This window comes from Hyperoodon ampullatus, assembly GCF_949752795.1.
Source record: "Hyperoodon ampullatus genome assembly, chromosome: 14".
Taxonomy (NCBI): domain Eukaryota; kingdom Metazoa; phylum Chordata; class Mammalia; order Artiodactyla; family Ziphiidae; genus Hyperoodon; species Hyperoodon ampullatus.
In genome coordinates, this window is record NC_136927.1 from 73,015,030 (window position 1) to 73,086,407 (window position 71,378).

Sequence of the window (71,378 nt, forward strand, 5' to 3'; positions counted from 1 at the left end):
GCAAGAGACTAATTGTCTTAATATTGATATATAAATAACTCCTACAAATCAATAAGAAAAAGGGCTACAATCTGATAGAAAAACGGGCAAAAGGATTTGAATAAACAATGCACAGAAGAGGAAATACACGTGGAAGGATGCTCAGTTGCACACACAGGAGCAGTACAAGCTGAAACAGCAGGGGACTGTTCTCACCTTTCAGACTGGGGGGAAAAGACTGTTGATGAGAATGTGGTGCCGCAAAGTGCTCCTCACATATGTCCAATGGGAATTAACCGCTGTGGAGGAAAATTTGGCTCTATTCAATTTTTTAAATTTACATATCCTTTAATGTGGCAATTCTACTTTTATGGAAACAACCCCAAAGTTTATCACTCAAGAAATCATTAAATTGGTCTACAGCAGTGAGACAGCAGACACCATGCAACCAATTTAAAAAAAAAAAGTTATCTTGTAGTATAAGGACTTTGGGTTTGTTTCTAGAGTTTTTATATAATCAGCGCTGCAGTGGCTTCAGGATGATCTGGAATTGTTTCCAGGAAGTATTTTTGAATGAAAAAAGCGAGATGGAAAACAACTTTTTGTTTTAAATAAAAGAAGAAGGAAGGAAGGGAAGGCAGGAGGGAATATGTTTGTTGCCTGGATTATCTTGGGAGGACACAAGAAAGTGCTTGCCTGGTGGGGGGAAGGTGTCTGAGTCCAAGGAGGCCACTGAGCTCTTACTCTTTTTCCTTTCATCCTTTTTTTTTTTTTTTTTGCCTGCGTTGGGTCTCCGTTGCTGTGAGTGGGCTTTCTCTAGTTGTGGTGAGCGGGGGCTACTCTTCGTTGCGGTGCGCAGGCTTCTCATTGCGGTGGCTTCTCTTGTTGCAGAGCACAGGCTCTAGGTGCGCGGGCTTAGTAGTTGTGGCATGAGGGCTCAGTCATTGTGGCTCGCGGGCTCTAGAGCGCAGGCTCAGTAGTTGTGGCGCACGGGCTTAGTTGCTCCGTGGCCTGTGGGATCTTCCCGGACCAGGGCTTGAACCCATGTCGCCTGCATTGGCAGGCAGATTCTTAACCACTGTGCCACCAGGGAAGTCCCTCCTTTCGTACTTTTTGAGTTTCATACCATATACACACATATTCAAAAATGAAATAATTTAAAAATAAAGTGAATGCTTTCACTGAAAAAACAATACAGAAAATTTAAAAATCATTCATAATTTAATTAAATAATATTGATATGTGATCATATCATTGAGATTCTTCATTTAACAATCTATGTGAACAATCTGTGTGAACAGTGTATTTCCCCATCTCTTAAAAACTTCACAAACATTTTAATACCCGAATGGTATTTCATTTGGATACAAATTAGTTAAATATGTATATATTTCTCTATTGTCCGTTTAGGACATGTGACATGCACACTTAGGAGCTCATTTTGGTGTCTTTAGTTTTTGACTATTACAAGTAATACTGTGATGAACATCTTTGAACATTTATCCTCATGCACAACATGGATTACATTCTTAGAAAAAAGTATCATAAGGTGACTTAGTGGCTCAAGGATATGAAAAAAGGTGAGGTTTCTTGATGTATCATGTTAAGTCACTCCTCAGAAAGGTCCTGGCGTTTATACTCTCCTTAACAGAGTCTGAGAATCACCGTTTTCTGATGCAGTGTCCAACTCTGAGGATTCTTTCTTGTATTTCCCCATTTGCTGTTGACTTTAAGAGCAGAGAGTGAGGAAAGAATACAAATGTTGAAGAAAAACGAAATTGTGTGCTTGTGCTGTGTGTCAGAGAGCTCCCCAGACACACCCCACCCCCAGACCTGTCTTTGGAATTGGTCTTCCCTGCGGGGATGGGGATGGCAGCCGGAGCACACTGGCCATGGTTGGTGTTTTGCAGCATTGGCCTTTGAGCTTGGTACACTTCCCTCTCTGAGCCAGGAAAGTCAGCTTCCTACCCTGGGCAGCCTGTAAGGTCAGCCAGGCAAGGGCAGGAGCCAAAGCCCCAGGGTGTCAGTTCGAGCAGGAAGCTGGCCTTTTAGATGGAGCCTGTAACTCCATCCATCCCCAGTGTCAGATGCTAGAGATCCTGGACCAGAACATCAGCACAGCCATCTACAGTGGACAGAGGCCTTTCCCACTGGCCAAAGGAGTGAGTCACTTTATGGTTTCCACAGATAGGGAAAGAGGGATGGAGGGAAGATAGACAGATAGGTAGACAGAGAGATTCAGATTTAATTTGGCAAGTAATTATTTAGTACCTGCTCTTTGCCAGGCCCTGGTTGAGAATCTGAGGATGGAGCAGCCAGAAAAGCATATGGTTAGCTGCCAGGATTAGGCCTTTCAGTCTGGCCCGGTGAAAATCCAGACAGGAATACCAGTTCTCATGGAACCAACGGTCTAGTTGGAGGAAAAGGACTGAGGAGAAGGGGCCCGGGAGCTGGCGTGGCCTGCCCAGTGTCTCCTTCCCACTGGCAGGTATGGGTCCGCCTGAGACCTTCCCAAGTCGTGGTTATAAACTCACCTCGCAGACCTCAGAGGCTGTTGTGGCAATTTAGTAAGCAAGGTATGGAAAACGTGATGACTTGATAAGCGTTACCTTTACGATTATTGTTAGAACTGTCATCATAATTTTTATTCTGTGTTACTGCTGTTATTGCAACAGGCCACTGCCCTGTTCTCAAGCTTTGAACAGTTTCCCCAGAGGGAGAGTGTAGAAGTGAAACTTCTGTGACCTACAGAAGAACCACTCTGGGACTTCAGAGAGTTCAGAGTTTTTTTTGCTGAGCAAGAGCCGGAAACACGACTAGGGCAACTTCTTTCTCTCAGGGCAGCTTAGAAAAATAGGCTGGGTGCGCCCCCTGCTGGAGCTGGGGGGCTGCCTTAAACAGAATTCTGGCCCCGCCTTTATTCTATTTTACAGATCTGGTAACAGAGGCCCAGAGAGGGGCAGTCTTGCTCAGGGTCTGGTGGCAGAGCCAGGTTCATAGCACAAGGTCACGTCTCTTGTTCTTTTCTGTCTACTACAGGATGCCTCCCTGTCTCCCCTGTCTGATCTTTGAGTGCCCGTAGTTTATTCTTTAGGTGTCTCTTCTGAGCTAGGTGTTGTGGGGAGATGTGGTCCAGCCTTCCATAGTGGCCGGCCCCATTTTTCACACAGCGCATGTGTGCGCACACACGCACGTGCACACACACACACACACACACACACACACTCGTTACTGAGCCCCACCCTGGCTGCTTTCCAGCTGCTTCCTGCCAATGTCAGTTACTTTCTGAAAGCGTTGCACAATAACTTGGGCTTATAAAAACTCCTACCATTATAAAAATTTAGTCTTAGAAGTGAAAGTTCCCCTTAGACACAAAGTACCACACTTGGCAAGGTTTTTTTCTTGTATCTGCTATCTTTCCCCATAGAAACTGGGTTTTCTTTCTTTCTTTCTTTCTTTCTTTTTTTAATTGAAGTATAGACTTACAATGTTGTATTAATTTCTGCTGTACAGCAAAGTGATTCAGTTATACATGTATACATTCTTTTTTCATATTCTTTTCCATTATGGTTTATCGTAGGATAATGAATATAGTTCCCTGTGCTATACAGTAGGACCTTGTTGTTTATCCATTCTGTATATAATAGCTTACATGTGCTAACCCCAGCCTGCCACTCCATCCCTCCCCCAGTCCCCTCCCCCTTGGCAACCACCAGTCTGTTCTCTATGCTTCTGTTTCATAGATAGGTTCATTTGTGTCATATTTTAGATTCTGCATATAAGTGATATCGTATAGTATTTGTCCTTCTGACTTATTTCACTTAGTATGATAATCTCTAGTTGCATCCATGTTTCTGCAAATGGCATTATTTCATTCTTTTTTATGGATGAGGAGTATTCCATTGTATAAATGTATCACATCTTCTTTATCCATTCATCTGTCAATGGACATTTAGGTTGTTTCCATGTCTTGGCTATTGTGAATAGTGTTGCTATGAACATAAGGGTGCATGCATCTTTTTGAATTATAGTTTTGTCTGGATATATGCACAGGAGAGGAATTGCTGTATCATATGGATCATATTAGTTTTCTGAGGAACCTCCATACTGTTTTCCATAGTGGCTGCACCAACTTACATTCCCACCAACAGCATAGGAGGGTTCCCTTTCTCTACACCCTCTCCAGCATTTGTTATTTGTTGACTTTTTAATGATGGCCATTCTGACCGGTGTGAGGTGGTACCTCATTGTAGTTTTGATTTCCATTTCTCTAATAATTAGCAACGTTGAGCATCTTTTCCCGTGCCTATTGACCATCTGTATGTCTTCTTCGTAGAAATGTCTATTTAGGTCTTCTGCCCCTTTTTTGATTGGGTTGTTTTTTGTTGTTGAGTTGTATGAGTTGAAACTGGGTTTTCTTTAAGGTGTTGTTTTTCAGCCTGCATTTTGCAATTAACAGTTTATCTCAGACACTTTGCCATCAGTACAGGTCCATCTGGTGCAGGGTATTTTTTTGTGAATACTTTATAATTCGTTTAATGCCTAGCCTTTTGAGGGACATTTGGGAGCTTCCCTATCACTGACCTAGGATGTGCAGTAAACATCCTCATACTATAAAGAGCATTGGCATTTGCCTTACGTGTGTCTAAAACTGGAATTGGCTGGACCCATCTCACGTAGAGGACTGTGAGCTCCTGGTCAAGCCAGTGGCTTAGACGCCCCCATCCCTCGCTAACTCAGGGTGTGCCAAGTGGCCAGAGTCCACGGCCTGACTTGTGTGATTTGATTGCCTTCAGGAAATCATAGGTGCTCAAAGAGAGATACTTGTATTCCCCTAGCAGATTAGCCTTTTTAAAAAAATGTATAATAGCAATACCCATTGTTGACAAGGGTGCAGATAAACGGGCAATCTTACAGGCTGCTGGGAATATAAATAGGAACAGAACTGAATTTATGTTTTATTTCCTCGTCTTTTTCTGTTATTATAAATACCATTACGTCACTCAGGAAAGCAACTTGGAAATGTATCAAAATAATGTGTCTTAAATATTATTTCACCCTTCCCTTTAGCTTAGCAATTCTACTTCTAGGAATACACTCTGAGGAAATAATTAGACATAGGCACAAATATTTACATAAAGACCTAGTGCTGTCCATAGTGATGGAAAATGGGAAAGTGCCTCCATGTTCATTTCTAGGGGACTCATCAAATATATCATGGTGCATATACAAAAATCATCTAGAGGGAAACTTCATGACATGTTTTACGGAGTTTCAAACAGTAAGCTATAAAATACAGTGTACTATAGTATGATCTCACAAATCCTTTTTTACATGTATATGGCTCTTCTTTATATGTGTGGTTCTCTTCTTTTCTCTCTCAGCTGTAAAATCAACCAGCAGGGCTATTAACCACCACCTCTGTAGCAGTAACTCCTAATTTCCTGTCTTTCCCCCCAACCCCTCCCCCATCTCATGAACCATCTTCCATCCACCTACTTATTCATGTCAGAAAGCTCACTTCCCCATCAGCCAAACACCAAATCCTGGTGATTCACCCTCCAGATTACATCTAGAATGTGTCTGTCCATCACCACCTCCTTCCTTCACCCACCATCTTTGGCTTTTTTTTAAACTTTTTATTTTATATTGGAGTATAGTTGATTAACAATGTCTTGTTAGTTTTAGGTATACAACAAAGTGATTCAGTTAGACATATATATGTATCTGGTTTTATTCAGATTCTTTTCCCAGTTAGGTTGTTAGAGAATATTGAGCAGAGTTCCCTGTGCTGTACAGTAGGTCCTTGTTTGTTATCCATTTTCAGCACAATTCTTTTTTTTTTTTAAGTAAGGTTTTATTTATTTATTTATTTTTTAATTTATTTTTTTGGCTGCGTTGGGTCTTCGTTGCTGCGCACAGGCTTTCTCTAGTTGCAGCAAGCCAGGGCTACTCTTCGTTGCAGTGTGCGGCCTTCTTATTGTGGTGGCTTCTCTTGTTGTGGAGCATGGGCTCTAGATGCGCGTGCTTCAGTAGTTGTGGCATGCGGGCTCAGTAGTTGTGGCTTGCAGGCTCTAGAACACAGGCTCAGTAGTTGTGGCACACGGGCTTAGTTGCTCCGCGGCATGTGGGATCTTCCCGGACCAGGGCTCAAACCCTTGTCCCCTGCATTGGCAGGTGGATTCTTAACCACTGCACCACCAGGGAAGTTCTGTCCATTTTAAATATAGCAGTGTGTACACATCAATCTCAAACACCCTAACTGTTCTTCTTCCCCACCCTTCCCCCCTGGTAACCATAAGCTCATTCTCTAAATCTGTGAGTCTGTTTCTGTTTTGTAAATAAGTTCATTTGTATCATTTTTGATTTGCATATAAGTGATATCATATGGTATTTCTCTTTCTCTTTCTGACTTACTTCACTCATACTATGACAATCTCTAGCTCCATCCATGTTGCTGCAAATGGCATTATTTCATTCTTTTTAAAGGCTTAGTAATATTCCATTCTATATATGTACCATGTCTTCTTTATCCATTCTTCTGTCAATGGGCATTTAGGTTGCTTCCATGTCTTGGCTATTGTCAACAGTGCTGCAGTGAATACTGGGGTGCATGTATCCTTTCGGACCATGTCTTTCTCCGGGTATATGCCCAGGAGTGGGATTGCAGGATCATATGGTAGTTGTTTTTAGTTTCTTAAGGAACCTCCATACTGTTTTCCATAGTGACTGCACTAATTTACATTCCCACCAACAGTGTAGGAGGGTTCCCTTCTCTCCACACCCTCTCCAGCATTTGTTGTTTGTAGATTTTTTGATGATAGCCATTCTGACTGGTGTGAGGTGATATCTCATTATAGTTTTGATTTGCATTCCTCTAATAATTAGCGACATTGAACATCTTTTCATGTGCCTCTTCATCTGTATGTCTTCTTTGGAGAAACGTCTACTTAGGTCTTCTGCCCAGTTTTTGATGGGGTTGTTTGTTTTGATGATATTAAGCTGCATGAGCTGTTTGTAAATTTTGGAAACTAATCCCTTGTCGGTGACATCATTTGCAACTATTTTCTCCCATTCTGTGGGTTGTCTTTTCATTTTGTTTATGGTTTCCTTTGCTGTGCAAAAACTTTTGAGTTTAATTAGGCCCCATTTATTTTTGTTTTTATTTCCATTACTCTGGGAGATGGATCAAAAAGGATATTGCTGCGATTTATGCCAGAGAGTGTTCTGCCTATGTTTTCCTCTAAGAGTTTTACAGCATCTGGTCTCAAATTTAGGTCTTTAATCCATTTTGAGTTTATGTTTGTGTACAGTGTTATAGAGTGTTCTAATTTCATGTGTTTACATGTAGCTGTCTAGTTTTCCCAGAACCATTTATTGAAGAGATTGTCTTTCCTCCATTGTATAGCCTTGCCTCCTTTGTCGTAGATTAATTGACCACAGGTGTGTGGGTTTATTTCTGGGCTTTCTATCCTGTTCCATTGATCTATATTTCTATTTCTGTGCCAGTACCATACTGTTTTGATGCCTATAGCTTTGTAGTATAGTCTGAAGTCAGGGAGCCTGATTTTTCTTTCTCACGATTGCCTTGGCTATTCGGGGTCTTTCGTGTCTCCATACAAATTTTAAGATTTTTTTGTTCTAGTTCTGTGAAAAATGCCCTTGGTGATTTGATAGGGATTTCATTGAATCTGTAGATTGCCTTGGGTAGTATAGTCATTTTGATAGTATTGATTCTTCCAATCCAAGAACACAGTATATCTTTCCATCTGTTTGTGTTGTCTTTGATTTCTTTCATCAGCATCTTATAGTTTTTGGAGTACAGGTCTTTTGTCTCCGTAGGTAGGTTTATTCCTAGGTATTTTATTCTTTTTGATGCAGTGGTAAATGGGATTATTTCTTGAATTTCTCTTCCTGATCTTTCATTGTTAGTGTATAGAAATGCAACAGATTTCTGTGTATTAATTTTGTAACCTGCAGCTTTACCACATTCATTGATGAGCTCTAGTAGTTTTCTGGTAGTGTCTTTAGAATTTTCTATGTATAGTATCATGTCGTCTGCAAACAGTGACAGTTTTACCTCCTCTTTTCCAATTTGGATCCTTTTATTTCTTTTTCTTCTCTGATTGCTGTAGCTTGGACTTCCAAAACTGTGTTGAATAAAAGTGGCAAGAGTGGACATCCTTTCTTGTTCCTGGTCTTAGAGCAAATGCTTTTAGCTTTTCATTGTTGAGTATGATGTTAGCTGTAGGTATGTCGTATATGGTTTTATTATGTTGAGGTATGTTCCCTCTAAGCCCACTTTCTGGAGAGTTTTTATCATAAATGGGTGTTGAATTTCGTTAAAAGCTTTTTCTGCATCTATTGAGATGATCATATGGTTTTTATTCTTCAGTTTGTTGATGTGGTGTACCACATTGATCGGTTTGCTGATATTGAAAAATCCTTGCATCCCTGGGATAAATCCCACTTGATCATGGTGTATGATCCTTTTAATGTATTGTTGGATTCAGATTGCTAGTATTTTGTTAAGGTGGTTTTTTTTTTTCTTTTGCTGCACTGGGTCTTCGTTGCTGCGTGCGAGCTTTCTCTAGTTGCGGCAAGCAGTGGCTTCTCTTTGTTGCGGAGCATGGGCTGTAGGCTCGTGGGCTTCAGTATTTGTGGCTCGTGGGCTCCAGAGTGCAGGCTCAGTAGTTGTGGCACATGGACTTAGTTGCTCCGCAGCATGTGGGATCTCCCCGGACCAGGGCTCAAACCCACGTCTCTTGCGTTGGCAGGCAGACTCTTAGCCACTGTGCCACCAGGGAAGTCTCTGTTGAGGATTTTTATGTCTGTGTTCATCAATGATATTGGCCTGTAATTTTCTTTTTTTGTGTGTGGTATCTTTGTCTGGTTTTGGTATCAGGGTGATAGTGGCCTCACAGAATGAATTTGGGAGTTTTCCTTCCTCTGCAGTTTTGTGGAACAGTTTCAGAAGGACAGGTGTTAGCTCTTCTCTAAATGTTTGATAGAATTTATCTGTGAAGCCATTGGGTCCTGGACTTCTGTTTGTTGGGAGTTCTTTAATCACAGTTTCAATTTCAGTACTTGTGATGGGTCTGTTCGTATTTTCTATTTCTTCCTGGTTCAGTCTTGGGAGATTGTATCTTTCTACGAATTTGTACATTTCTTCCAGGTTGTCTGTTTTATTGGCATACAGTTGCTTGTAGTAGTCCTTTTCTTTCATTTTTAGGCTGCACTGGGTCTTAGTTGCAGCACGCGGGATCTTCGTTGTGGCATGTTTAGTTGTGGCATGCGGGCTTCTCTGTTGCGACATGCATGTGGGATCTAGTTCCCTCACCAGGGATCGAACCCGGGCCCCCTGCATTGGGAACACGGAGTCTTACTGGACCACCAGGGAAGTCCTTGTTAGTAGTCTCTTAAGATCCTTTGTATTTCTGTGGTGTCAGTTGTAACTTCTCCTTTTTCATTTCTAATTTTATTGATTTGAGTCCTCTCCCTTTTCTTCTTGATGAGTCTGCCTTAAGGTTTATCAATTTTGTTTATCATTTCAAAGGACCAGCTTTTAGTTTCATGTTGTTTTCTTTGTCTCAGTTTCATTTATTTCTGCTCTGATCTTTATGATTTCTTTCCTTCTACTAACTGTAGGTTTTATTTGTTCTTTTTCTAGTTGCTTTAGGTGTAAGGTTAGGTTATTTGAGATTTTTCTTGTTTCTTGAGGTAGGATTGTATTGCTATAAACTTCCCTCTTAGAACTGCTTTTGCTGCATCCCATAGGTTTTGGATCATTGTGCTTTTTTGTTTTCATTTTTCTCTAGGTATTTTTTGATTTCCTGTTTGATTTCTTCAGTGATCCATTGGTCGTTTAGTAGCATATTGTGTAGCCTCCATGTGTTTGTGTTTTTTTACAGTTTTTTTTCTTGTAGTTTATGTCTGATCTCATTGCATTGTCGGAAAAGATGCTTGATATGATTTCACTTTTCTTAAATTTACTGAGGCTCACTTTGTGGCTCAGCATGTGGTCAGTCCTGGAGAATGTTCCATGTGCACTTGAGAAGAATGTATATTCTGCTGCTTTTGGATGGAATGCTGTATATCAATTAAGTCCATCTGGTCTAATGTGTCATTTAAGGCCTGTGTTTCTTTATTGATTTTCTGTCTGCATGATCTGTCCATTGATGAAAGTGGGGTGTTAAAGTCCCCCACTGTCGTGTTACTGTTGATTTCTCCCTTTATGATTGTTAGTATTTGCCTTATATATTGAGGTGCTCCTATGTTGGGTGCATATATATTTACAATTGTTATATCTTCTTCTTGGACTGACCCCTTGATCATTATGTAGTGTCCTTCCTTGTTTGTCTCTTATAACAGCCTTTATTTTAAAGTCTATTTCGTCTCATATGAGTACTGCTACTCCTGCTTTCAATTTCTATTTGCGTGCAATACCTTCTTCCATCCCTGCTTCACCCACCATCTTCTCACACCTGAATTTTTGCAGGAGCCCCCTAGCTGGCCCCCATTCAGGTCTGCTCACCTTAGGTGCCAGAGTCATCTTTGAAAATGCTAATCTGAACATTCACGAGCCTCAGCCCCTCAGGGACCAAATTGAATATGTGATCGGGCCCCTGCCCAACTGAGCAGCATCCTCGGTGTCTTGGCTCCTCTCCCACAGTTCCCCAGCCCACGGCACTTACGTTTCTTCCATCCCACTGTGCCTTTGCTCCACAGAGCCTTCATACATGCTCTTCCCCTCACTCCTCGTCTAGACTCCTTGTCTATCTATTCTTCCTAGGTTCTCGGCTAAAATGTCACTTCCTGACCCCCAAGCCTTGGTCAGGCCCTGGTAGTCACTCTGGTACCCTGCCTTCTCCCTGGAAGTCTGGAGCACTGTGGTAATTACTTAGGTATTAGGTAATTATGCTAAATGACCCAGTAGACTGTAAGCTCCCTGAGGGCAAGGACCACGGCTGACTTGTTTGTTGCTGCATCTGTGGCCCCTAGCCAGTGCCTGGTACATGGTGTTGATAAATGTGTAGGTAGTTATCATGAACTTTACTTAGAGAAAACACAAAAGATGTTCTTTAAAATGGTGGTGGTGGCTTTTGGGGTATAAAATTATGCATGACTTATTTTGTTCTTTCTACTTTTCTGTGCTTTCTGTTTTGTTGTCAGCGAGCAAGGCAATAACTGTCAGTTTGTCAAAAGACATCAGTGCCAGGCCCCGAGCTGAGTCCTCTGTGCAGGATGCACCAGGGTTCACCTCTGCCCTCCTGCCCTTGTCCCCACAGGCCTGAAGAGCGATGCGACAGGCATGATGGAGGTCGAGTCCTCCTACTCGGACTTCATCTCCTGTGACCGGACAGGCCGCCGGAACGCAGTCCCTGACATCCAGGGAGACTCTGAGGCCGTAAGCGTACGGAAGCTGGCTGGCGACATGGGCGAGCTAGCCCTCGAGGGCACAGGTCAGAACCCACGGGTACTCTCGGGTTCAAGCACTCCAGGTGGGAGACCCTCTTCTGGGCTCCGGGACTGGCCTCTTAAGTCCTCGTCTGCCTCCTCTTTCTCAGAGAAGAAACTACATTTAAATCAGGCCCCAGGCCCACGGTCAGTGGCAGAGGGCAGCCACTCCCTAGGCTAGAGGGTGCCAGCGTCTCAGGCCGTGAGGACCCTCTGGCCAGGCATCCTGGTGCTTCCCTTTCCCCTCAGCCTCCCCGTCCACCTACAGGCCCTGTCAGTCCTCCTCCACGGTCCCTCCGCTTCTCTCTGTCCCCACAACCACCACCTGGCTCAGGCCACTCCCAGCACCGCAGCGGCCTCTGCCCAGGCCTCCCTGATCCATCCCCGCCCCACCCCTCCTGCTGGACAGCTGCCAGCAGGGTTCATTTAAATCCCCTGTCCCGTTGTGCCTCTGCCCCCGCGTCCGCCCCCCTTCATCTCACGGTTTCCTCTGCTAGAACGGCCCTCACCAGTCCTGGCTCCCCGAGGAACCCCACCCTCCCTCCCCGTGCCGTCCCGTCCGCCCCTCCCTTGTCCTGCGGCCCGAACTCCTCACCAGGCGTGGGAGCCTCCCCGGGTCTCACCCTGCTCCCCTCCAGCCTCTGCTCCCATCTTTCTCCCCTGCGCCTCTGGTCCAGTCTGAAACTTTCTGTTTCCTCAAAGTCCCTGATGGGCCTTGCCGCACTCTACCTCTGTCTGGTCCTGCCTGCCCTCCCCTTGCCGGGCTGGCTTTTCCTCTTTCTTAGAGGCCCAGACCGCTCTGCTGAGAAGCCGTCTCTGACCGCATTCCCCTCTCTGGCAGGGGAGGCGCCTCTTCTCTTGGCTGCCTCCACAGCCCCCTGAGCACAGGGCCTCTCCTCTGGGATCCGCATCCTGGGCCCTCCGTGCCTGGTGGCGTTGGGCACCCGGCAGAGGTGCGTAGTCAATGGCTGTTCACTGACCAGCACGCCCAGCTGCCACACCAGGCCTGCTGCTAGGGCATCTGCGTTTGCTCTGGTGAACGGTTTTCTATCTCCTTCAACTCAGTGTAGCCACTCATCCACCTACCCAGGCCCTCTAACGCCGGCTCCCACCCCCGTCCGATTCGAGATCCCTGAGGTAGCTGGTGTCCTGGCAGCTGTCTGCCAGGGTGACAGACAGTTAAAAGGGGGCCCTGAGGAAGGAGTAGTGCTCACCGCAAGGCAGTGGAGTGCTCCTGGTGCAGTGCAGGCCAGAGTGACTGGCCGAGGAGCCTTCCAGTAGGCCCTGCAATGAGCAGCTTTCACTGGCACGTCTGCAAGCCGTGCTCAGTCCAGCAGACTCACCGAGGGACTGGGAGTACAGGGAATACAGGTTCTGACTCTGCAGGCCCTGGAATGTCTATTTGCCTAAAGCTCCTGGGAAACTGAGGCGGAGCCCGGGCAGGGGAGGAGGAGCCACAGCCTTGGCCTGTCCTGAGGCCTGGCCACCAGGCCTCCCCAAGTCATGTGTGTTAACGCTCCCCAAGCCCTTTGTGTGTGAACCTTGGTCTTCTCTGATGTTTCCTTACGTGGGGAGCACAAACGTTTCCTTACTTGGCCGAATAATGAAACATAAACAACCAGCAGGGCATGAAGGAATACGAACGCACTGCTTGGCAGCATGTGACCGGGAAACTTCCCGAATCATGCTCCGAAACTGCCCTGAGGGAGTCCCAGGGGTGCTGGTTGGAGAGGACAATGCTTGGGGACCTGTGGGCCAGAAGAGAGCTGGGACCCGCACAGAGGAAGCCTGGCCCCTGGCTGAGCTGTCCCATGTGCCAGGTGACCACAGAGGGGCAGGGATGTCATCATCCTCACTTCATAGATCAGGAAGCAGAGGCCTGGAGAGATTAAATAAATTGCCTGAGGTCCTATAGCAAGGAAATGGCAGAGCAGCAGTTACTGCGGAATTTAACGAAAACATTCTTGCTCGCCAGGGCGGGAGGCTAAAGGACCAAATAGGGCATCACAGACTGGGAAACCTGCCTGAAGTGCAGTCTAATTTGTCAGGCTCCCAGTGGGCCAGAAGGGCCCTCTGGGACCCGGCCTTTGCTGCAGGCCCTGCCCCATGACAGGAGGTGACCTGAGGCACAGGTGTCCAGGTGTCCGAGTTCTCCCTGCACCCCTCACCGCCACTGACCCCACCTCTGAAGCCAGCTGCCAGGGCAGAAAGAGGCGGTGTCAGTGATGGGTCTTTACAAACCCTGGAGAGCGCTGCTTTAGGCGGCAGCCGTCTAGTTAGTGGGAGGGACACTGCCCCCTCCACTGTTTGGCCCTCAGGCAACTCGGTTCACCTCCCTGAGCCTTGTTTTCCTCATCCGCGTCGTATCATGACCCTCATCCCACCTCCAGGCTGCTGTATGACTGCATGGAAAGTACTTGCCAGGCTGCAGCCTCAGGATCTGGGTGCAGGGTAGCTTCTCCCTAGCCACGTGAAGGGCTTAGCCTAAGGCTGCAAAGACACAGGCCAGAGAGGGAGGTGGGGGTGGTGTGGTGGGGACACAGCACAGTGAAACAGCGACGGGCTCCACCCCAGCCCCTGCTGCAGGCCACCCCTGGTGCTCCCCTGGGCTGGCCTCTTCTGATGCCCTTCTCTGTCTTACAAGAACTACCGTTCGCTGAGCACATGCTGGGACTCTAGACACCCCACACAAATATCCTGACCCTCACCAGCTACAAGCATCCATCCAGGATCCTGGCCTTTTCTTCACTTTAATTATACTAGTAACAGCACATGCACATTTTCTTTGTAGAAATTAAAATGGTACAGACTAGGCTAAAGTTCCCTTTAGCTACTCCCCCCACCAGTCCAGCTCCCCAGGGCTTATCCACTGTCACTGCTGTGGCTGGGCCCCTCTGGACCTCCTTCTATGCATTACGTTTGTGTATATGCTCCTTTCTCTCTCCTCTGCAGAAGGACAGGCGGAGGTGGGCACCCCAGACAAGGAAGGTAGCAACCAGCCCAAGAGCAGCGATGGGACCACCTCATCTTGAACATGACCTTGCCCGAGGAGGCTGGAAGAGAGACGCGCCGTGGACGGAAAGCCCTGGCACTGGCCCAGCAGCCTTTCCTCTGAGCAAAGTGCTCCAGGCAAGCCAGGCCAGACTGAAAGGCAGCCCCAGAGGCTCCCGTGGCCCCTACCCTGGGAAGGTCCTCTGCCCACACCCCCACCACCTCCTCACTCGCCCGGGTACACTTTCAAGACGCTGTAACCACAGGATGTTATTTATTCAGCAGGTGCTGGGACTCGGGGGCTGGGTCCTGCCACCTGGGTGAACAGCCTGGGCAGGGACCGCGTTCTAGCTCCGCCCCTCTTCCCCAACCCAGCCAGCCGTCTGTGTCAGGACCTTCTTACCCCTTTTTTAAGAAGCACTTTTAAACTTTTTAGAAACTTTACACCTTTTCTCAGCAGAGAGGGAGGGAGCTGACAATTTACCTTTTATTTTGGAGGCCACTGTACGTTAAACCCTTGGACCAACTATGCAGCTCTGAGGTTCCCTCACGGAGCTTCACAGATCCATTTTTAGCGAAGGGATCTTGTGCTCAAAACACTCTGATTAACTCTTTGCCCTTTCTACCAAGATAAGTGACACCTAGGACCCAGGAAATAAACGCTGATGATTTATGTGATAGGTTTAAGATGATTATTTCTCCTTTAAACAGCAAAAGCAGGGGCTGGGCCTTGTTTCCCCAAGGCCATGATGAGCTGGGACCCATCGCTGCCCCCGGCTTCCATGGAATAAGTACCTGAGAAAGATGCCGGGGTACCGCAGAGGCCGCCACCACGCCTCAGGCCAGTATCTGAAGAATCGTCTTCCATCTCACCCTCTCTCACCGCTTTGGGAACCCAAAAGGAAGGTTTCCCCCCTTAGGACCTAGAGTAGGAGGGGTTAAGAGTTAGGGAGCATTTAAGCAGAGAAGCCTGGTTTCTTCTGGACGGAGAGCAGGCTTTGGGCCCCGCTTTGCTCCCCTTCCCATTCACAGACCCCACCGGGCTCTCGGGACCCTGCTGCTGGGCAGGCTGCCTGCGTCTGGGGGCCCCAGGGGCTCCCTCCCTTCTCCACAAACCCAAGTTGGCCCGCTGCGACCGCAGCGCCATACGCCCCATGATGCACAACCCCAGCCGTTGGTTTCTTTATTAAGCACCAGATTTTCAGCACGGGTCACCAGAGGAGGGAGGGATTCAGATTCAACCAGCCACAGGCCCTGATCCTGGCCCGGGCACACAATCAGAGGAGAGACACGGCCAGGTGGAGGTATATGTGTGTACAGAAACAGGCATGTGGGCTTCACGAGCATCAGTAGCTGACTCTGGAAATCATAGTCTCCCTGGAAGGAGTAAAGGGAGTTGTGAAGACTCCATCCACAGGCTGAGGACTCTGAGAGGTGGCCACGATGTCTTCAGGGACGCTGCTCTGCTTGCCAAGTAAGAGAAGCAGAAAGATGAGGCAACTTGTAGTACCCAGGACATTAAGGAAAAAAAAAAAAAAAATCACAGAACATCAGAGCCAGAGAGGAACCCCTTTCTACAGATGGGGAGACTGAGGCTTGGCGCAAGGAAAGGCTCTGTCAAGGCCACACAGGAAGGAAGGAAGCAGAACCTAGCTGCACCCTGGGCTCAACTCCCTGCCCTTGGCTTTGGGCAGCCCTGGAGATGCCCCAAGTTGCCAAGACCTTGGGAGTGGGCTTGAGAAAGGCTCCTCCCTCAGACCAGCCTCAAGACAGCATTATGCAGAAAGTGAGCCTGTCCAGTGAGGGAGGACCACCAGCTAGGGAGTCATCACGCATCCCTGGTGCTGCCCAGGAGAGGAAGGGAGGGCATCTTGCTAGAAGTCCCCAGAAAGACAGGTGGGAGCCAGGGCAGGGCACCAGCCCAGCAGCTCAGTCAGAAACATACCTGCAGAGGCCAAAGGTGGCATCCCATAGGCTTTATAGAGCAGATCAAGAAGCTCCCTCTTCTCATCTTCTGGGAGGAAACTGGACTTTGCCGCATTGATGTTCTGGAAGGGCCAGCACGGCGGACAGTGTGAAACCAGAGAGCACAGAAGGGAGTCCTTAGCAATCTAGTGACAGTCCATCCTCTTCATAAACATGGGCAATTCATTAAGCTCAGAGTGGGGAGGCCTTGTCCAAGGTCACGCGGCAGCAACTGCCAGAGCAGAGACTGTGAGGTTCTGTGTTCTTAAAGTGGCAGGACGTGATACACAGATGTGGGAAGGAGGTTGGAGAAACCTTTGAGAGACAGGGTGGGATGTGTGGCGCCAGAGAGACAGTCCTGCAGGGACAGACTTGGGATATCAGAACCACTGAAATCAAGGGCTCATCCTGGGGTCTCTGAGTGGCCTGAGAAGTGTGTGCAAAATGTATAGCTGAGCACACCTTTCTGGGGAGATGGCTGACAGCTTTCAGAGTCTTTCAAGGCACTTGACCAAAGCAGAGGATAAAAAACCCAGTCCTAGGTCAGGATCTCAGCCGAAGATGTCTTCTCCGTGGAAGACATCGAACTCCAGGTCTGCCTTGGCCTGGCCTGGCCTGTTGCAGCAGACTCACCCCTCATTCTCCAGGGCTTCCGGGCCCTGGACAGGACCTGCAGGCCTCACACACTCCCAGGGCCCAGAGTCAAGGCACACACCCACTCACCAGTCTCTTAAACTCCTCTTCAGTGAAGCCCATGTCCTGTTTGGTCATCTGGTAATCAGTGTCCAGGGTGGACTTGAAGATGAGTGGGTCGTCCGTGTTGAGGGAGTAATTAGCCCGGTCGTTTTTGAACCTGGACAGTGCAGGGGGGCGGGGGGGGGAGGGGGAGAAGCGCCTCCCGTTACTGCTGTGTAAACAGTCTCTGCACGTGGACATCCACCCTCCTTTGAACCACGCGGCACCCTTGGACAGGCCTGGAAGTTCTCCTCCTTGTACAGAGGAAAACACAAATTCAGGGAACTCGGGTGACTTGTCCAAGGCCACATTGCTAGCAACTCAAGACTTAAAGCCATCCAGCCAGGGCCAGAGCCAGGCAAAGGCAGGAGAGGGGCCGGCTTGGCGAGGCCAGAAAAGCAACAGCCCGCTCTAGCTACCCCCCTCTCTGGCCCTCCCGTCCATAGCCGCACTCTGAGAGAGCTGTCTGCCCGCTTCACCAACCGTCTTCAGCCCCCCTGGGATCTGACTCTTCAGATACACCATGGGGACTGTTCTTAGCATAATCCCTGACCACCATCTTATTAAATCCAATGGACTTTTCCTAGCTCTAACCTCACCCGACTTGTGGAGCAGAATTTTATACTGTTGACCTTTTCCCTGGATTTCTTGGACACCGGCCGCACTTTTGGCTTTCCTCCTGCCTGTGCCTTCAATGTCACTGTCCTGCATTCTCTCCTAGGCCCTCTTTTTTTTTTTTATTCAAACAAAAATCACAAAAATTATAATCATCCTCATCAGTTCACTCAGTCCCATGTAATTCATTTTTTTACCTTGATCTTTTGTTAGCACTTATGAATTCAGCAGTTTTCCGTTAGAGTTCTGAAAATGCTTATTCATTCACTTCAGCAGTACAGTCAGTTACCAGAATCCTAGGCCCTCGTGCTCCACCGTCTGCTGAGGCCATCACTTCTCCTTCAACCACCGTATCTCTAGGTGACTCTGAGTCTTTCTCCAGCCCACAGGCTGTATGCCCACATGCCTCCAAGAGCCTCCACTTGGGTGTCCTGTAGGTACTGCACACTCCAATTTCCTAAAGCAGCTCAGGCCCGCCTTGTAATCAGAGTGTGAGCGAGCCCAAGCTCCTCTCCTCGTAAGCTTGGCAGACAGCCCATCAGTGCTGGCCTGAATATGGTCACCCCGAGTTCTCAGTGAACTTCTGGGTCAGCTTTTCCCTCCTGAGGCCTCGCCCAGGGCTCAGGCCCAGGGCTCAGGCCCAGGGCAGCCTGAAGAAGGGCCAAAAGCTGCTTAGTTAAGCCTATGGGGCAGCACTGGGGTGGGACGGGACGGGACAGGCTCTCCTGGGGAAAGCTTCAGGATGTGCTGGGGGAACGCCCAGAGGGGCCAGGAGCAGAGACCACGCGAGCAAGAGAGACTCATCTTCCTAAGTCCTAGGAGGTGGAATCTGGAGTGTGGAAGTTTCCCTTGGGGTAGCAGGGCATTCTGCTATAGCTGGATGAGCTACAGGGCCCCCAGCTGTGCTATCCAATAGCTAGGTGACCTCATAATCAAGTTACACCACATCCAGGCTTTGGATTCCTCACTTGTAAGATGGGGACAATAGCGCCTGCTTCCCAAGCATTTGAAGAGCTTTCACACCCAGGAGACCCCGCAGGGACCAGTGCCCAGTCCCTGCATCCCCTTCCCACCCTTGGCTTTCCTAGTACAAAACTGAACGGAGCCCAGGGGACCTGGCCTCACCGAACGACTGCATGCTCTGTGCCTAGCTTCCAGGCGCCGGTGAGGTAGCTGGACCAGGGGCAGACCTGGAAGAGCAGGCGGGTGGCTGGCATGAAGCCCCCAGGGCCACGCTGACCCCCGTCCCCAGGCCAGCTGGCGCCACCTCCTCCAGCGCCGTTCTCGCCCCCGTCACAGCGGCCCCCTCGCAGCCAAGTCCCAGAAGCTGTCGGTCCTGCCTTTCTCCCCCCACCCAGCAGCCCCAAGGCCCGCGGCCCACGCTCCCTGGGGCTGCTGGACCCTCCACGCTCTCCACTGGCCCCCTGACCTCCCCCTCCCCGGCCCCTCACCTCAAAGTGCATGTTTTCCTGCCGCAGCCTGTTGTAGAGGGCTGGGTCCTCCAGGGTGTGGTAGCCATGCCCCAGCCTCTCCGTCTTGAGCACGTCCACGGCCTGTTGACAAGCAGCATGGAGCCCAGCGCGGGCCGCGGGGCGAGCGGGGAGAAGGGCCCCACCGCCCGCCCGGCCACTCACCTCTCTCACCACCTCGGCCGAGCCCGCTTCGCCGGCGTGGACCGTGCGGTGGACGCCACTCTTCACGGCCTCCTGTAAGGGCAAGGGCTCGGTCAGGGGCGGCCTGGGGCTCGACCCCGCAGGCCTTGCCTTCACTACACTCTGGGGCTGAGTCAGCCTGGCTGGCTCCCAGACAGGGAGGTTGGGTGGGTTTCGTTTTCGTAATCATTTAAGTGGTAGCCCTCCTTTACTAGATAGTTATTACGAGTCAGACACTGTAGGAAATGGTTTGGATACCTTACATCATATTCACAACTGCTCTAACACCTGTCTTACAGGGAGCAGGGAGGGACTGAAACTCAGGAGAATTAGGTATCACGACCAAGGTCAGACCGCTAGGAAGAGATTCCAGAGCCCCTACTCTCGACCCCATGCTTCACCCCTTCCACGGGAAGCACAGCATGAGGCTTTGAGACGTCTGCTCCAACCCAGTCTTCGTAGCAGATGAAACAGGCCCAGAGAAGAGACAGTCTCGCCCAAGGTCACACAGTGAATCATTAGGCCAAAAGGCTCCAACACAGGACCCTCCAGCACCAAGTGGGGTTTTTTCTTTCATACCAGATACCCAATTCTAGAGCCCCTTGGCCCAGTCACACACACTTGGGAGCCCAGGAGGCCTCGTGATCCCCCGTCGGTGTGCCTTCCCACTACTGGTATAGAGACCAGCTCTAGACGCAGTTCCCCCAGAGCCAGCCTCTCCCTCTGCCTCCGTCCCCCAGGACCCACCGCATAGGCCTCCACGTGTTCAGGGAAGAGACTGCTGCCTTGGATGGTCTCATCTCCGGCCAGGTCAATGGCCACCACGGTCTGCTGCCGGTACTTCTTACACAGCTCCACCACCTCGGGGGACCAGCCTGTGGGCGAGATGCCCGCCGGGCCTCTGGCAGCAGCACGGAGGAGAAAGACCCTCCCAGCCCTCCCACCCAAGGCCAGCACAAGGCAGAGGGCCCAGTGTCCCATCTTCAAGGTCTGACCCTGTGGCCTTCGGGGCCTCAGCATCCTCTCCTCGCAGAGGGGGACCGTGTGCTGTGGCCCCGTGTGTGAGACACTAAGGTCAGGGCCTGGGCTCAGTAAAAGACTGATGGCAATTCTCTCGATCCCCACACCCACCCTCAGCAGAGATGGAGGTCCGCACAGTTTAACCTTTAAACCTAAAACAACTCCCACTAGCGTTACTAAACACATTGCTAACGTTGGTCATTGTAAAGTGTTTTAAAAAGAATGACCAACTGGGCTTCCCTGGTGGCGCAGTGGTTGGGAGTCCGCCTGCCGATGCAGGGGACACAGGTTCGTGCCCCGGTCTGGGAAGATCCCACATGCCGCGGAGCGGCTAGGCCCGTGAGCCATGGCCGCTGAGCCTGCGTGTGCGGAGCCTGTGCTCCGCAACGGGAGAGGCCACAACAGTGAGAGGCCCGCGTACCGCAAAAAAAAAAAAAAAAAAAAAAAAGAATGACCAACCACAGGCTTTGGAACCAGATGGCCCTGGGTTCTGCTCCGGGCTTTGTGCCTTCCTGATTGAGCCTCTCTCTACCTCAGTTTCCTCATCTGTCAAACTGGGATAAACGATAGTGGTCCTGTCTCCTAGACCCCTGTGAGGATTAGAGAAAACACCCCAAGCCACTCTGCACAGGGAGGCCCTGCAGGTTGACATTAGCCCTTCGCTGTGGGCTCACTACTCCTTAGAGCAGTGAATGGGGTAACTACGATCACCTCCTGTGACAAGGCACGTCTGAGATCCAGAGAGGTGATGTGACCCAGAGAGAGTCACACAGCGGGGCTCTGCCTTGGAAGCACAAGTCCTGGAGATGTGACCAGTGTCAGTCACAGGGAGACCCCTCAGGCCCTGGTGCTCAGACCTAGTCCCAGGTTCCACGGCCCTGACAGGAGGGGGCCTGGCCCACAGGGTCTCGAGGGAGGACCGCGGCCTGACAGGAACCAGGCTTAGGCTTTTCTCTGTCGTTCAGCCTCCCTTGATTTTAAGCCTCCTGCAGGTCACGTAGCTTCCAGGCTCAGCCTCCCTGGGGAGAAAACTCTGTTGCAGGAAGTTCTGAGCTTGCCCAGGAGGAAGCCCCGAGGTCCAACTGATGGGCTCAAGAGAGACCATGGGGACCGGTATGGCCCCTGTGCCCGGCCAGGAGGTTGTGGTGGCATCAGACGGGGCCAAGGTCACACTCACTGGGCTGGTGGCGCATGCAGCACAGGATGGACCGCACCTTCACCCCGAAGTCTCGCTCTCCCTCTTGCAGGCCCTGGTCCACTAGATACACCACCTCATCCGGGGTGAGGTCCCCTCTGTGTGCAGAGAAGAGTAGGGGTGGGCCTGAGACAAAGGCAGACCTGAAGGACAGCCCTGGGACTGGGACAGAGGAGGGAGGGGAGGCGGGGAGGCGGGGGAGTGAAGAGGGGAAGGAAAGGAGGAGAGAAAGAGCAGGAAGAGGGGTCCTTCCAGGAGAAGCCCTCACCCCCACTAACCCACTGCCTCTGAGGAAAGGACGAGGGCGATAGCCCCAAGCCCTAACGCACCCCCTCCAGCTTCCTAGGAACTGCCTGGACGCTTCCAGACCTGCGAAGACTGTCCCAATTCGGGGGGCTGTCAGACACAGCCCTCCTCCCACCCAAGATGGAGAGCACTGCTAAGCTAAGCTCACCTGTTGTGATTCCCACTTGTCCACAAGTATCAGAGTCGTGGCTAGAAGGGAGCAAGGTGGTCGAGTGGTACCACTTAGACATCCCTGGGGTCCCAGCAGAGGGGCAGGAGTGGGCCAAACTCACTTTGGTTACAGAGTTAGGATAGGACCCCTAAAGGTCACTGGATAAGCTGGGGGCCAGTTCAGGGAGCAAGATCAAAGTCTTGCTTGGGCCAGGGTCTCCCAGTCTGCCCCTCGCGGTCTTGGGTCAGGCCACCCTGCCACAGCACTGGCACAGCCCTCCAGACGGTCACTCACTCAGCCTGGTTCCAGGGAATCGGCTCCACTTTGGAGTTGGCCAGCAGGTGCGGGCTGTAGCGCACCTCCACGTACACCACGCCCTCCTTGGCCTTCGTCTCCACAAACTCGTAGGCAGTCCTTTTGATGGCCTCCCGGCAGCCCCTGGGAAGGGAAGAGAGTGGCTGGGGACAAACTGCCCCAAGTCCCTTGGGAGCTCCAGGAATAACAAAGCTGTCCCCTGCCCATAACAGATCAAACCCATGTGTGGCCCCCCAATCTCTCATCACCGAGCCCAAAGCTCCAGGCATCTGCTGGAGAAAATCCTAGAAGCACAGCACGTCCTATCAGCTCTGCTTCCAAACTCGATGCCAGTTCTCGCCCCCTCCGCCCTGGTTCTAACCACCTCACCTCTCTAACTGGCCTCCTGGTCTCCACGCTTGCCCCTGTAGAGCAGCTAGCTCAGTGTTTTAAAAATGGAACTCAAAGAGGGAATTCCCTGGCAGTCCAGTGGTTAGGACTTCACGCTCTCACTGCTCAGGGCCCGGATTCAATCCCTGGTCAGGGCACTAAAATCCCACAAGCTGTGCAGCGTGGGCAAAAAAAAAAAAAAAAGGAAATCAACATCACTCCTCCACTCTGAACCCTAATGGCCTCCCACCTCCTACGTAGAGTAAGTCTCAACCCCACCTCCCAACCCCCACAAGGCCTGCGTAATCCGGGCCCCTGCCAGCCTCCCGCTCCTTCAATGACTCCTCCAGGATCTTCTTTCTGTCCAGCGAACAACCAAGCTTGTTCCCAGGTCAGGGCCTTCGTGTTTGCAGCGCCCCAGCCGGCAGGCTCTTCACCCAGATCACCCTATGCTCCCTCCTCCCTGCATTCAGAGCCCGGCTCCAGCCTCACCTCCTCGGGGAAGCCTTCCCTGACCACCTTATTTCATTTTATTTTATTTTTTTTTTTGCGGTACGCAGGCCTCTCACTGTTGTGGCCTCTCCCGTTGTGGGGCACAGGCTCCGGACACGCAGGCTCAGCTGCCATGGCTCACGGGCCCAGCCGCTCCACAGCATGTGGGATCTTCCCAGACTGGGGCACGAACCCGTGTCCCCTGCATCGGCAGGCGGACTCTCAACCACTGCGCCACCAGGGAAGCCCTGACCACCTTATTTTAAAACATCTCCTCACCCTTTTTCACCTCTTCCCCTGGGCTTCAGTTTTCGCCATGGCCCTTATCACCACTGGACATCACAGATCACGTGGTTTCTTTATTAGCTGGTTTTCACCTCCCCAACTAGAATGTAGTCTCCATGAGACAAGGACCCCTCCATCTGTCTCGTCGCGGCTACGATCCCTCAGCCAAGGACAGAGCCTAGGACATTGCAGCCACTGAAATATTTGTTGAGTGATAGGTGTAGGCCAGCAGGGAGGAGAAACAGGAGAAAAGGACACACACAGGCAACAAAAAGCAAAAATAGACAAGGGGGACTGCACCAAACGCAAGAGCTTCTACACAGCAAAGGAAACCATCTACAGAGTGACAGGCAACCTACCGAATGGGAGAAAATATTTTCAAACCACACATCTGATAAGGGGCTAATACCCAAAATGTGGAAGGAACTCCTACGATTCAGTAGCAAAACAAACAACAACAAAAACTGACAAAAAATAGGCAAAGGACCTGAATAGACATTTCTCAAAAGACATACAAATGGCCAACAGGCCCATGAAATGGTGCCCGACATCACTAATCACCAAGGAAATGCAAATCAAAAGTGGCTTAAATGCAAATCAAAAGCGGCATGGACATATATACACTACCAAACGTAAGGTAGATAGCTAGTGGAAAGCAGCTGCATAGCACAGGGAGATCAGATTGGTGCTTTGTGACCGCCTGGAGGGGTGGGATAGGGAGGGTGGGAGGGAGGGAGACGCAAGAGGGAAGAGATATGGGGATGTATGTATATGTATAGCTGATTCACTTTGTTATAAAGCAGAAACTAACACACCATTGTGAAGCAATTATACTCCAATAAAGTTATTTAAAAAAAAAAAAAAGCGGCTTAAGCCTTCAGGAAGCTGGTCCTCTTCTGTATTGTGGCCGAGAGACAGGAGCCGCCTGGGCAGTGGCGTGGGAGACGCTCCTCACCCGGGGGAGAGGCAGCATGTATGCCAGAGCATCTGCTGACCCAGGCCAAGGATGGGGGCAGTCGATGCCTTCCAGGCAGAGCCCAGAAGCTTCCAGAAAGCAGCCAGCAGCCTTGGCATACATCTTCCTTCCCCAGGACTCCTCATTCCTGTCCTGCCACTTACCCCGCCAAAGGCCTCCACCGGCCTCGCACACCTTCCTCACGGGTCCTCCAACAACCCATCCTCCAGACCGTTCCTCAGGTCCAGCCCTCTGGACAATATCACAGCCTTTCTCTCCCAAGGCCCAGTCCACACTTCCTCCTCCAGGCAGCCTTCCCTGACTCCCCCAGCCCCCTCTACGTCTTTCCCCTCCTGAGCTCTGGCAGCACTGACTGCCAAGGCCCCATTCTCGCCTCCCTTGGGAAACTGCCTCGTGCCAGGAAGCTCAAGGCGACATCAGGACGAGAATCTGGGCTTCACCCCTTGCCAACTGTGTGGTCCTGGGCCAGTTCCTTCACCTTCCTGAGCCTTCATTTCCTCCTCTGCAAATGAGGAGTGTGTCTAGCTCACAGGACTGTGGACAGCTACAAAGAGAATAGTTCTGTGAACTGTACACACATTATATTCTTCTATATCTAAGATATTCTATCAAAAAATGGAAGGAATGAAAAGTAACATAAAAACAGCAGTGCCTGGTTATCGATAAAGGTAGCAATTGTCCTCCTAGTAAGAGGGGGCTTGCTGAGGACAGTGCTGTGTCCATTCCAAACCCCAGCCCTAGGAGGTAGAGAGGGTCATAAGCCCCATTGTCTAGATAAGGGAACTGAGGCCCAGAGAGGGCAAATTTGCCCAGCGTCGAAGTTATTTCTTGAAAGAATCTGATACTAGGATCTATGTTCTTAACCCCCACATTCTGTCACTTTCCTATAGAAGTTGAAGGAGTTTCAGCCCGTCATACCCATTTTCCAGAAGGGAAAACCGAGGCCCAAAAGCATGGAGAGATTCGCAGGAGTGCATACAATCGTGAGAGGCAGAGCAGGGTTATACAGCGCCTTCTCCCACCCCCCAGACTGAGGTGTGCAGGCAGCCTGACGTGGGCACAGGGACCGACGCTGCCCAGGGTTCGGGGCGGGTGGGAAGACTTACGCGATGGCAGGCATGTAGTAGTCGAACTTGGCCAGGAAGCCCGGGAGGCTGAGCGGCTTGTCCATGCCGATGATGTCCTGCAGCTCCTCTGGTGTGTTGGCTGGGAAGGCGATGCCCCGCTTCCTGGGGACAAAACAATGAGGGTGATGGACAACCCTGGGCAGGACCTTACCAACTCCTTGCGGGGAGTGGTGGGGGGGCATCTGACCCCTCTCATTGGACAGATGGGAAAACTGAGGCCCAGGGCATATAGAACCGGGACCTGAATCCTTCTAGGATCTTCTATCCCCAAGGCCATGACCAGCCAGCAAATCTCAAGGGGGACAACTGTGGTTAAAGTCCATTTAAATTGCACATGAACACACACACACCCCCTGGTGCCTGGGAACAGGGAAGGAGCCAGGGCAAGCCCTTGGTAGAGCCCGCTGGTCGTGTGCCAGGTCAGGGGTTATCAGGGCAAGAACTGCAGCACACAGTGCCCGGGACAGGAGCAGGCGCCAGACTTCCCTCCGACACCCTCCCTCTGGCCGGCACACCAGGGAGGCTGGCCTGGCCCACTGTGCTGGGAGAGGGAAGCCAGCCCAGCCAGCCACCCTGCCAGCACTCTCCCCTCCCTGACCACAGCCTCCCACACACGGCTGGGCCACGGCAACCACTCGGTAAGGGCTGGCGGAGAACAGCCCTTCTGGTCTGGGGCCTCCTCCTCTCCACTGGCATCTCCGCCTCCCCCCAGCCAGGACCAGCAGGGTGCAAGGCTGGGCTGCCTTCCCCGCTTCTCATGCTCCAGCCTCCTCTGCTGCTCCTGGCTCCTCATGGGTCACCCCTGGCCTCAGTTTTCCCACTTTGAAGATAAAAGGGACAGGCCAAGGACACCGGACAGTCAAGAAATGCTTCTACCATGAGGGACAAAAGACCAAAGGCACTCTACAGAACCAGAGAAATGCAGAGAACAGAAAACTTAAAAACCCAAAATGATGGGGCTTCCCTGGTGGCGCAGTGGTTGAGAGTCCGCCTGCCGATGCAGGGGACATGGGTTCGTGCCCCGGTCCGGGAAGATCCCACATGCCGTGGAGTGGCTGGGCCCGTGAGCCATGGCCGCTGCGCCTGTGCGTCCGGAGCCTGTGCTCCGCAACGGGAGAGGCCACAACAGTGAGAGGCCCGCGTACCACAAAAAAACAAACAACAACAAAAAAAACCCAAAATGAATAGCTTCAAAGAGAGGAGACGATGTTACATCCTTGAAACAAGAGCAGCCCTTTTTAAAAAGAGGACATTCAGAAAGTAAGGAAGAGCTCTTGGAGATTTGGAAGAATATGGCAGCATCCATCAGGCTGTAATAAAAAGAATGGACAATAAAGTTGAGAAAATCCTCCAGCAGGTAGAACAGAAGACAAGATAAAAAATAGGAGCAAATGATTAAGAAAATTAGGTGATTAAACCAGGAGGTTCGGCCTCCAGTTATCCACAAAGCAAGAACAGAAGATAGAAGGGAGGACACTGCCAAAGAAATGGAAATTCGACCCAAGTGTTGAAGTCCTTTAATAGCTTCTGTTCTTAAAATATTAAAATGTTTCCCTACATGAATACCTGTGCCCTAAACCTCCTAAATATGCCCCCTTCCCCTTCTGCATGACCCCAGGACCCATGAGTGACCAGTGGGTATCACCAGGGGGTCACCCTGTTGCCCAGTTTGCCAGTCAGACTCCCATCCCTACGAGACATCCCCAGGGAAGATGAAGCCCCGGGTGCAGTCCTAGCACCGAGGTCAGGTGCTCAGCACCCTTGGGCCTTCACCTCCTGGTCAGTCGGCCCCAAGGTCACCCTCATGAGGCCAGCCCCAGTCACCGTAGCCTCTGCAGAACCCATACCAGTTGTTAGATGCTATATTTTGGATATCTTTCTGGGAGCTGGTGGGTGGAAGGCAGAGGAGGTGAGGCTAAGGCTCCAACCCCCATATTCCTAAACACAATGGCCACATTTGCCCCAGGCCCCCTGGACCGATCCAGAGATCCAGAGCTTTCAGTCCTCTCCCTCTGCACAGCAGCATCTGAGGGCCCACAATGTGCTGGGCACCGGATGGATAGCCGTGACCAAGGCAGACCTGTGTGTCTGATCGTCCCCCTTCCCCTCCCCCCCAAAGCCCTCCCCCTCCCAGGCTCCACATTTCCTAATACGGCTCCTCCAACCATCCAGCTGCCTGAACCAGAGACAGGGGGCTCCCCCTGACTCCATCTCCCTTACCCATCAATAGCCGGTCCCCAAGTCCTAATTATTTCTTCTTAAATATTTCTCCAACTAGTCTCTTCTCCAGCCTCTCTCAACAGCCACCCAAGAGAGATCTTTTTACCCCGCAGATAGAGTGGCCTGGGAAGGCCTTTCGGAGGAGGTGACAGTTAAGCAGAAGAGTGAGACTGTCCTTTTCCCCTGAGGGAGCAGGCGGAGAGATCCAGGCAGGCAGGGTCAGAGCCCTGCTGAGAGCCCCAGGCAGAAGCACCGAGGGAATTCCAGGGCAGGGAGGCTACAGTTCAGAGTAGGGTCAGTGGTAGATGAGCCAACTGCCAAATGGGGGCTTCGTAGGAGCCGGGACCTTATCCTGAAAGCACCGGGAAGCCACTGAAGGATTCTAAGCAGGGGAGTGACATGAAAAGACGTACTTTTTAAAGAGCTCCTCCTGGCTGTGGTGTGGGGAACAGACAGAGGGAAACCAAGGCAGAAGCCAGAGCTGCCACAGCGGTCCCCTAGGAGACGATCCAGCACCTCACAGGGGACTGGGCCACCGGAAGCTACTCAGACTGAGCTGTAAAGATCCTGTCTGGGACCCAAGGTTGAGGCAGGAAGGAGTTGTTCCTAGGTCCCCTGCCACCCACAGCCACTAACCGCAGCCACGGCTCCCTCCACCCAGGGCCAAGCTCAGCTCTTAGATGGCCGTGCTTCCCCAGTCAGCCATGGCCACGCCCCGGGTGCTGCTCAGTCCTCTGCCCTCCATGCTGGGTGATACACTGAGAGCCCAGTAAGAAGGATGAACATGGACTTTGGAGTTCAAAGTCCATCCTCCTCCTGTAGGTACCAGATCACCCTGGGCAGGAGCTGTCCCCTTGAGGACCACCATATCCTTGTCAGTAAAACACAGATGGTACTTTGTTTTCAAGGTACAGGGAGGAACAAATGAGACTATTTGTGTGTCCAGGGAAAGATGACAGACTCTGAAGCCCAATGGCCTGGGTTTAAATCCCAGCTCTTATTTAAAGGCTGTGTGGGACACTCCCCTAGTGGCGCAATGGTTGAGAATCCACCTGCCGATGCAGGGGACACGGGTTTGATCCCTGGTCTGGGAAGATCCCACATGCCGTGGAGCAACTAAGCCCGTGCGCCACAACTACTGAGCCTGTGCGCCACAACTACTGAGCCCACGTGCCACAACTACTGAGCCCACATGCCTAGAGCCCATGCTCCACAAGAGAAGCCACCGAAATAAGAAGCCCATGCACCGCAACAAAGAGTTGCCCCAGCTAGACGCAACTAGAGAAAGCCCACGCACAGCAAAGAAGGCCCAAGGCAGCCAAAAATAAATAAAATTTAAAATTTAAAAAAAAAAAAGACTGTGTGACCTTGAGCAAATTACCCAAACTCTCTGTTTACGAGATCTGGCATGTTTGAGAAGAGAGGTTAACACAGGCTTTGTAGGACTTCAAGGAACATGTGTAGGCTTTGGCTCTGACCCTGAGCAAGGCAGGAGGGTTTGAGAAAGGAAGTGATCTGATCACTCTATGTTTTAAGATGACTGTTCTCACTACAGTACTGTGGGGACAGTAGATGGGGGAGGCCAGGGTGGACACCTGGAGACTGGTCAGGAGGCTACTGCAATAGTCCAATGGCTCAGACCAGGATGGTGACAGGGAGGATACAGTGGCCAGATACAGAATGTGCATTGGAGAAGAGCTGGCAGGGTCAGGAAGGAGATTGAGAAATAAGTTAAGCCCCCGGAGAGAAGATGGAATAAGAAGAAACAGGTGAGGGAATTCCCTGGTGGTCCAGTGGTTAGGACTCTGTGCTCTCATTGCTTAGGGCCGGGGTTCAATCCCTGGTCAGGGAACTAGGGCCCCACAAGCTGTGTGGTGCAGCCAAAAAAAAGAAGAAAAAGAAACAGGTGAGGGCTTCCCTGGTGGCGCAGTGGTTAAGAATCTGCCTGCCAATGCAGGGGACACAGGTTCAAGCCCTGGTCCGGGAAGATCCCACATGCTGCGGAGCAACTAAGCCTGTGTGCCACAACTACTGAGCCTGCACTCTAGAGCCCGAGAGACACAACTAATGAGCCCACGTGCCACTACTGAAGCCCGCACACCTAGAGCCCGTGCTCCGCAATAAGAGAAGCCACCGCAATGAGAAGCCCGCGCACCACAATGAAGAGTAGCCCCTGCTCACTGCAACTAGAGAAAGCCCGCGCGCATCAACAAAGACCCAACACAGCCAAAAATAAATGAATAGATAAATAAATAAATTAAAACAAAAAGAAACAGGTGAGAACACAGTCAACTGAGGCCCAAGTCACAGAGGCAAGAAAGAGGCTACTGGATTTGGCCAGGGTGAGGGAGAGGCCACAGGCCAGATGCTGCTCTCCTTTCCCCCCTCAGCCCCAGCTCCCTCACAGCTGGGAGTCCTCCAGCGTGTTCTGTCCATATCCCAGTCTGACCAACTCCCCGGTCCCCCTGCCTGCTGACCTCAAGATCAAACTCCAGCCGGATCAAACCCGCACCCAACTCTCTAGGACCCATGAAGGTGCCTAGACAGTTCCTGAGATGCCAAGTGGATGTGGGAAACAGAAAATCCGACCAGTTGCCCCACGAGGGCGGTTGCTTTTCCTCCTCCCTCTACCTGGCCCTGGACACTCTCACCTTCTTGCTCCGCTAATGAGCGCTATGTGACCCTTTAATGAGCACCCGCGATTAGATCCCATCTTGGTGCCTGGTTAACCCACCCTAATGGCCTCATTAAGGTCCCTGCATCAATAACTGGCACTTGACATGGGCAAAGGACAGGCAGAGATAATCCAAGGGGCTTAACCCCAGTCAGAGCCATAGGTTCCAATTAATATTATTAAGTGACATTTATGGAGCATTTAGCCTGCTCGCCCTCAGCTAAGTGTTTTTTGTGCAATACTTTACCCAAACCTCCAGCTGGCAGGGGCACAGACCTAGGGTCACACCTGTGTTTATGAGACAACTTACTTCCCCAATTCTGGCTCAGTTCCCTCGTCGGTAAGACAGGGTCAATAATATACCTATCTCACAAGTTGTCACCAGATTCCAGTAAGTCAATCCAGGTGCAACATTTAAAGCAGTGCTTGCCATGCAGTAAAGGCTAATATACTTACATGATAAGTTAAATAAAAATTAAATCAACAACAGCTTCCTAGGGCAGAAAAAAGTGCAACAAGATGGAGAAGCATGTTCTTGCCAGAACCCTCTCAGGGAATTGGAAGAGACACTTTTTTTTTTTTTTTTTTTTTTGCAGTACGCGGGCCTCTCACTGTTGTGGCCTCTCCCGTTGCGGAGCACAGGCTCCGGACGCGCAGGCTCAGCGGCCATGGCTCAAGGGCCCAGCCGCTCCGCGGCATGTGGGATCTTCCCGGACCAGGGCATGAACCCGTGTCCCCTGCATCGGCAGGCGGACTCTCAACCACTGCGCCACCAGGGAAGCCCGGAAGAGACACTTCAAGTGTCGGGGCAAACGCCCAAGGATCATCAGTTCTCTCCTAAGGAGTGGGTGTCTGGATAAGTGAGGGGGTTCTGGCTTATGAAACAGAGGGTTCAAATTTGGATCCTGAGCTGAACTGCTCAAAGCAGTGAGGAGAGCCAGAGTCCTCCCAGCTCCAAACAAAATGAACACAGAACAAACCCATGAGGAACAGGGAGAGGCAGGTGGTGGGAGGGACCCCATCTCCCAGGTCAGCTCTGGAGGAAGGTCCTGTTCTTACTTTCAACCTACAGAGGCTGAGGCCACAGCAAGGAAATAGTGTGTCCAGATTTGAATCCAGATCCACTGGCCCTTGAAGTCCTTGCTTTTAAGTGCTAGACCCCAGAGAGGGGATATCATGAGCCCTTGAAATGTGGGGAGGGAGGGCAGACCTCCCTCACTGGGGGTGCTGGGGACCCTTCGGCCCGCCAGCATCCATGAGAGCAGAGGCAAGAGGTACATTCTCCTTTGGAAGATGCAGAGATTTGGGCCCAGAGAGGGGGCACCACTTCCCCACGGCTCCCAACAGGTTACCATCGTGAGTAGGAAAATCTTGGAGGGTCAGATGGCCCAGGGTCAACCCTTGACTCTACTTGTTCTGTGGCCTTGGGCAACTGCCTTCACTTCTCTGAGCCTGCTCTCTTCTCAGTGACATGGGGATGGCAATGCTCTCCTCCAAGTGTGGAGGGATTAAATTCACTGACTCAGGAGAGGGCTCAGCCCAGCCCACCCCTGGGAGATGCTCAGCAAATGGTAGCAGCATCGTATGCGGGTGCATCACCTGCCACAGGCTCTCGGCTGAGTCAAAAAAAAAAAAACAGTGACTGGTTCAGCCCTGGAAGAGTGAAGAGTGAGTGAGTGAGTGAGTGAGTGAGTGAGTGAGTGAGTGAGTGTGTGTGTGAAGCAGCAACCCTGGAATTCTCCAGAGGCATCTAGGTCAAACTTCCTGGGGAAGAAGGCCTCTTATCTGTGGACTTACCTGCCATAATATAAGATGGTTTCAGGCTTGATGGCTCCATCCAGATGGACGTGCAGTTCTACCTGCAAGGGCGCAGAGGAAAAGGAGAGAAAAACAAACACCCATGAATGCCTGAAGGACCTTACAGAGGGTCATTGTTAACACTAATGTGATAACCATCAGTCACCACACACACTTCACTAAACTGTTTACACGCATTATCCTGTTTCATCCTTGTCTGTGGGGTGGGTTTAATTATCATCTCTGCCTCTTCCACAGTGGAGAACACTGAGGTTCAGAGAGGTTAAGTAACTTGTCCAAGACCACACAGCTCTAAGCGATGGAAACAGGAACCCAACCCAGTGCCTTTGTTCTTAACCACAGCTGCTAAGTGGCAGAACCGGAATTCTAACCCAAGCCCAATTCTGAAGCTGGTGCTCTTTAACACGAGGCCAGCCATGGGCCCGGAGGAGCAACAGAACCTCAGCCACCATGCAGGCAAATCCCACTCTCAGCCAACTCACCAAACAAGATCCAACTCTAACAAAAAGGACTGGCCACAGACCTTCCGGACTAGTGAATACCTACAACATATTTCAAAAATCAGTCTCCATTTTCAAAAGCATGTGTTATTGAAAATGAAACATAGCTTATCAGGAATCAATATTTGACAATAAGATCCTTCCAGGACTCTAGAAAGGGCACCAGATACTTGGCCATCTTGGTGATCCTCTCCCACATGCTCAGCCCCATGGACAATACTCCATACACAAGGCCAAGAGTTTAAGGACAAGGACCTTGGGGAGAGCTCATCAGGCTGGACTCCCAGCTCTGCCTCTTCTCTGGCTGTGTGATCTTAGACAAGACACTTGATTTCTCCGAGCCTCAGTTTTCTCAACTGAAAACAGCTGCAAAGATTGCCTCGCTGTCCAAGAAAAGTTTAAGGATTTAAAAAGACAGTGTATAATGATGAAAAATCTGAAAGAGAAATTAAGGAAACACTCTCATTTACCATTACAACAAAAAGAATAAAATAACTAGGAACAGACTTACCTAAGGAGGCAAAAGACCTGTATGCAGAAAACTATAAGACACTGATGAAAGAAATTAAAGATGATACAAACAGATGGAGAGATATACCAGGTTCTTGGATTGGAAGAATCAACATTGTGAAAATGACTATACTACCCAAAGCAATCTACAGATTCAATGCAATCCCTCTTAAACTAACAATGGCATTTTTCACAGAACTAGAACAAAAAATTTCACAATTTGTATGGAAACACAAAAGACCCCGAATAGCCAAAGCAATCTTGAGAAAGAAAAACGGAGCTGGAGGAATCAGGCTCCCTGACTTCAGACTATACTACAATGCTACAGTAATCAAGACAGTATGGTACTGGCACAAAAACAGAAATATAGATCAATGGAACGGGATAGAAAGCCCAGAGATAAACCCACGCTCATATGGTCACCTTATCTTTGATAAAGGAGGCAAGAATATACAATGGAGAAAAGACAGTCTCTTTAATAAGCGGTGCTGGGAAAACTAGACAGCTACATGTAAAAGAATCAAATTAGAACACTCCCTAACACCATATGCAAAAATAAACTCAAAATGGATTAAAGACCTAAATGTAAGGCCAGACCCTATCAAACTCTTAGAGGAAAACATAGGCAGAACACTCTATGACATAAATCACAGCAAGATCCTTTTTGACCCACCTCCTAGAGAAATGGAAATAAAAACAAAAATAAACAAATGGGACCTAATGAGTCTTAAAATCTTTTGCACAGCAAAGGAAACCATAAACAAGACCAAAAGACAACCCTCAGAATGGGAGAAAATATTTGCAAATGAAGCAACTGACAAAGGATTAATCTCCAAAAGATACAAACAGCTCATGCAGCTCAATATCAAGAAACAACCCAATCCAAAAATGGGCAGAAGGCTTAGACAGACATTTCTCCAAAGAAGACATACAGGTGGTCAACAAACACATGAAAGGATGCTCAACATCACTAATCATTAGAGAAATGCAAATCAAAACTGCAATGAGGTATCAACTCACACTGGTCAGAATGGCCATCAAAAAATCTACAAACAATAAATGCTGGAGAGGGTGTGGAGAAAATGGAACCCTCTTGCACTGTTGGTAGGAATGTAAATTGATACAGCCACTATGGAGAACAGTATGGAGTTTCCTTAAAAAACTAAAAATAGAACTATCATACGATCCCACTACTGAGCAATCCCACTACTGGGCATATACCCTGAGAATACCATAATTCAAAAAGAGTCATGGGCTTCCCTGGTGGCGCAGTGGTTGCGAGTCCGCCTGCCGATGCGGGGGACACGGGTTCGTGCCCCGGTCCGGGAAGATCCCACATGCGGTGGAGCGGCTGGGCCCGTGAGCCATGGCCGCTGAGCCTGCGCATCCGGAGCCCGTGCTCCACAACGGGAGAGGCCACAACAGTGAGAGGCCCGCATAATGCAAAAAAAAAAAAAAAAAAGAGTCATGTACCAAAATGTTCATTGCAGCACTATTTACAATAGCCAGGACATGGAAGCAACCTAAGTGTCCATCGACAGATGAATGGATAAAGAAGATGTGGCACATATATACAACGGAATATTACTCAGCCATAAAAAGAAACGAAACTGAGTTATTTGTAGTGAGGTGGATGGATCTAGAGTCTGTCATACAGAGTAAAATAAGTCAGAAAGAGAAAAACAAATACCATATGCTAACACATATATATGGAATCTAAAAAAAAAAAGGTTCCGAAGAACCTAGGTGCAGGATAGGAATAAAGACACAGACGTAGAGAATGCACTTGAGGACATGGGGAGGGGGAAGGGTAAGCTGGGGCGAAGTGAGAGAGTAGCACTGACATATATACACTACCAAATGTAAAATAGCTAGTGGGAAGCAGCTGCATAGCACAGGGAGGTCAGCTCGGTGCTTTGCGACCACCTAGAGGGGTGGGATAGGGAGGGTGGAAGACGCAAGAGGGAGGAGAAATGGGGATGTATGTATGTATAGCTGATTCACTTTGTTATACAGCAGAAACTAACACAACGTTGTAAAGCAATTATACTCCAATAAAGATGTTAAAAAAGAAAAAGAAAAAGACAGCATAGGTGGGCGAGTTCGGCCCACAGGAAGACAGCCCCTGCCTCTCAGCCAGGGCCCTTTCCGCAGGCTGTTAAGAGAAGCACAGCAGGTGCTGAGAAACAGTGGGAAAGCAACTGCCATCTCCCTGTTCCAGGTCATGGAAGAGACTTTTCCCCAGCCAGGCAGAGAGCCAGAAAATTTTTAATAAACATCTCTACCAGGGTGGGGCCTTCTCTGGAACTTGGGAGCCTGGACAAGAAAGTGGCTGCCCTGGCTGGAGAGGGAGTAGCCAGGGAGCCACTGGCCCAAGGGCATCCTGGAAGCACCCACGTGAGCTGCTTCCTGTGGGGGAAATCCGGCCTGGGGCCCATGGGAGGCCAGCAGAGACAGGGCCGCCGGGCCGCCAAGCCTCCGTATCAGCAGGACATCCAAGTAATCACATCTCTCCGGAAGTCACTCAGCAGCAAAGGACCAACTCTGTCACAGACCCTGCATCCAGGGAGTTGCTGGATTCCCTGATGAAATGAATTCAGTGCCCGCTCAGCCAAACGTTTACTGGGTTCTCAGAAGGTGCTCTGCTGTGGAAACACGGAAGCTTCCAGTGCAGGGAACTGCCAACCAGCTGTCTGACCTTGGACAGGTGACCTCACCTCTCTGAGCCTCTGTTTTCTTATCTTTAACCTTCACAGGGCTGTGGCGAGGATCCAGCCAGAGAGATGGGGTAGTGCTGTGGTTAGAGCTGCAATCCCAGCTCCTCCACTCACTTCCTGGGTGACCTGGAGAAAGTTACTTCGCTTTCAGTGTCTCGGTGCTCTCATCTGTCCAGTGGGGAGGATGACATGCCTTCCTCCCAGGGCTTCGTGAGACTTAACCACGTGATGCACCTAGGGTGCTTAGGTCAGGACTCAGCACGTAGCAACAGCATTTAGCATAATAAGCATAACTAAGAATCCCTCATTCACCAAATAGTTGAGGCCCTGCTGAGTGCACTAGGGATGGAGAGAGAAACTAAAGTGACAGAGTCCCGCTCCCGTGAGGCTTACAGTCCAGCAAGGGAGAGAGACACTAAGTAAATGTCACGTTGGTAAATGTACAATCACAAGCCAAGACAACTCCTGGGAGGCACAAACAGAGACCTACCAAAGAGGTAACAAACAAAAGAACTCGCCCAGCTAGAGGGCCAACGATGGCTTCCCAGAGAAAGCAGCACTTAAGCTAATAGCTGAAGGAGGAAGAGGAACCAAGTAGGCAAAGGCAGGGGTGAGCAGGAAGGCTGGAAGAGCATATAGGCAGAGGGAACAGCATGTGCGAAGGCCATGCAGTGGAAGAGGATGTGGTGGACGAGAGGAACTGAAATGGGCTCAGTGAGGCGAGCGGCTGTGGAGCTGGAGAGGCTGCAGGGGCACAAGGAGGACTGGGTTCCAACCTGAGAGCAACAGAGAAGCCATGACAGGGTTTGAAGCTGAAAAGGACAAAGCATAGCAAGACCGGTTAGAAGTGGTCTTATGAAGTTTATGAGCAATGATGGTGCCTTGGACCAGGGTGGCAAGGCAGATACGGCAAAGCAGGTGGACAGGAAGCCATGTCAAGGATGATGCTTCAGGTTGGGCCTGGGTGGGTAGCGATTCCCACGCTCTGAGACAGAGAACCCAGGAAGAGGACCAAGTGCTGAGGGGGAGAGCACAGGGAGAGAAGTACGGTTAGTGTGATCTTACTTATGTGAAGTCGGGACAGCTCTGAGACCTCCAGATGCACATGGACGGACCCAGTGGCTGTGCAGGTCTGGAGCTCCAGGGATCCAGGCTGGAAATATGAGTAGGAATATAGATGACTGAGGCTGTGATTTTGAATGAGGTCGCCCATGAAGGGAACGTCGAGGAAAGAGCATGGGACAAAGCCTGGACAAGCGCCAGCACCCATTGGCTTATATAAGAGGGTGAGCCTGGAGAAGAGCTGCCAGAGAGACGGAAGGGAAACCAGGAGTGTGTGGTGTGCAGAAGGCAAAAGGCGATCAGATCTCAAGAGGGAGGAGTCACCCCCTCACCAGGGTCAGTACAGAGGGCTGAACGGTAGTCCCCCAAAAGATGTCCACATCCTAATCTCCAGAACATATACTTACTTCCACAGAGGGCAAAAGATGGGATTACAAATCTTGAGAGGAGTTCTTTCTGGATTTATCTGGATGGGCCCTACACCCAGTCCTCTTTCTCCTTATAAGGGAGGCAGAGAGTTTTGAGAGACACACACAAGAGGAAGCAGCCCTGGGACCACAGCAGCAGATGAGAGTGACGCGGCCACAACCCACCAGAAGCTGGAAGAGGCAACAAATGGTTACTGAGAAGGTAGGAGGCGGTGGAGGGGCGGGGTCCCTCTGAGAAGAAAATAGAGGAGCAATCAGCCAGGGGAAAGGAACAGGAAGGAGAGCGAACAAGCAGAGGGACATGCAGGCGCTAAGTGTCGGAATCAGGTGGTGAGAGATGAGGCCAGAGAGAAAGTTAGGGGGGTGGAGGGCAGGGAGATCTCACAGGTCACAGTAAAGGGTGATCCCCTGAAGGGTTTTGCACGGGGTAGTCACCTCCTAAAAGCTTTCTCTGGCTGCTGTGTGGAAAGCAGGCTGAAGAGAAGTCCGAACAGAGGACAGAGAGCTGACACAGTGGTCCAGGTGGGAGATGAGCCACCACTGGGAAGACTTGCTGCAGCATCAGACGCAGCACATGCTCAGGGAGCCTGAGCCGAGCAGTGTGAGGGAAGGAGGCCTCAGAGAGCCCATGGGCTGCGGGAGACTGGAGTGCCCCGGGGGGAGGGAAAGCAGAGCCTGCCACTTGCCCACCGTGCCCTACAGGTCCCAGCCCTCCTCAGGGCCTCCTGGGAAGCTGCCCAGACACGTTTCAGGGGAGGAACAGAGGCCAGGAGCTGCCTCCACAGGTGGTCCAAGCTCAGGCAGGCCTCCCACTGAACTTTCTGGAAAACTGAGACTACCCATGGAGAAATCTGCCAGCTCAGAGATGGATGGGGACCCTGCTCTGTTGGACCCATTCAGAGAAAAGAAATAGCAGCAGTGGCCTCCAACTTACTGAATATCTCCTATGTTCTGGACCATCTACATGCATCATCTTATTTCATTCTTACAACCAGTGAGGTGGGGACTTCACTCCCATTTTACACATGAGGAAACTGAGGCTCAGAAAAGTATCCAAGGACACAGAGGCAGTGATGGAGTTAGGATTTGTACCCAGCTTTGAATCTTGAGCTCCTGCTCTACTTTCTCGGCAGGCCTAGCCTCAGATGTAAATAATCCAGCAATAGTAACAGCTGTTTACTGTTATCAGACCCTTTATTTCATTTGGTCTCCACCCCTAGGCAAGGGACACACTAGCTCCATGTTGCAGATGGGGAATTGGACTTGCCAAGCTGAGCTCAGAGGAATTCCGTGACCTGCCCAGGGTTACCCAGACCTGCAGTGGCAGATCTGGGTTAGAAGCCAAGCCCCTGCACCTCTAACCCAAGTCCTGCGCGCTGCCACACGACCTCCCTGGCGCTTGCACCAGACCTACACCCGGCCTCCTGACCACTCAGGAGGAGAATCTCAGCACCCCCCTCCCCTACATTCGCTCTCCATGGGCCTGACTCACAGCGAACATCTGACAGAAGTGCAGGAAATCCTCCAGGTCTAAACAGGAAGCATCCCCAGTCGCCAAAAAATATTTACTAAGCCCCCTTCAGGTGCCAGGCTCTGTGGGGACGTGGAGAAACATGCCGAGTCCTTGCTCTCAGGAGATGCCAGGCAGGCAGGTAAGGCCCAGGGAGGTATATGCACTCGCCAAGGTCACCCAAGGTGTCAGTGGCAGAGCCAGGACGGGGACCCAGGGTCTTGGACTCCAGGACCAGACACTCCCACATCTGACTCCCGCTCACAGCTGGAGGGGCTGTCTACCTTCCAGGCACACCTGAATCACACTACTTCTCCCCAGACCCCCTGCAAACACACCCATTTTGTTTTCATCCCACTGACTTTTTCAGTTTACTTACCATGCCCCTGTCCCCAACTCTTAGTTTCTTTAAAGCGGGGACTTTGTGCTATCATGCTGTGCCCTCGGGGCCTAGGACAGTGCCCCGCCTAGCAGGAAGTGCTCAGCAGGGGTTGAATGACTAAATGATTGTTTTCTCCTCCCCCTGTCCCATGTCAGCAGTGCCGTGTCCTCTCCCTGCAGCAAAGGAGGGCTGACCTACCCCCTTGGGCCTGGCAGAGAACCCAGATGGGGCAGAGTAGCCAGGGTTGCTTGACCAGCACCCAGAACCCGGGCACTGCGGTCAGAACCTCGATGAGCCACAGGTGCCCACTTCCCTGCTTAGCCCTACTCTTGGCATGGAGTTGGGCATAACCAGAGGTCAGTGCCCTCATGCCACCACAGCCTCTCAGCTGACTTTTGGGGTGAAGCCAGGAGACAGAGCAGCTCCAGGTCTGACATTGTTTCAGTCACACGTCCTCCAGGCAAGTCCTCTGGGCTCAGCCGCATCCGGGCTCCTATAGCTCCGAGGCACAGAGCAGAAGGGGCCTAGCAGTCCCTCAGTGCCTCCTGCTGACTCAGGGCCAACCAAGCTCCCCGCTGCCTCTGTGAGCTTCCCCAGGGGCTTCACAGAAGGCAAGGTGTGTCCTCAGCCAGGGGGACAGCCTGCTGAGCAGCAGCCTAGGAACTTAGCACAGTTACCCCCATTTTATAAGTGAGAAGTCTGAGGCTCAGAGAGATTAAGGAACTTGCCCTAGGGAACAGTGTAATGACTGCCACAGCAGGAAGCTGTTTGACTCTAAAGCGGGAGGTCATAACCACCACGGCACACTCTGTTCATCCTGCATATGGGTGCTGAGTCAGCACTGGTAAAATCTAAACATGATTAATAACCATGACAAGGCTAATCAGTAGCAGCTGGCATTGGCCTGCCCCCTGCCCCAGGCCTGCACTTGGCATTGCATGTAGGGTGGATACAAATATGATTCCCATTTTACAGATGGGGAAACTGAGGCACAGAGAAGCAACTCACTCAAGACCCCCAGAGACTGCCTCTTCCCCCACCTTGCCGCTCTGGAGCCTCAGAACCCTAAGGAGTGTGGGTGAGCCTGGTCCCAACACTCTGGGTAAATGTAGGCTTGGACCTCACCTTGGCCGCCCTGGCTTACTCTTCTCCCCTGTCCAAAACCAGGCCACAGTCCTACCCTTCCCTGGCCCAGGGGGCACCCCCTAGGACAACAGGGTAGACGGACAAGCTTCTTCCAGCTCACAGGGCCCCTTCCCACCCAGGCCAAGCCCACCCTGAGGTCAGATGTGGCCTGTCCTGCCTCAGTGTGTGACCACACACACCGCACTTCCCTTCTCTGGTCCTTGCTTCTTCCTCTGTCAAACAAAAGGCTTCAATGAAACCCAATCTCACTCTTCCCCTCCCTCCCAACTGCCCGGGGGCGGGCGTTGTAACAAGCAAGGCCGGCAGGCTCTTCCCAGCCAGGGGCATTTTTCTTTTAACAGGTGGCTCTGGTAACAGAAAAGCAGAAAAAGCCCAAAAGCCGAAGCAGTGCTAACACAGTGGGCTTTGTGGCTGGAAGGCAAGAGAGACAGAGAGAGAGAGAGACAAAGACGCAGGTGGAGAGAGGCCCCCACCGGGGGCCCCAGGGAGGAAATGCACACCCGAGGGCCTGCTGCGCCAGCCAGGTGCTTCACAGGTGCTAACCAGCATCCATTTCCCCCAAGAACACTGTGACCTTGGCTTTGTCAGCCCACTTTACAGAGAAGGAAGCTGGGGCTCAGGGAATTGTCCACCTGAGCCCTTGTAGCTGCTGAGTGGTGAGGCAAGGATCCAAGATCAGTCTATCTGAATCCCACAGCCACCCCGATTTACAAAGTGGGGTGTAAATCAGCAAAGCAGTTAACAGCATCTGCTTCAGTCTTAGGTAGGTCTCGGTTCAAGTCTAACTCTGCTGCTTTCTGGCTGTGTGACTTTGACAAGTTCCTTCCCCTCTCTGAGCCTCAGTTTCCTTATATGTATATGAAGATAATAGTAGGACTTTAAAGGGCTGTTGTGAGCATTAAATGAGTTACTATATGCAAAGCAGTTAGAACAGTGCCTGAAACGGAGTAAACATTCAAATATGAGAAAGAAAAGTATGTTGGACCTTGAGCCTCAAGTCTCTGCATTAGGAAGGGACCGGGCTGTTCCAACCTGGACCAGCTCACTCTCCAGCCTACAGCTTCAAGGCTGTCAGATTTTGTGTAGCCTTGGACAAGCCACTTCACCTTTCAGGCCTTAATTTCATCATCTGTAAATGGGGACGAAAACAGCCGCCTTGTTGAGCTGTCCAGAGGATTCTGTGAAATAAATCACTGAAGGTGCCTGGTACCCACGAACACTCAAATGGCAGCATTGTTACTGTTATTATAATGACAGGCATGTGATCAGCGTTGCTCTCTGAACAACACTGAACTCCTGAGGGCCATGGGATTTTCCAGCCTTGCCTCATGTGGAAAGAGACTGATAAGGGCCACTTCTCCACACCCGGTTGTGTTCAGGAAGCTACTTGTTGAAATAACATAATCAGAGCAGGTAGGCAGCCGCCTAGGATTTTGCTACTCAAAGTGTGGTCACGGCCCAGCAGAATTAGCATCTCCTGGGAGCTTGCTAGGAGCACAGCATCTCAGGCCCCCTCCCAGATCTCCTGATTCAGAGTCTGAACAAGCATTGACAAGCGTCAGGTGATGTGACTATACATTAAAGTTTGGAAAACACTGCCTTGCTCTGCCTTCTCAAAGTTGGCCAGTCCTGAGCCTCACCTGGTGGTAGGTATGAGACGCCAAAGAGCCCAGCAGAGGCAGTTCAGGAAAGCTGGCTAGGGCATGGGATTTTTTGAAGCCAGCCCACCCTGGGCTCAAACCCCAGCTTGGCCACATCCTAGCTGTGTGATCGTAGGCCTAGTTAATCTGTGCCTCTCTGATCATCTATAAAATGCGATGACACCAGCTACCTCCCAGACTCATTGCTAGGATCCAATGAATTAATGAAGGTTAATGTATTCAGAATGGTGCCTGGCACAGAGCAATAATTCAACTCAATAAGCTCTAGCTGTTAATACTACTGGTTCTCATTACTAGCTACTCCACAGGGAAGGCAGGGAACTGGCTCTGGTCACAGGGGCTCTGAGATTCACACTCCTGGCTTTGCTGGCCAGCTCAGGCACGTTTGCTCCTCACAGTAATATAAAATGTATGACATCTCACGTACATAGTGGCTGACACTCTACCTTCCCTCCCAAGCATTGCCTTTTAACCTTTGGACACCCCCATGGCAGGTGGAGCCCATTTCCCAGGTGTAGAAACCTGGAGCCCAGAGAGGGGAAATGACCTGCCAGCTTGAAGCAGAGAGGATAGGGAGAGGCCTAAAAAATGGGCATGATAATAATAGTCCCTCCCTCATAGGCCTGTTGTAAAAGTGTTGCAAAGACTGAGTTGGTGCATATAGCAAGTTCTACAGAAGGGTTGCCTATTATTTCTCTCCATAACCCCTATTTCACTCCCGGTCAAGGAGTGTCTACTGCCTTGGGATTCATATCAGGGTAAGGTGATCCCCCAGCCCAAGGGCAGAGGGAATCCCAAAGCATTAAAAAAATAAAAATAAAAATAAAAAAAAAAAGGAAAAAAGGGGATTCCCTGGCCATCCAGTCCTTTGGTCTCCCGCAAGCTTTCACTAAGATCCCGCAAGCCGCGTGGTGTGGCCAGAGAAAGAAAAAAAAAAAAGCCTTCAAAGGAAAGAAGAACTAATGATGGGGCCTGGGGCATCCAGACGAGCTGTGAAGGAGGCATGGGGGATGTAGGAGCTCAGCCCCAGGGCCTGCGGCGTCTGGCAGGGAGTAGCGAGCATTTGCCCTCTGGTAGGGGCATCAGAAGTGGGGGCCAGGCCTCACCTCCTCAGAGCCCCCCCTCACCTTCCCCACCTCCCCACGGATTCTCACCAATGCTTTTCCGGTGATACCTGCCGTCATCACTCACACCTGTTTCTCAGAGAGGTAAATGGAAGCCGATTGCAGCTCACCCCTTCCCCTAACCCACCCCCAGCAGTCTCAACCCTACTAGCTAATTCACCCTGATGAACAGACTCCTGGGCCCCTGCCTTCCTTGGACTGAATCTCAGGGCTCCAAAGCCCACCAAGTGGGCCCAGGCCCTCCCTGAACCCACTATTCCCTCCCACCCAAGCTGGTGGGAGAAGCGACAAGGGGTTTATCCCTTGGGGCTAGTGGCCGTGGCTTGGCCCCAAGTGAACCCTACCGGGGCCCAAGGCCTAAGGCCCACCCAGCCCCTCTAGCGTGTAGAGAGGGGTGCCCTGTTCCCCTCCCTCCTGTCTCTGGCATGGCCCAGTGCTCTCACGGGCACATCCACAAACCTAGGCTCCTTGGCACTCACCATCATAGTGTTGGAGTATAAAGCTGTTTCCATTCACCCAGCACTCAGTATGTATTGTCTACAACACTAGGTGCCTATGGGTGTAGAAACCGGGCCCCATTTTACAGCTGAGGCTCAGAGAGCTTAAGCCACCTACCTAGGCTGCTCAGCGCCGTTGGTGCTAGGACGCCCATCTGACAGATAGTGAAACTGAGACCCAGATGGGTCAAATCAAAGGCAGAAGCAGAACTTGGAAGACAGCCAGGGGCGCCTCCGAATTCAGGACTCTTCCTGTCTCTTTGCCTCTCATTAAACGGCCTGGAGGCGGGCGAGGGCCTGGGCTGAGGGAAGAAAGCGCCTGCAGGGGCCCCGTTTGCTCCCCGTCCATGGATGCCCCTAAGCCCTCCAGCCAGACAAGGACCCGGACGCCGAACCCCGGACCCCGAGCCCCCGCCCGCGCTCACTTTGGGCTTGTCGAAAGCTGGCGTCTGGGCCATGCTGCCAAGCGTGCACACCGGCGCTGCTCCCTCCGCCGAAAATCAGTGGTCCCGCTGGGTCGGAGGCCGGTCTGCTTTCCCGGGAGCCTGCAGGGACCGCGGCCCGCCACGCTCTTCTTAATGGGTCCCGGCTCCACCCACCCCCCACGCCGCCCCGGGCCCCGCCCCCGCCCCCGCCCCTTTGCCGGCGCCCCCGCTCCGGCCATCAGACCCGCGCAGCGCATTTCCTGGAACTCCTGCAGGGCGGTGGGGACGTACTCGAGCCATCTCGGGGCCGCGGCCCGCCCCCAATCGCTAGCCCGGGACGCCGGGTTGGAGTCACCTGTGGGCTCAGGCTGCAGCCGCCTGGCCGGGCTCTGCCTCCTGCCCGGTCCCTCCGGCACGGTCACGCTACTGCCTGGGCGCCTGCAGTGTGCCAGGCCCGAGCTGGAAGCTGGGAACCGGTGCGCTTCACAAACCTCGTGGGTCTCGCACTCTACGGGGCGAGACTCACGCTCATCGCAGAATCACACAACGTAAATGTATAATCAGGAAGCTTTAATGGGGGCCAGCTGTGGCCTGCAGGTGGGGGAAGGCTTCTCTGAGGACACGGAGTTTACCAGGTGAAGTGGGTCGAGGTGGGTGCAGGTGGAGTGGAGGAGGGCAGCCGAGGTGGAGAGACCTCGTGAGAGACCCCAGGGAGCTGGGGAATGAAAAGAGGGGAGGGGGCACACAGCGAATCCCCTCCTAGGCATTTACCCTTGAAAAACCGGCCCACGGTGCAACCGGAGAAAGCCTACAGGAATGTTCCACCAGCGCTGTTCCTAATAGCAAAAACATTGGAAACACCCAGATGCCCATCCACAGGCGGGTGGGCAAATAAACTGGACTAGTCACACCATGGAATATTATACTGCAGTAAAGCTGAATGAACTTCAGCAGACAACAACACAGATCTATCTCACAAACGATGTTGAAGAAAAGAATAAGTTGCAGAAAACTACATACTCTATGATGCAACTTTTAGAATGTACAATAAAAGCGAAACCAAACATATGCATGTTTAGACAAACATGCATCAGCAGAAAAAAAATTTAAAGCAAAGGAAAGATAAACACAAATTTGAGAAGAATGGTTATCTCGGGAATGGGGGAGGAGGAGGGAGCAGCATACAGGTACATTCAGGTTATTGGTGGTGTTCCAGTACTTGGGTGGGATGGTGCTGCTATTTCATTTCATTATAGAAGAGATACATTAACAATGAATAAGGGGGAAAGAGGGAGTGGGAGGGTGGAGGGCAAGGGGCCAGAGAGTCAGGCAAGAAACCAGGTCACGTGGGGCCTGTGGGATGCGGTGAGGATTTGCTCTTTCCCCTGAGAGCACTGGAAAGTCAATGGAGGGTTTTAAGTGGAGGCGAGATGAGGTTAAACTTTTATTTGGGAAAAACAGCCTCCAGCAGCTACTCCAAGTGTGGTCCTGAAATCATCGGCATCATTATCATCTAGGAGCAGATTAGAACCACAGCCTCTCAGACCCCATCCCAGCCCTTTTGAACTGGAGTCTGTACTTGAACACCATCCCCCATGTGGTTCGTGTGCAGCTGGAGATGAAGCCTGGGCTCGCTGCTCTGAGGGGAAGGCATTGCAGAGGGGCCAGAGGATGCGTGGGAGAGCAGGGAGGAGGCCACTGCAGGGTCTGGGTGGAGATGCCCGTGACAGTGGGGGAGACGGGGAAAATCAGGTTCAGGCTACATTTAGGGTGTAAAATCAGCTGGGCTTGTGTCGGGTTGTGTGAGAGTAAGGGCGAGAACGGGTCAAAAATGATCCTTCGGATACATTGTTGAAGCCAGAGGGGTTTTCTGTAAGATCCTTTCCTGGCTCCCCATGTCACTCAGGGTACATGATAATGGCTCCTGTTTACTGAGACATACTTGGAGCCAGGTTCTCAGGGAAGCACTTCATAAACACCATCCCATTTAATCTCTACAGCATCCTGTGAAGTAGGAATGGGTCCCACTTGACAGATGAGAACTCTGAGGCTCAGAGAAAGGACAGCCTGCTTGGCACATGTGTTATACATGGCAGAGCTGGGACTTGAATTAGAATCTGACTCCAGAACCTTCACTCTCCACCTTATTACTGTCTCCCCAGCCCCTGTCATGACATTCCAGTCCCCCTCCAACATCAGTCCCATCACTTCCCAGCACATTCCCCAAACACGAGTCAACCTGGATGACTTGCTGGTTGGTGAAAAGTGACACGGTTCTTTGCTAGTCCTCCCACTGCCCGATGGAGTCTAATTTTCCTCCTTTTGTACCTGGGCTGGACTGAGTGACTTGTTTGATAGAATGTGGTGGAGGTGGCATTCCTGGACTTTGAGCCTAGGTCATAAGAAGTCTTGCAGCTGCCACTGGGACCTCTTGAACATTCTTTCTGGGAACCCTGAGTCACTGTGTAAAAAATTCAAGTACCTTGAGATCATCACACTAAGAGAACCCATGTATAGTCATTTCAGTCCACCAGCCTTTCCAGCATCTCCACCAAGAAACCAAACACACTAGTGGAGCCACGTTGGACCCTCCAGACCAGAACAGCTGCCAGCTGAATATGTGACTACAGTTGTGCCATGTGGAACAGAAGAATTACCCAGCTGACCCCAGCCCAAAGTCCAGACCTACACAATTGCATATATAATAACTGGCTGTTATTTGGAGCCACTAAGTCTTGGGGTGGATTGTTAGGCAGCCGTAGATAACAAATGCTGGCTCCAACACACCTCAGCCCCTCCAGTCTCTGCCCCTTAGTTTACTCCATCCTGACACCTGGAAAAGCCTTCTCCCGGATTCTGGACTATCGCAATTATGCTTTCCAAGCAAGTCAAATGCAAAGGAAAAAAATCAGGCTGTGTGCTGCACATCTTCCGTTTGACCCTCCAGATGCCCTTTCTGCCCTTCTCGCTACTGCTGTGCCAGGCAGCCTGACCACTATGGAAACGCCAATAGGCTCTCTTGCTCTCTGACTTCTGGTTGGGTTTGGTTGTTAGGGGGCACCAGCAGGAGATCAGAAGGTGGGAGGAGGGAGAAGTCAGGATGTTTATGCCCTCTCTCCCCCTGGCACAGTCACGGGGTCAACTGTGTCTCTCTACCAAGGTCAAGGCTCCCAACAGGTGGCCCTCTCCACACCATTCTCTCTCCAGGTTCCCTCCTGCCCCTCGGGCTACTGCACTAGCCTTTGTTGCTTTCCCTAAACTCTGCTCTCTGGGTGAGGGTCCCCCCAAAAGCAGAGCTTGAGATAAAGATTTGAACACAAGTAGTTTATTTGGGAAGAGATCCCAGGAAGCATGGGAAGGGGAGGGCAGAAGTGAGACAGCACGTGAGAGAAGCTAATACATCCAGACAGCTTACCAGCCAGGACAACTGGAGCTCAGTCCCTCAGGGAAACTCGGAGACGATGAAGAATGTGTCCCAGAGCTAATCCAACTGAGGAGCGAGGAGGCTGCCAGGTTTATCCACCCACTGCCCACTGCCATTGTTGGAGGGCTGCTCCAGGATGTTACGTTCCTGGAGTTTTTAGGTTGCTCAACACAGTGGCTAAGCTTACTTGCACAGTTAGAAAACACCTGCAGGAGAGAGAGAGACAGAGAGACAGAGATGCTGACTCAGGTATTAGTAGGGAGCAGCTGTTGCCACGTAGCGGTCATTGCTGAGGACATATGGGCAGTGCACTGACAGCTACACCTACCTACTTCTTTGTAAATAAATAATTTGTAAATTATACAAATTTAATATTTTTTCAGCTTTACCAAGGTATAATTGACAAATAAAATAGTAAGATTAAAGTGTACGATGGGATGATTTGATATACGTATCCATTTTGAAAGGATTTTTCCCCATTAAGTTAATGAATGCATCCATCACCTCACACATTTACCTCTTTTTGCATGTGAGACCATTTAAGTTCTATTAGCAAGCGTCAGTTATACAATAATGTTATCAACTATAGCCACCATATTATACATTAGATCCTCAGACTTTATTCATTTTATAACTGAATGTAAATAATCCCTTTACTAAACTCTCCTCAATTACTCAGTTTGAATGTGTCGCCTGGCTCCTGCTGGGACCCTCAGTGATACAGGCTGGCCTTGAACTTCTCCATGTCAGTACACAGTGGACCAATGTCTACAGAGTTGGAGGAGGGATGGGGAGAGATACCCTCCCCCAGATTCATTATCCACAAAGTAGTACATCATTCCTGTATGAAGAGAAGCAAGATCTATTTTCAAACACGCAGGAATTGTAACCCTCACATACCCTTCCTGAAAAATCTAGTTTAAGATCTAATTCCAGTCAACAACAACAACCAACAAAAAACAAACAAAAAGGACCCCACAGAACTAATGAATAAGAATATCCCAATCTGGGCTTCCCTGGTGGCGCAGTGGTTGAGAGTCCGCCTGCCGGTGCAGGGGGCGCGGGTTCGTGCCCCGGTCTGGGAGGATCCCGCGTGCCGCGGAGCGGCTGGGCCCGTGGGCCGTGGCCGCTGGGCCTGCGCGTCCGGAGCCTGTGCTCCGCAGTGGGAGAGGCCGCAGCGGTGAGAGGCCCGCGTACCGCAAAAAAAAAAAAAAAAAAGAATATCCCAATCTGAAACAATCCTGGTCAGGAGTATTATCTCCAGTTAAAGAATTAAGTTGTGACAATAACATTGGTAACTTAGTACTACAGCACTAAATATAATTGTTAAAGTTGTGAAGGGGAAAAGTTACATAATGAAAAAAATCTGACTTTCAAGGCAGATGTATTAGGTTAACGGTAGTTACTGTAACAGACTGTTACAAATACCCGGCAAATTCGCTAGAAGTAGAGTTCTTGTTCATGTAACAGTTGTGGGTGGGCAGAAACTCTCCACTCAGTCCTTCTGAATCTACAACACGTGGGTCTCAAGGTTACCCTGGGGGTCATCTTTATTCCAGCCATTCAGAGCGGGGAGTATTAAGGAGTGTTGGGGCTTTTGAGGGGCCAGGCTCAGAAGTAGCACACAACTCTTCAGTCCACATTCAATCACCACAACTGGGTCATGTGGCCACACTGAATTGCAGGGGAGACTGGGAAATGTAGTAGTCCAGGCTGGGAAGGAGCGGAGAGCCCGGATGTGGATGAGCATCTAGCAGTCTCTGCTGGAGTGGGAATGCATCTTCCTGAAGGTAGCCCTTTTGTTCCCCTTCCCATAAGACTTGTCATCATCTTCCATGTATCAGAATCATGGGACCTTGTCTAACCTCACCAGCCAGGTGGATAGTCTTCAAAGGCAGGACATGTTCAACTTCTCCTACATCTCCAGCCCTGACCCAGGGCCTGCTGGAGAGTAGGAGCTCGTTATATGTTGGTGGAATGATGGAAGGTGAGTAGACAATTCAGATCATTGTTCACAAGCTCCTGAGATATATGGGAAGCCCTCGCCTGAGCGTGACCTTGTGTGCAGTCCTATGAAGGGCTCAGGCTGCCTTGGGTTAAGGGAGGGCAAGTCAAAGCATAAGGGAAAGGATTTCAAGACATAGGCAACTTAATCCCTCTTAACCCCACACACTCATACAAAATATGTATCACAATAATAGCTCCTATTTATTGAGTATCTATTAGGTGCTGGTTATCGCAAGAAGGTATGTGCGTGATCTCATCAAATTCTCGCAGCGGCCCTTTGAGGTAAGTGATTAGCTCCGTTCACTGGTGCAGAAACCGAGGCTCAAAGTGGTGAGAGGTGGAGCTGGAGTTTGAGTGTAAATATGCTAGACCTCAACCTGTGCTCTTGACCTCTCTCAGCATCCGAAGAAAACAGGATAGGTTGGGCGGCAACCAGGTCTGGAAGAGCCCTGGGCGGGCAGGCAGGAGCCCTGGGTTTGCATCCCAGCTCTGCATCTGGCTCTGTGGACTGAGAGTGGGTTACCTCATTTGTTCAGCCCATAGCTCCCCAGCTGGCTCTGTACCAGTCACAGGACATGGAGAGAAAAACCCCATTCCCACGTTGGTTTGCTCCCAGCGCAGCAGGGGAACCAGTGCCATTGGTTTGATACAATATGACAAGGGTCATTAAGCCTTTCTTCCTCTTTGGCTCTGCTATCTTCCTCTGAGAAACTCTGAGCAAGGGATTGGGACGTCAAGGGTTGCAAACTCAAAGGCTGACAGAGCCAGCATGGAATGCAGACCGGAGTCTCGGCTCCACTGCATCCTGCTTTGTGACCTGTGACCTAGGCAAGCCTTCTCTGAGCCTCAAATTCCTCATCTGTTGAGTGGAGACACACATTTACATACCGAGCTCATAGGGTAGTGCGTATATATATAACAGACCTAGCTCATAGGGTAACCCATATACATATCTAGCATATAGGATAACGTGTGTGTGTGCGTGTGTGTAAATATATATATATATAAATAAAACTAGCTCATAGGATTATATATATATGATTATATATGATTTATATATAATATAGGATTATGTGTATCTATAAAATATTATATATGTAATATATATACCTTATATATAATATATATATGCCTTATAGATATTTTATTATATATTCCTTATATATAATATATATATGCCTTATAGATATTTTATATTATATATATACCTTATAGATATTATAGAAATTTTATATATATATATATTAGCAATAGAAGTGGGGATTGCTCAATGAGGGAACAGATGCTCCAACTAAATCCTGCCGTGCTGAACGAATTCAGTGTTGCCAGATCCTCCAATTATTCAAGAAAAGCCAAATATTGCCATATTAATGTTCAAAATGTGTTCAAATAGCTCCTGATTTTAAAAACTTTGTATGAGCTAAAGAAAACATCTGTGGGCCAGATTTTGCCCCTGGCCCTGTGGACTCCATAACAGCTAAGGTCTCTGCTGATTCTCATCTTCTAGGATCTCTGAATAGGAAAGAGGACAACAAGGGAGGGGTTGCCCCCGACTTAACTTTACAGGATTAGAATCAGATGCACACAACAGAAAGTCCTAAAATAATAGTAGCCAAAACAAGAAAGTCTATTTCTCTGTCATGTGAAAGAAGTCCAAAGGTGGGTAATGCAGGCTGGTATGGCAACTCCATGAAGATGGTTCCTTCCATCTCTCTTTCTGCCATCCCTAGCAAGTGGCCCCTTTCCTCATTGTGCAGTATGGCTGCTGGAGTACTGGCCATCACATCTGCAGCCCAGAGAGCAGAGTGGAGGAAGACCATTTCTCTTATAAAGATACTTCCTGACTTGCTCACAACACTACTATTTACATAGTCACATGGCCACACCTAATTGCAAAAGAGACTGGAAAATGCCTTGAAGCTAGGGGGCAAGGTAGCTATCTAAAAAGGGAGATTCTGTTACTAAAGAAAAAGAAGGTAATAGATATTAGAAGGCAAATAGCCTAGTGTGTGAGGAGGGCATGTGGCTAGCTGGAGAGGGTGTTACCAGGCAGCTAGCCTCTGCCGCCCACTTCACCTCTTCTGCCTCATGTCTTTGAGTCTCTTTCTGACCAAAAGAAAATTAGAGAACAAGACAAAAAGAGGCCAGCTGAATAGAATAATGACAGCAGCAACTTACCAAGGACCTGCTAGATTCCCGGCCCTGTGCTGAGCCTTGCATGAACATTCTCTCAGAGCATAATGGTCCAGCCTCTCCCGAGAGGGAGCCTCCTGCTCCGGTGGGGAGGGGTCATGCCCTGCCTGTGCCAGCTGGGGTAGAAGAAATCCAGTTGTCCCACAGATGGTTACCCACCAGGCTTTCTGGTTTTAATTCTGCTCTGCACTCGGCCTTTGGAGATTCCTGGTCCCTCCAACCCCTGAGACTTTCTGAAGATCTTAAATTGTCTTGTGCCCTGATGGCTCCCCCTAAATTGTCAGGTTTCAAACTCTCGGGTTTCTTAAGTCAGTCCCCACTCACCATCTGCTTTCCAGCTTCCAGAATGTGGTTGACTCCTCTTATCTGCTGTCATCTTCTCACACGGACTCTTTGTTCCAGCGGACAGGTGTGCATTTTTTTTTTTTAATGCCTTTATGTCCTCATACTGGAACTCCAGAGAACAGTGAAGGTAAATCTATCTGTTCAGTCTGCCATGTTTAACTGGCAGCCTCCAGCCTGCATCCTTCACTCGGGCAGCCCTCAGCAGTAGAAGGATTGTATAGCATTCCCATCCCACACCCCTTCTTCCTCACCAGCTCCAGGAGCCCGCGGGACCCTCAGCACATGGGGCTCTCTTTCTCCCCCTCTGAGTCGGGGTATGCTTATCTCCTGCCTCTACAGCCCCAGACCTGCTTCTCAAGGGCAGGGGTCTTGCTTCTTTCCTCTTTGCACTTAGACAGGACTGGGCAAGCCCGTGGCAGGTGGCTATGAGTCTCTGGTGTGGCTCATTCCTGAGAAGTCAGGGGTGGGCTTCAATGAGTTAAAATTCAAAGCTGGGGATGTGAGCCAGTCATTTCTAAATTGGAACATCAGAGTAAATCTCCTCCCAAGGGTATATCCCCACTGACGCCCCTTGAGTCAGCGCTCAAGGGGAAAACCTGATAGAGTGCCCTCGTTCCTGTAAACCCCTTAGGAAGGTGCTGAGGTGGAGACAGACACACTGCCGCTGGGTGAATCTGACACAGCTGGCACCTCCTCCAGGGTTTCCTCCCCATGTCGTGCTTAAGTGCCCACAGGAGATCCTTGTTTGGGTTCAGAAGCCATGTTTTATGAACAATACGCATCTCCAGACCCCAGCATCCCCCTCAGTGGGTCCTGATGCTCACAATACTCATAAGAGAAGAGGCACATGGTCCCCAAGAACTAGGGTAAGCATCCATCCCAGCTGGATGGGCCTGATGAGTTTTCTAGGATGCAGGAGTTCCAGTGCTGAATCCAGGACAGTACCAGGGCAACCTGGATGGCTGGGTTACCATCAAGAACACCTGTGGCAGCAGGTTTGCTCCTTGTATGCCCTCCTGGGTGTGTACTTGTTGCACATGAGGCTTAAAATGGTTATTTTCTGTTTCCCACCCACCCCACCCCCACCTTGCCTAGCAAGGCAGATCGTGGAGTGGTTCAGAGAGTGGATTCTAGAACTGGGATGCCTGGGTCCAAACGCCAGCTCCAACACCAGCTGTGAAGCAAGTCACTTCACCTCTCTCTGCCTCGGTTTCCTCATCTATAAAATGGGAAGAAGAATCTTAAGTTCTACCCCATAGGGTTATTGCAAGGATTAAGTGGGTTAATGGATGTAAAGCACTTAGAATGTATAAGTGCCCCAATTCCTTATCTAAAACACCGATGTCTCAGGGCCCTCATGCATTTTGGGATTTGGGGAGTTTGGGGTTTTCGAAAGCACATGCCATATGTTATAGTAAGACGCTAGTGGTGGGGGGGATTAAATTAGGAGTTTGGGATTAATATATACACACTACTATATATAAAATTGATAACCAACAAGGACCTACTGTATAGCACAGGGATCTCTACTCCGTATTCTGTAATAACCTATATGGGAAAAGAATCTGAAAAAGAATGGACATGTGTATATGTATAACTGAACAATTTTGCTGTATACCTGAGACTAACACAACATTGTAAATCAACTATACCCCAATATAAAATAAAAAACTTAAAAAAAAGATATTAGTGGGGGGTCTGGGTTAGCATGCCATAATTAAACACATTAATATTTCTGCAGAGAATAATGTATGCATATTCATACAACTGATCAGGTTGGGTTTTTGCCACCAAATGAGTTTGGGTGCTAAACTTAAATTATTTTGCTCAGACTTTCTGGCTCCCTCCAGAAAGTTGAGTCAGGAATTGTAGGCCTCTGTAAGGGTTTGTGTTATTAGTGTTTAATGCACATCCGGTGTAACTGCTGTGTAATCACTTCTTGAGAGCAACTCAGAGCTTTTGTGCCCAAGGCTCTTTTGGGTTCATGGAGTTTTCAAGCAAAGCCTTTCTGCATCAACAGCTCTGAACACACTTCAAAGACAGAGGGGACTCTCTTTTCTTCTTTCTCTACCCAGGCCCTCAACTTAGTGATTTCTCTCTGTTCCTTTTAATATGGCGGCGGCGGAGGGGGAGTGTTGGATGCAAATTCAAGTCTCCAAGAGCCTTTCCCAGGCTGAGCTGGGGAAGACAGCTGGCCCTCAGTGGAGGAGGGGAGGATAAGCCTTGGAGAAGGTATGAGCAAACGATGCTTCTGGCAAAGCTGCCGTGGGATCCAGGCGGGAGTCTGGTCTGGGTAGGCGAGATCATGGAGCCCAAGAAGGATCTGTGGCTTCTCAGCCGCCCCTGGGCATCCACAATCAGCTCCATGGCAGATGCTGCCTCCCTTGCAGGAAAGCGTGGGAAGGGATGCCGGGAAGTTTCCTCAGGTGAGGTGTGTTTTCTCCAAGCCCTCCAGAAACTGTATGTTTGACAGGTGCTCAAGGTATTAGGGAATTAGAGTGACTGACGGGGAGGCGAAGCCCCAGCCCAGCCCAGCCACTAAGAGAGGGCTCACCGGCCATGGCCGCTGAGCCTGCGCTTCTGGAGCCTGTGCTCCGCAACGGGAGAGGCCACAACGGTGAGAGGCCCGCGTACCGCAAAAAAAAAAAAAGAGAGAGAGAGCTCACCGGGATGGCTCTGTGCACACCTCACAGGGTTCCCTCCTAGCCCTCACCACTTGGACATTCCTGGCACAGCTACCTCAACAGGGGATGTTAATTTGCAGATTCATTTCTTTCGGGATTTGACTGTCTGGGAGGGAGAATTCGTTCCTGCTTCTTGTCAGTGGAGCTTAGGCAATCAAGGACATGGGCCCTTTCCCTAGAGGGAGAGGGACGGGGACGATTAGAATCAGGCTTCTGAACCAGACCTGCAGGCCCAGCTCCTCCCTGCCTGTCGGGCATTTCTAAGCCTTGCGCCAACTGGGGTCACGGGGGACACGGGGGAGGCAGGGTCCCCTTCCTCGTTTCACCCCCTCCACCATCTGGGGTGCCTCCTCTCCCTCTTGGCCACCCAACTCCCCCTCCACCCCAAAAGGGCCCTAGACTTGGAAGAGCTCCCTCTTTTGTCACTTCCTAAGAAAGATCCCAAGGAAGAAGACTGGAGTAGGAATTAGGAGACTTCAGTCCAAGCTTCAGCTCTATCCCCAACATACTGTGACCTGAAGCTGGCCCCTTGTCCCCTCTGTGCCTCAATTTCCCCATGTGTTTGAGGGAGAGATTGAATTTGAGCAGGAGCTGCAAAATCAAATAGCTCTAGAAGCCAGGCAGACTGAGAGCAGGGATCAGGTGAGCTAGAAAACGCCAGCTAGGCTGAAGGGCACAACAGCTACAAAAGTCCAGCTCATCATTGTCACGTAGAAGAGTAAGCCCTGTGTTGCCAGATTTCGGATTTTTCAAGAGAAGATGTATTAGTCAGGATAGGCTGCTGTAACAAAAAATCCCAAAGCACATGGCCTTAATATTGTAAAGATGTGTTTCCTGTTCCCACCATAGTCCAATGTGGAGGCTCCACACAGCCACGGATGAGCCCCGTTCCTTTCATCTTTGGCTCTGCCATCTCCTAAGGCCTAGGAGTCTCCCCTGGATCTTCTGCACCTGCCCCACAGACCCAGAAAAGAGTGTGGCGGATTGGGAGAGAGGTTTTAGGAACTGGGCAGGAAGTGCTACATATTACTTCTGCCCACATTCCACTGGCTAGAATGTAATCACATGATCATCGTAACCGCAAGGGAGGCTGGGAAACAGAGTCTTGCTCTGTGCAGGGAAGAACAGGGTATGGGTTTGGAGAAAGGTAGACTTCTGGTGAAAGTCTCTGCCACAAGGTGAAAATCTAGATTTTATGTGAAACCTAATTTTTAAATATTGACAAGTAATTTTAAAAATTTTAAAGATATTATGTGGATTAAACAAAGCCTTCTTATGAACTGTATAGCCCACATGCTACGTCTGTGACCACTAGGTTAGAGGGTCTCATCTTGCCCAAATGAGCTATGATTCTACAGGGATGGGCCACTGATTGGTGAGATGGCTGTTTTCATTTACTCACTCCCACGTTCACACAGTCATTCAACAAACGTCTGTTGAAATCCTACTCCATGCCAGACCTTGTGATAGGCAGTGAGGATACAAGAACAACAACAACAACAAAAAACCCATTCCTTCCCTTGAGGAGTTCACAGTTGTTTTTACCCCTGGGTAGAAAATAGTGTTCAATTTTTAAAATGTAATTTTAGACTCATTTGCCATAGTGCTACATTTGAACAGAGGAGCATTCCTTAACAGGAAAAAATGACTTCCTGGGGAGAATTCTAGGTTAAGGACTAATAGGGAGAGCAGTAAGCAGAGCCAGGAGCCCTGATTGGAATATCCCCTCCAAGCTTTACCATTCAGCATATGGGTGGGCTCAAGTAAGTGGTGTGTCCTGGCTGAGCCTCAGTCTCCACCTCCGTGAAATGGGGATGCTAGTATCTATTTTTCAGGGCATCGGGGAAACAAGAGAAGCAGGTAGCAAAGCTGAGCTTGGTGCATGGCACACAGTAGATACATTACCCCTTGTTCCCCAGTGGCCACTGTGGTGAGCCAGGGGTGACTGCTTTGGGACAGTCAGTGTCCCAGCATCTCCCTTAATTCCCAGCCAGCGATTACTGTGTGTGACCCTGGGCCAGGCCGTGTGCTGGGTGCTGGGGACACTTGGTGAGAAAGGGATGGCCCACCGAGAGGAATTCATAATCCAGAGGCAGCCACCTTCTGACCTCTGTGGGTGTGAGGCTCACCCATGACAGAGGTGTGCCCTTTATCCTCTCAAATCAAGAGGCAGGTGGGAGGGCAGAATATATGCTCAGTCCAGAGTTACTTTACCATAACAAGCAGGCTGGTCATCTTGGTTGACATCAGCCAAGAAGAAGCATCAGCAGAAGCCTTGGAAGGACCCTCAAGGGACTGGGGTGGGGATGGGGGCTTGAGACAGGCTCAGGCTGGAGAGAGAAAGAAAGGGTTCTGCTTAGACCCTGGTTCACAAAGAGAGCCCTGCACAGGCTTTGAAAACAAACCTATGCTTACCAAAGGGGAAACATGGAGGGAGGGATAAATCAGGAGTTTGGGATTAACATACACATACTACTATACATAAAATAGATAATCAACAAGGACCTACTGTATAGCACAGGGAACTCTACTCAATATTCTCTAATAATCTATATGAAAAAGAATCTGAAAAAGAATGGATATATGTATAACTGAATCACTTAGCTGTACCCCTGAAACTAACACAACACTGTAAATCAACTATACTCCAATATAAAATAAAAATTAAATTCAAACAAGCAAAAACCAAAGAGAGCCCTGCAACTTGGTGCTGTCTCCAGAGCCAGAAAACTTCCTCTAATCTCACGCTGTCTAAGGTCCTCCAGCCAGCCCTGTGTCGGGGAGGGGAGGTCATAAGGCTCATTTTAGAAATGAGCATATGGAACGAAGCATAGAGAGATGATTCCAACTTGCCCAAAGCTACACGGCTGCTAAGAAGTGGCTGGGAGATTCAAACCCAGGTTCACACTCTTTTCTATGCTTCACAACCACGGTGCCGGGGAGAGAGATTTCTGCTCTAGGGCTCATATGACCCCCTCTGGGGGTTCCTGATCAGCCACCCAGGATGGAGGAAGGGAAGCCGGCCAGCTCGGGCTCTGAAGGGGTCTGGCAGGAAACACAATTCTATGTCCGAGGCCTGCAAGCTGTCTGGGAAGCTGGAGTTCCTCCCTCCCTCTCTCCCTTCCTTCCTTCCTTCCTGGTTGACTCCCAGCCCTGGCAGTTACTGTCTGGGTGAACTTGGCAGGTCACTTCAGCCTTTGGAGTCTATGGTTGTACTATGTACCTGGCTCTGCTCCAAGTATACGGAGGGGACAGGGTGTGCTAGACAGACAGACGTGGCCTCCAGCCTCATGGGGCAGCTAACCTATTTTGGAGGCCTCCTGGATGAAGTGATGCTTGAACAGAGATTGACAAGATGAAAAGCTGTAACCCACATGCAACAGCGGTAGGCGGAGCACAGGCTCCATTCTGGGAAGAGGCAGAAATGGATTTACCAGGCTTACCATGAAGCTACAAAGCTTAAGCTCCAGAGACCCTCACTCACCAGACACCTTCCAGTGACCTGGGAGGGGCCCAAGCAAGGCACACTCAGGATCACATGGTGTTGTAGAGTTTGCCAAAGTAAGCTAAGTTAACTGCAGCTGAATAAGAATGCTGCCTCTTTGACTTCCCCCTCGGTCATACTTCCCCTCGTTTGGGGTATTGCTGGCACGGCGGTGGCATTTTTAAGGAGCTAGCGGCTAAGGGGAAATTGTCACGGAATACCGCATCGATGAAAATAACAAAACTCAAAATACATCATTGCTAAGAGGACACTGGCAACAAACTGATTAATAGGTGGCACCTTATTCAAAGGATTTTTAAGATTCATGATCAAGGAAACATGAAAAGTCCTGAAATCTTACACCTCCTCTATGAAAGAAACTTGATAGATGTTTTTCTAAATTTGACAACAATCCTAAAATGTTATGACCTCACCCATAATGAGTTGTCAAGTTGAAAGAAACTTTTCTAAACTATCAACAATTAAAACAACCAAACAAACAAAAACAACCAACCAAACAAAAAAACCTTTTGGTCAACTGTGCTAGAGAAAAGGCTAAATTATCTTCTTATTTTCTCTAAAGAAAATGATATTGGGACTTCCCTGGCGGCACAGTGGTTAAGAATCCGCCTGCCAAGGCAGGGGACACGGGTTTGAGCCCTGGTCCGGGAAGATCCCACATGCCGCATAGCAACTAAGCCCGTGCGCCACAACTACTGAGCCTGCGCTCTGGAGCCTGCGAGCCACAAGTACTGAAGCCTGCATGCCTAGAGCCTGTGCTCTGCAACAGGAGAAGCCACTGCAATGAGAAGCCAGCACACTGCAACAAAGAGTAGCCCCCACTCGCCACAACTAGAGAAAGCCCGCATGCAGCAATGAAGACCCAAACACAGCCCAAAATAAATAAGTAAAAATTTTAAAAAAAGAAAAGAAAATGACATTACAAAATCAATGTCATATGAAGAAGTTATTCTAAAAGTATACAGCCAAAAGGTAGGAATAAAAATGTTATAGAGGTGTATCAGGTGATAAATGTAAATATTATGTTATTTTTCTAGATATTGTCTAGTGTTCATCAGCTTTTAAAAATTCATTGTGGTTTTTCATCACAAATTTTCCATATTTAGGTACACTTATGCTATCATCTGCTTATTATTTTTATTTAATTAATTTCATTAAACAAATATTTACCAATTAGCTATTTGTCTAGGCACTGTTGAGGTTTGGGAGATAACAGAGGTGAACAAATAAGACAAAACTCCTTGCCCTCATGGAGCGCATGTCTTAAATTTATTTTAAACAGATACCTGATATCACCTCAATCAACTGAAAAACCAATATCACTTGAAAAAGATGACAATTTATTATTTTTAAAATTTTATCTTATTGACATATGGTTGATTTACAATGTTGTGTTAATTTCTGCTGTATAGCAAAGTGATTCAGTTATACATATATGTACATTCTTTTTCATATTCTTTTCCATTATGGTTTATCATAGGATATTGAATATAGTTAGTTTCCTGTGCTATATAGTTGGACCTTGTTGTTTATCCACTCTATGTATAATAAATTGCATCTGCTAATCCCAAACTCCCATTCCATCCCTCCCCCACCCCCTCTCACCCTTGGCAACCACAAATCTATTGTGGTCTTTATGTGTGTCTCTATTGTGTGTCTCTATGTCTGTGAGTCTGTTTCTGTTGAAAAAGATTTAAAAAATGAAAATAGTAGAAGCAAAACAATGCTGGCCTCACACACACACAAAAAATTCATTGTGGTTTTGTTTCTGGTTCTAAATACTCACATTCTTATCTGATTTTTTGTTCTCTTTTCCTTAAAGGAGGTCTCCCAGCTTTATAAGTTTCAGGTCCACAAAACCTGAATGCACTTCTTTGGAGTGGATATGGCATGTGCAAAGGCCCAGAGGTAGTGGGGTGGGAGCTTGGCTGTGATCAAGGAATAGAATCACACAGAGGACAGACAGAGGAGGAGGGAAGGGTATTCTCCGTAATCCCAAAATGGCCTCTAGTCACTGGCCGTGGCCAAAGAGGGGATGGAACCTTCGGAGCCTTATCCAGAGAGACCAAGGCCAAAGACAGGACCTCATAAGTCATTTCCTCCACCTCCCACCAGTGCAGGAATCCTCTCCCTGACAGCTGCCCACTGAGCCTTAGCTCTGTACACTTCCTGGCTTGGGGAGCTCACTTCCTCCCCCAAATCTGATACTATCATAGGTCAAAACTCTGGTGGTGGGTTCTTCCTTCAAGCTGACCACTGTCTGTGGCTCCTTCTTGGGTCATCATTTTCCCTAGGGTCCCCAGAAATAATTGGTTGCTTCTTCCCATCTCATTATAGCTCTGCAGACACGTGAGGCCAGTGCTCATGTTTGTCTCTGCCCAGGATTACCTGGCTTCCTTCAAAGATTCCTCTTATGACTTGCCTTCCAAAGCCTTCCTCATCCATTATGATTTCTATCCACACATACATATGTGATGACAACGATGATGATGACAATGATGATGATGATAGCTGACACACCTTGAGTGCTTACTGTGTACTAGGCTCCGGGCTGGGTGCTGTTTATGCTTAATCTTTATGGCAATCCTGGGAAATAGATACGGCTATGAAGCCCATTTTACAGATGAGGAAACTGAGGCTCAAAGAAATTAAATAACCTTCCTAGGTTACACAACAGATAGGTGGCGTAATCGGACTCTCTGACTTTAGAGCTCATGCTTTTAATCACCACATGAAGTGGCTGGAAGTAGGGAATTCCAATCTGTGTATATGAGAATAATATTGTTTTTTGTCTATAATCAATGTAGGTTGTTTCATCAGGAAGCTATGCCTGTTATAACTGTATATTTAGTATCTAGTATCTAAACTTTAAAATGCACAATTCAAAACTCGACAGAATTGAAGGGAGAAATAGAATCTACAATAACAGTTGAAGATTAAAAAAAATTTTTTTAATTGTAATGGTAAAATACACATAACATAAAATTTACCATATTAATCATTTTAAGTGTATAATTTTGCTGTGTTATATATATTTACATTTTGTCCAACTGATCGCCAAAGCTTTTTCCTCTTGTAGAACAGAAACACTACCCATCAAACAACTCCCCATTCCCTCTCCCCTCAGACCCTGGCCACCACCCTTCTACTTTCTCTCTTTTAGTTTTTTTTACATATATACATATATGTATATGTATATATATATATACACACACACATATATATATATACATACACATATATGCTTGCATATATTTTATTTTATTGAAGTATAGTTGATTTACAATGTTGTGTTAATTTCTGCTGTACAGCAAAATGATTCAATTATACTTATATATACATTATTTTTCATATTCTTTTCCATTATGGTTTATCAAAGGATATTGTATATAGTCCCCTGTGATACACAGTAGGACCTTGTCATTTATCCATCTTATATGTAATAGTTTGCATCTGCTAATCCCACCCTTCTGCTTTCTATCTCTATGAATCTGACTACTCTAGGGACCTCATATAAGTAGAATCATATAGTTCTCATCTTTTTGTGACTGGCTTGTTTCACTTAGCATGATGTCGTCAAGATTCAGCCATTTGGGGCTTCCCCGGTGGCGCAGTGGTTGAGAATCCACCTGCCAATGCAGGGGACACGGGTTCGATCCCTGGCCGGGAAGATCCCACATGCCGCGGAGCAACTAAGCTTGTGTGCCACAACTACTGAGCCTGTGCTCTAGAGCCTGTGAGCCACAACTACTGAGCCCGCATGCCGCAACTACTGAAGCCCGCGTACCTAGAGTCCGTGCTCCACAATGAGGGAAGCCACTGCAATGAGAAGCAGCCTGCGCACCGCAACGAAGAGTAGCCCCCACTAGCCGCAACTAGAGAAAGCCCGCGTGCAGCAACGAAGACCCAACACAGCCAAAAATAAATAAATAAATAAATAAATAAAATTAAACAAACAAACAAAAAGATTCAGCCATGTTGTAGCATGTGTCAGCCCTTCTAAGGGCTGCATGGTATTAATCCCTTGTATGTTCTGTTGCATAGTAACCAGTCCCCCAGTGTTGACCATTTAGATTCTTTCTAGTTTTCCCCTATTATAAACAATGCTGTGATGAACATCTTTGTCCATACATCTTAGTGCACATGTATTATTATCTCCATATAGTAAAGATGGAAGTTGTGGGAGCTGCCCAGGACCCAGGCTTGAATGCTGCCTTGGAGAGGCCTGAGCCACATTTATTTGCCAAGCCAGTTCTGGGGCCTCTTGGGCAGCCCTTTGTTGGGTGTTTGCTTAAGGGGCCATAAACAGGGAGATGCTGGGAGAAGGCTTCAGGGAGTGATAAAAAACCCTGACTCTCTGGCTGCCCAGGCTAGATAAAGACTAGGGAGGAGACCCAGATCCTGGGCCCTACATGTCCTGTAAGCTGCATGTTTGTCCAGCCGGCTGGGTGCACCAGCTCCCGGCCCCTTCCAAGAAGACAACAAAAGTACTTAAAGTCTGAAAAGTTGGGGTGCTATATGTGCGGTTCAAACCCTTCACTCCTCAGGGAGAAGATCAGGGTTTTGAGTTCCTTTCCACTTGTGGGACATCGTGCCAGGGGTGGGGTTTATGGCGAGATTGTGTCTCAGCCTTGCCTACCTGCTTCCATGTGAGTTTTTTCTCATTCTCTCGATGCGTAGGGGTCACTCAGCTAGTTTTGGAGTTTTTTTTCTTTTCAGAGGAAACTCTTCCATATGTATCTGGAGATTCCATGAGTCCGTGGGAGGAGGTGAGTTCAGCAGCCTCCTGCGTTGGCATCTTGAACGGGAACTACAACAAAAGTACTTCAGACTGAGCATGGACCTTCCAGATGAGCCTGGGTTCAAATCACAGCTCCACCACAAAAGATCTGAGGGACTCTGGGCCACTTACTCAAAAACTCTGAACCTCATCCTCATCTGTACAATGGGGAAAATAACCTACCAAGGGTGTTGTGAAAGTTAAATGACATTACCAAGTACTTGGCCCATAGCCCATGCTCTTAATAAATGATGGTGTATATTTTCATTGTCATCTTGGGTTTCCATCCTTTTAAAAAATATATGATAACAGCTTTATTGAGATAAAATTCACATGCTATACAATTTACCCATTTAAATTATAAATTTATATAACTTAGAAATTTAAATTATAGAATTCAATGGCTTTTACTATATTCATCACAAACAATTTTGGAACTTTCTCATCATTCCCCTCAAAACCCCTGTACCCACTAGTAGTCATTCCCTAGCACCCCCCTCCCCCTGCTAATCTCCTGCCCCTCCCGGCCCGAGGCAACCACCAATTTAGTTTCTGTCACTATGGATTTGCCTATTCTGGACAGTTCATATAAATGGAACCATACCAAATGGAAATCACACAACGTCTTTTGTGGCTGGCCTATTTCACTGAGCATAATGATTTCAAGGTCCATCCACAGTGGAGCATACATCAGAACTTCATTCCTTTTTATTGCCAGATAAGAGTCCACTGTGTGAATAGACCATATGTAATATGTCCATGCATCAGCTGATGGGCATCTAGGTTGTTTCCACCTTTTGGCTCTCGTGAATAATGCTGCTATGAACATTTGTGAGTGGACATATGTTTTCATTTCTCTTGGGTACAGACCTAGAAGTGGAATTGTTGGGTCATATAGTAACTCTATTTTTAATATTTTGAGGAACTGCCAGACTGGTTTACAAAGCAGCTGCACCATTTTACTTTCCCACCAGCAGCGTACAAGTGTTCTCATTTCTCCACACCCTGACTAACACTTGTTATTGTCTGTCTTGTTGATTATAGCCGCCCTAGTGGGTGTGTAGAAGTATCTCACTTTAGTTTTGATCTGCATTTTCTGGCTGGCTATAGTCTCATTTTTTTCAATGGCATCCCCTACATGTCCAGGGAGAGATAAATCCTGGGACACCCCTTTCCTAATATGGAAACACTAACTTGTCCCAAAGAAAGAAAAGAATCTTATATGTCTGTTATTAACCCACAGCGTTTCTTAAAGTGACTCTTCCATAACTCAATTGACTATTTCCCAGTTTGGGGGCATTGGGAAGTTTCTTATTTTCTTCTATTATCTCTAATAATTATAAATTACTGGCTGTCACACAGAAAATGCCCATGATAAGGGAACAAGAGCAGGATAGAAAATACTCAGTTTAATTATCTAAGCTGAAAAAAAACGTTTGTTAATCCATCCAAATGTGCTTAAAGCACCATCCTAGTGCCAAGCCTTGTGCTAGCTTACTTATGAACAAAGTCTGGAAAGAAATAGCAGAAATAAAAATACTAAATAGGGGTAGGGGATTAAGAGGTACAAACTATCAGGTATAAAATAAGCTACACGGATATATTGTACAATATGGGGAATATAGCCAATATTTTACAGTAACTATAAATGGAGTATAACCTTCAAAAATTCTGAATCACTATATTGTACACTTGTAACATAAAATATTGTACAGCAACTATTAATTTAAAAAAACTATTGGGCTTCCCTGGTGGCACAGTGGTTAGGAGTCCACCTGCCAATGCAGGGGACACAGGTTCGAGCCCCGGTCCGGGAAGATCCCACGTGCTGAGGAGCGGTTGAGCCCGCGAGCCACAACTACTGAGCCTGCACTCCAGAGCCCTAGAGCTACAACTCCTGAGGCCCAGGTGCCTAGAGCCTGTGCTCTGCAACAAAAGAAGCCACTGCAATGAGAAGCCCATGCACCGCAACGAAGAGTAGCCCCCACTCACCACAACTAGAGAAAGCCCGTGCACAGCAACAAAGACCCAACACAGCCAAAAAAAACAAAAAACAAAACAAAAAAACCCCTCTTAATTAAAAAGAAAGAAAATACTACTTGTGTTGGGGGTGATGGGGTTCTAGGTGACAGGTGCCCCACCCTTCCCCACCTCTATTTCCCAAACTAGACCATTGTTATATTACCTTTGCGATGATAAAACCAAGGGGAAGAAGAAAAAGACAACTGATCTAAGGATGATGGGAGAAACATTTCTTGAGCCAGACCCTCAAAGCTATTATTTCGTGGAATCTCCATACAACCCCTGTGAGGTTATTAATAATAATAATAATGATGGCCAATATTATGGTACTTTCTGTGTGTCTGGCACTGTTCCACCAGTATGGGACCATTACTCTCCCCATTTTACAGATGAGGAAACTGAGACTAGGCAAGGAGCTGCCCTTCCACTTTGGTGCTCTGTCTTTCCACATCACATACATGTGCAAAGCTGCACATAAACTCGGGCTCACACTCAAGTCTACATCTGCACCCTCGGATAGGAGCACACATACCACAGCCAGATACACATATGCACTCACACACAGGACTGCTTATATCCACAGGCATGTGCACAGGAATGCACTGTACACCTGGGCTCACATGCATGTATATATATATATATATATATATATATATATATATATATATGCCCATGTGCACACAGGCCATACACTTCTGGACATACATCTCTCTAAGAGTGGGGAAAAGAGTGCAGATAAAGGGGCCAAAGTCCAACTCTTGTCTCCTTCCCCCATCCTCAAAGTGCCATCTGCTGCTGGCAGGTGTGTACAGGAGCGGGTGGGGCATGCACAGGTGGCTCTAGGCTCAAAGGGTAGAGATGACCTTGCACTAGAAACCCAGGGCCACCAACTAACTTCTAAATGGGGCAACAACAGCTAAGGGGCCTCCCCTGATGGACAAACCCCCCAGCCAGAGGGCCTGAACTGAGGGCCTGCAGCATGCCCAACACTGTGCCAGGGGCTCCAGGGGCTGTACAAAAGACGGCATGATCCGGGTCCTCCAGGGCTCCCCAGGGCATCGAGAAGATAAGATTCACACCCAGCAGCCCCTCCAAGAGGTAGCATGACAGAGTGGTCACCTGCAAGTGTTTCGGTGACAGGATGCCTTGCTTAGAATCCTGGTTCTACCATTTACTGGCTGTGTGATCTGGGCAAGTTGGTTAACGGACCAGTGCCTCAGTTTTCCTATCTGTAAAATGGGGGAAATTCTAACACCTACTTCTTAGGATTGTTGCTTGACCGCTACTACATAAATATGTATTTGTAAGATAAGCTGTTTTGGACAAAGGGGTGTGAGGATGGAGGGATGAAGAACAGGCACTGAGCAGAAGGAACTTCCTCAGGATCCTGGCCCTGCATCCCATTAGCTGTGTAACCGCAGACAAGTCACACAGCCTCTCTGAACCTCAGCGCCTCCTTTGTAAACTCTGCACAAGTCATTCTTGATCATTAAACACGTTATCTATTGAGACCTTACTATGTACCAGGCATCGTGCTAGGCACGGAGAATACAGCGGTGAGCAAGCCAGGTGGTTCCTGTCTGCATGGAGCCTGCTGTCTTAGAGGAAGGATGACGTGGAAACATCTGGTACACAGTAGGTGCCCAGTCAGTGTCCCTCCCTTTCTTCCTTTTCCATCATGGTAAAAGCAATGCATCAACATTGTAGAGAGTTTGGAGGATAGAGGGGGGCTGAGGCGATAGAAATCTATCACCCAGAATCCCACTACCCCTAACAAAAACCCCTAGCTTCATTTTTGTCAATCTCATTAACCAGTACAGGGCTAGGTTCATGGTAAGGCACTCAATACAACACTTGGATTCATCAACACATTACATTTGTCATCAGCAGGAAACAGCAAATTACACTGTAGCATATTTACTGGGGGAAAGCGACACAAACAATCATGGCCATACCCTCTCCACAGAGAGGCTTTTCCCTTCTTTGGGAACAGAAACATTTCCATTTTATAGAAAAGGACACTGGAGGGCTTCCCTGGTGGCGCAGTGGTTGAGGGTCCGCCTGCCGATGCAGGGGACATGGGTTCGTATCCCGGTCTGGTAGGATCCCACATGCCGCGGAGCGGCTGGGCCCGTGAGCCATGGCCGCTGGGCCTGCGGGTCCGGAGCCTGTGCTCCGCAACGGGAGAGGCCATGACAGTGAGAGGCCCGCGTACCGCAAAAAAAAAAAAAAAAAAAAAAGGACACTGAAACTCAGAGAGGTCAAGTCACTTGCCCAAGGTCAAGAGACAGAAACGTGAAGAGCCAGCTCCAGAAACTAGAGTTCTTTTACCCACACTGTCTTGGGCTGTGGGATGTAGCAAGGGATGGACATGAGGGCTTTGGGCATGAGGACCCTTGTGGGCCAGATGCAGCCTGCCTCCACCACTGGCAGCCAGACCTAGGAACACAGGAAACTGTCAGGCTCTTGGCTGGCCTTGGGGGTCTCTTTTGAGCCCGGAACCCCCTCACTCTTACCCCTTAGGGAGCTCCGGGACACCTGCTTAGCCAGGGTGCAGTGACCGGATGTCGTTTGTGATTTCTGGTGCCCTCTAGTGGGCAAAGAGAGCAAACCTCTGGATCCCTCAAGTTGCTGGGCGCCAGCCTTGCCGAAGTCAGCGGCTCCTGCAGCTGCTAATGATAGTTGCCACACAACGCAGACTTACCGCGTGCAGGCACTTTTACACCTAATCTAACGCAATTCCTGCAACAACTCTCTCCAGGTAGGAGTCGTTATTACCACTTGATATAAATAATCTGAGACTTGGGAAAATGACTTTCCAAGGGCACATAGCTAATTGGTGACGGAGCCAGGAGTCAAGACCTTGGAGCTCAGAGGAGGAAGAGAGCATCGTCAAGGAAGGCTTCCTGCACCAGGAGACGGCCCCACGTGGCTGGACACAGAGGTGGATTTACATCCCCCTCCAAGACCCTTGAAGGGGCTCTGCAACGCATTTACATGGTCACATGTTTGAGAAAATTGGCAAAATTAAGACATTTTAGTTACAATTGGTTAAGACCACAGTCTCTTTCTACTCCAGGCCTAGAATCATGTCTTCACCTAGTAGGTGACAAAGATGTAACAATAAATAAATTATGTGTTTAATAAATTGTGTTGAATGAATGAATGCATGATAGAGGAATAAATGAATGAAGTGGCATTTACTTCAATCTTTTTAAAAAGTTTTTTTTGTGGTACGCAGGCCTCTCACTGCTGTGGCCTCTCCCATTGCGGAGCACAGGCTCCAAATGCGCAGGCTCAGCGGCCATGGCTCACGGGCCCAGCCGCTCCGCGGCATGTGGGATCTTCCCAGACCGGGGCACGAACCCCTGTCCCCTGCATCGGCAGGCGGACTCTCAACCACTGTGCCACCAGGGAAGCCCTTACTTCAATCTTAAAGGAAGGGCAGGATGTTAATGAGTGCTTCTCATGCAACCTAGGCATGCCCTCCACAGACAGATCGACTTAAGCCATGCGTGGCCTTGAATGTCAGGGCGAGGAATCAGGCGATGGAGAGCCATGGGAGGTTTCAGAGCAGAGGAAGGACTTGAGTGTAACTGTCAATTAGGCAAGAGTTGAACGGCAGATACGAAGACAGGGCCCTGTGGCAGGAGGACAACAGATTGGCTCATATAAAATGGTCCTCACCCAGCACCACCAAAGAGCTGGTGCTCAGGTGATGTGCTCATAGGGGTACCCTCCACGGGGGTGCTTTTTGGGAGAAAATGTCTCCAGAAGGCCCCTACAGGTCCCTGGGAGGGAGAATCCAGGCCAGGAGATTCCAAATGCCCTGGTGGGTGTTAAGCCTAGATTTGATCAACACTCTGTGTGCCCGGCCCAATGTGGAGGGAATCTGGGGCCCTGCCCAGGTCAGGAATGGGGTCACATGTGTATGAGGGTCCCAGGTATTGCTGCATGTCACGTCCTTGCTGTGAAGTGCGGTGGCCATTCCACAGAAGAGGAGACTGAGGTCTGGAAGCTGGCGAGGCAGTGGTGGACCCATGAATATCCAGCTCTACCTGCTGCCTCCTTTGCTAAGCTCCAGGCCATCCTTTCTCTCACCATCTCTGGACTTTCTAAATGTCAAGAATTCTAGCTACCAAACAAACAAAACAAAACAAAAAAACCCAGGGACATCCCTGGTGGTCCAGCAGTTAAGACTCCACACTCCCAATACAGGGGGCCCAGGTTTGATCCCTGGTCAGGAAACTAGATCCCGCATGCCGCAACTAAGAGTCCACATGCCACAACTAAAAAGATCCTGTGTGCCGCAACTAAGACCTGGTGCAGCCAAATAAATAAAATAAATTCAAACAAAACCCTCCAAAACCCAGCTATTATATACTTAGCCTTGTTTTGTGCCACACCCTCTTTTAAGCTCCTTCATGTCCCATCACCTGATTATTCCTCCAGCAAGCCTGTGAGTGAGAGGAACGGTTATTATTTCCATTTTGCAGATAAACAGTTGGGGAGCCCAGAGAAGTGAAGTTACTTACCCAAAGCCACACAGCAGAAGTGCAATCAAACCCAGGCTCCAGACGCAGCCCCTGGTTCCCCCCAGAGCTGCCCAGCCTCCTCTTCTGGTCCAAGTTGAGGCCGAGAAACTCAGCTTTGCCAACAGAGGGCGGTGTGCCCTCAAAGATTAAACCCTGCTTCCCAGACTCTGGCCAACAGAATCCTCCTTGCTGGCAACAACCCTGCTACCGCTGTTTATGATTCAGAAATACTTGACCCTGAGCGCTCACTTAGTCCCAGGTTCTGGTGGGGTCTGGGGAGCATGGAGAAATGTGCAGAGAAATACAAAACACAGGCTTCAAAGGAGGTGAACCAATGGGTCACAGAAAAGGAAACATAATGGTTTTAACATATAACAAGGTGCTGATCTTAACCCTTAATAAGAGAAACCTGTGTTAAACCCACAAGGAGCAGGCACTTTTTATCTATCAAACTGGCAGTTATACAAGTGAGGGTGTGGAGAAACACACTCATACATTCCTGGTGGGATTAAAACCTGGTTTAACACCTATGCAAGGGAATCTGGTAACATCTATCAAAATTAAAAACACAGATGCATCCAACAGAAACACAAAATGCATTCATTGAAACACTTGTACCAGGCCTGCATGATCGAATATGGTAGCCACTAGCCACATGTGGCTACTGAGCCCCTGGAATGTGGCTAGTCCGAACTGAGATGTGCTGTAAGTGTAAACACCAGATTTTGTTAATATGAAAAAAAAAGTAAAATAACTCCCTAATAACTTTTTTATACTGATGATGTGTTAAAATGATATTTTTGATAGGTGGGTTAAATAATTTTTTTAAAATCCCACCTGTTTCTTTTTACTTTTTAAAATATGTCTGCAAGAAAATTTTAAATTCCGTACAAGATTTGCAATTGTGGCTCATATTTTTATTGTTGTAAAATGTACACAATATCAAATTTATTCTTTTTCTTGAATTTTAGAATTTTATTTATTTATTTATACAGCAGGTTCCTATTAGTCATCCATTTTATACACATCAGTGTATACATGTCAATCCCAATCGCCCAATTCATCACACCACCACCCCCAGCCCCCCACGGCTTCCCCCCCTTGGTGTCCATACGTTTGTTCTCTACATCTGTGTCTCTATTTCTGCTCTGCAAACCTGTTCATCTGTACCATTTTTCTAGGTTCCACATATATGTGTTAATATATGATATTTGTTTTTCTCTTTCTGCCTTACTTCACTCTGTATGACAGTCTCTAGATCCATCCACGTCTCTACAAATGACCCAATTTCATTCCTTTTTATGGCTGAGTAATATTCCATTGTATATATGTGCCACATCTTCTTTATCCATTCGTCTGTCGATGGGCATTTAGGTTGCTTCCATGACCTGGCTATTGTAAATAGTGCTGCAATGAACACTGGAGTGCATGTGTCTTTTTGAATTATGGTTTTCTCTGGGCGTATGCCCAGTAGTGAGATTGCTGGGTCATATGGCAATTCTATTTTTAGTTTTTTAAGGAACCTCCATACTGTTCTCCATAGTGGCTGCATCAGTTTACATTCCCACCAACAGTGCAA

At 49.2% G+C, this 71,378-nt stretch overlaps 2 protein-coding genes across 2 annotated transcripts; one reads left to right on the forward strand and one right to left on the reverse strand.

Annotated features, from left to right (window-relative positions):
* The first annotated feature begins 11,173 nt into the window (after window positions 1–11,173).
* PKIG (cAMP-dependent protein kinase inhibitor gamma) lies at window positions 11,174–15,105 on the forward strand. Its single transcript, XM_079719748.1, has 2 exons — window positions 11,174–11,441; window positions 14,389–15,105. Exons 1-2 carry the CDS (start codon window positions 11,291–11,293, stop codon window positions 14,466–14,468), a joined length of 231 nt encoding a protein of 76 aa, XP_079575874.1. The 5' UTR covers window positions 11,174–11,290; the 3' UTR covers window positions 14,469–15,105.
* Window positions 15,106–15,640: 535 nt separating this feature from the next.
* On the reverse strand, window positions 15,641–44,337 carry ADA (adenosine deaminase; the record flags this gene model as incomplete). Its single annotated transcript, XM_079720305.1, has 12 exons — window positions 15,641–15,890; window positions 16,373–16,475; window positions 17,116–17,245; window positions 18,868–18,932; window positions 19,194–19,295; window positions 19,377–19,448; window positions 20,142–20,269; window positions 21,592–21,707; window positions 22,361–22,504; window positions 25,610–25,732; window positions 32,322–32,383; window positions 44,305–44,337. 12 exons carry the CDS (start codon window positions 44,335–44,337, stop codon window positions 15,877–15,879), a joined length of 1,092 nt encoding a protein of 363 aa, XP_079576431.1. The 3' UTR covers window positions 15,641–15,876.
* Between the last annotated feature and the right edge of the window lie 27,041 nt (window positions 44,338–71,378).

Excerpts from the sequence above, each read along its gene's own strand:
- PKIG (XM_079719748.1), top strand. The coding sequence starts at position 11,291 with ATGATGGAGGTCGAGTCCTCCTACTCGGACTTCATCTCCTGTGACCGG. Across the intron at positions 11,442-14,388 it reads GCTAGCCCTCGAGGGCACAG|AAGGACAGGCGGAGGTGGGC; the intron begins GTCAGAACCCAC and ends TCTCCTCTGCAG.